The sequence below is a fragment of the Ascaphus truei genome, chromosome 5, assembly GCF_040206685.1.
Source record: "Ascaphus truei isolate aAscTru1 chromosome 5, aAscTru1.hap1, whole genome shotgun sequence".
Lineage (NCBI taxonomy): Eukaryota > Metazoa > Chordata > Amphibia > Anura > Ascaphidae > Ascaphus > Ascaphus truei.
In genome coordinates, this window is record NC_134487.1 from 51,141,996 (window position 1) to 51,214,084 (window position 72,089).

Genomic DNA, 72,089 nt, shown 5'->3' on the forward strand with positions numbered 1-72,089 from the left:
TTGCACAGTTATATTTATTTATTTATAAAATATTTTACCAGGAAGTAATACATTGAGAGTTACCTCTCGTTTTCAAGTTTGTCCTGGGCACAGGGTTAAGACAAATAATACATGGTTACAAATACAGTTACATAAATGAACAGGGTATACATTATATACAAGACATTGCATGCACAGTTTAAGAAAATATTTATTATGGGTGAATGAAACAGTTACAGATCAGAATAAAATGTGAGACAGCCTTAGATTTGAAAGAACTTAAACTGGTGGTGGATGTGAGAGTCTCTGGTAGGTTGTTCCAGTTTTGGGGTGCACGGTAGGAGGAGGAACGGCTGGATACTTTGTTGAGCCTTGGGACTATGAACAGTCTTTTGTAGTCTGATCTCAGGTGATAAGTGCTGCATGTGGTAGGGGTGAGGAGCTTGTTCAGATAGCTGGGTAGCTTGCCCATAAAGAATTTAAAGGCAAGACAGGAAAGGTGAACTTTGCGCCTAGACTCTAGTGATGACCAATCTAGTTCTTTGAGCATTTCGCAATGATGTGTGTTGTGGTTGCATTGGAGAACAAAACGACAAATTGAATTGTAGAGGGTGTCAAGTTTCCTTAGGTGGGTTTGAGGTTCACTGTTATATTCACATTCATTTTGCGCCACAAATACCAGTTTGTTTCGGTTAGTGTTTTTGCGGTCTGAGTTACCGCAGGTGTTTTTGCTCACAAAATATCAATTGTATTTGTTTGCGACTTATTTTGTTCGCTTAATGTTCAAATATTGACTTGTTCATTGAACAATCCAGAAATGTAGCCTTGCGATTCAAACTAGGAGGCTATGGGTGTGACAGTATACAGACCGCTTTTGAAAATGCCTTTTTTACATCAAAAGAAGATTTACTGAAAGGTAATACTCCAAGATTCATAACACAATTTAGTCATCATTCTGATGATGTTAAATCTATAGTGACGAGACACTGGGACATACTTAAATGGGATCCTATACTTTTGTCCAGAATCAACCAAAATGTACCTTTAGGAAAGCAAATACACTCTACACATCTCTCCCCAAGTTTGTTCAGATCTCCTAACAAAACAAACAAAGGGCTTTCTACCGCCGAGAGGATTTCATAAATGTGGCTTTTGTAGTGTATGTAAATATGCTAGACCTATAACATCGGTTCAATCGAGAGTTAATAAGGATACATATAAGATAAAAACTTTAATAACATGTAACACTGATTATGTCACATATCTATAACGATGTGGGTGTGGAAGTAAAATATAGGTAGGACCATCAGACCTCTCAAGATACGGATAATGGAACATCTGAGGTTCATTAAAAACGAGGACCTCAGATTTCCAGTATTGAGACACTTTTCTAGCTGTCCTCAAGGCCACATTGAGGCTTTTTCATTCAGCGCTTTGGAACACATTTCATTTCTCATTAGAAAGGGAGATCCACAGAACAACCTCAACCAAAGAGAGATGTTCTGGAACTTCACCCTTAACACCTTAAACCCGGCCGGCCGGCATAAACACTGACTGGGAATTTAAACATTTTCTCATATAAGATTATAGCATTGGAGAGATTGAGTTTTGTTCATTGCCTTAAATACATAACTATGAAACAAAGAGTGAATAAAATAATCTTCCAATGTTTCCATAGTATCAGTTTCTGATTGAACAAATAGAATTAATCTTTCAAAACACCTTTATGAATATTAATTTATTTAGATCTACTAGCAGAAATATAGATTAGTTTAATCTTCCACTTTTCATTCAATCATTGTATTTACATTCATGTTATCATTAACCCATGAAAAAAAAAATATTTTTTTTTCATGGGTTAATGATAACATGAATGTAAATACAATGATTGAATGAAAAGTGGAAGATTAAACTAATCTATATTTCTGCTAGTAGATCTAAATAAATTAATATTCATAAAGGTGTTTTGAAAGATTAATTCTATTTGTTCAATCAGAAATATATATATATATATCATAGAAAAAGAACAAAAAGCACTCCGTAATAATAGTCACTGGTGTGGGTGCAGATCCTATAATGAAGAATAAGCAATATGATACCGTTTGGAAACGAAATCAGCAGGCAGCACTCCAGAATTGAACAAACAAGTGAATTGAAAAAATAAACACAAAACCAACGTTTCGGTCCACGAAAGAGACCTTTGTCAAGGTGGTGCAGTAACAGGACAGAAGTGAACACATATATACCCCTAGAATACTCACAAATAACAGGTTCTGCAAATCAAGTTGATTGCACAGCGTGATGTCAGATGCAGTGCTGACCTTGGGTAACCTCAATGTGAGCACTCAGTACAAGGTGTACTTAGTAGATCAATAGGAAATATAGTGGAAGCCACTGCAGGGGGATTAAAGTTCACACAGTGGCTCCCAAGCCAAAAGTGGTGTGTAGGCTCCACATGTATGTGTGTGGCAGAAGCCATAGAGCTGAACTGGGGTCCCTATTCACATTGCTGCACTGTCACTTATGTGGCAAACAGAAAAAAAGCCCCAACCACAAATTGCATATGAGGCCAAGGTCAGACATGCACTGTCATACAAAAATCAATATTCCAACGTGCTAAGTGCAAAAATATAAATATAAATGTTAAAATAACGATGTGGAAGGCTGTTGGTCACTCGTGGACCTAGTGAGTGTGTGTGTCTGTGTGAGTGTGTGTCTGTGTGAGTGTGTGTCTGTGTGAGTGTGTGTGTGTGAGTGTTTGTGTGTCTGTGAGTGTGTGTGTCTGTGAGTGTGTGTGTCTGTGAGTGAGTCTGTGTGTCTGTGAGTGTGTGTGTCTGTCACCCTCTCCCTGTGTCGCCGTCTCCCTGTGTCGCCCTCACCCTCTCCCTGTGTCGCCCTCACCCTCTCCCTGTGTCACCCTTTCCCTGTCGCCCTCACCCTTTCACTCTCTGTCTTTGTCTCTCATTCTCTCTCTGTGTGTGTTCGCTGTCTGTCTGTGTCTGTCTGTGTCTCTCTCTCTCTCTCTCTCTCTCTCTCACTCTCTCACTCTCTCACTCTCTCACTCTCTCACTCTCTCACTCTCTCACTCTCTCTCTGTATCTGTGTCTGTCTCTCTGTCTCTTGCATGGAGGGTTTTTGTCACTTTTTTTACCCACCATAACCTTAATGACAGTGGTGATTACCTAGTCTAGTCTCAAACCTGCTATCCATTAAGACCAACCTCACACTGATGATACCCATCAAGTTCGAAACATGTATGTGAGTGGGTCTAATGGCTTTGCATCTCATCCCAGCCTCTGTCTAAAAGCTGTGTTTAAAACAGCATGCATTGGCTTGAGGATTGGCTTGTGTAATACGAGCTTGAGACAAAAGGTGGCACTTGTGCTCATTTGCATGTCATTTCCCAGAATCCCTTGCTGCAGTGGAAGCGCTGTATGCTGGGTGACAATGGGGAAAGACAGGGTTGCAGACCTGTCTAAGACATGCAAATGAACATACAGTTCATTTACAGTTGCTTTATGCTTTACTGTGGAGGGTTTTTGTCACTTTTTTTACCCACCATAATCTTAATGACAGTGGTGATTACCTAGTCTAGTCTCAAACTTGCTAGCCATTAAGACCAACCTCACACTGATGATACCCATTAAGGTTGAAACATGTATGTGAGTGGGTCTAATGGCTTTGCATCTCATCCCAGTCTCTGTCTAAAAGCTGTGTTTAAAACAGCATGCATTGGCTTGAGGATTGGCTTGTGTAATACGAGCTTGAGACAAAAGGTGGCACTGAGTGCTCATTTGCATGTCATTTCCCAGAATCCCTTGCATGGCAGTGGAAGCGCTGTATGCTGGGTGACAATGGGGAAAGACAGGGTTGCAGACCTGTCTAAGACATGCAAATGAACATACAGTAATATTTACAGTTGCTTTATGCTTTACTGTGAAGGGTTTTTGTCACTTTTTTTACCCACCATAACCTTAATGACTTTATGTATATGTATATGTATATGTATATGTATATGTATATGTATATGTATATGTATATGTATATGTATATGTATATGTATATGTATATGTATATGTATATGTATATGTATATGTATATGTATATGTATATGTATATGTATATGTATATGTATATGTATATGTATATGTATATGTATATGTATATATTCCATTGGGCATAGTCTCATATATTGGTATTTTTCATTATTATTATATTATACGTTTTAATTGGTTGATCAATACTATCATGTATTTATCTTGGAATTATTTATTTTGCAGGAGTTGATACACAGGATAGATACCAGAGTTCAGCGGGGTCCATGGGTGGTCCCTGCGAGTGTCTGGGTGCCTCCACGGTTGTCACCGTTGGTCTCAGGGGGCCTTCAGGAGCTCCCCGCGGGTGTCTGGAGACCTCCGGGTGCTCCCTGCAGGTGTCTGGGGGCCCTTGGGTGGTCCCTGTGTGTGTCTGGAGGCCTCCAGCTGGTACCTGCAGGTGTCTGGTGCCAACGGGTGGTCCCTGTGGTTCCTTGCTGGTCTGCAGTACCAATCCTGTTACAAAAAAAAATGCAGAATACATTACAATAAATACAACTCCCCTCCACCCCCTCCCCCAACAAATACAGTAAAGTAATTTGAAAAATACTATTATCCAGATATGGATATTAGCTCATTTGCCCATTATTAAATAAAACATTAGCCAGCCAGCATAAATAAAGTAAATAAACCTTTCCACTTACCATAGCCATCATGAAAGGCATCCTCATCAGCATATTGCAGGGCCATGTCCTCTGTTGCCAGAAAAAATACAAGAAAAAAAAACATTCTAATGGCCCCTAACCCCTTAATCACCTTAGCGTTAATAACTGCTATATTAATTAAGGGATTAATCCACCCTCGCCCTCCAGCCACCAGGGCAGCCTAACCACCCACCCTGGAACCTCTATACCCACCCTGTACCCATTGATTGGCATAGTGGTACATCCACAAATATGGGCATGATAAGCCACTATATCAGCCAATGGTCACCCTAATAAAAAAGCATACCAAAAATACACAATAATAAAATATATACACAAGGACCTAAACACCACAATTAAAGAAATAAAAGCACTAGCCAACCAATCAATTAATTTTAAACACTAGCCAACAAAACAATGAAACAAATACTAGCCAAAAAATAAATTAGTTAATAAAACCACTAGGCAACACATCAATTAAAACCAGTAGCCAATAAAAAAAGTAATTTAATAAAAATGCTAAACAATAGGAAAATGAAATAAAAATAAGCCATCCAAATTACAAAAAATTTAAGAAAAACAAGAAACAGAAAAATAATAAACAACAAACAATACAATAAAAGCTGTTGCCATAAAATTGCATTGACTGTTACTGTATTTATCGGTACCTTAAACGGGCACAGATTAACACATTACCAGTCAATTGGCAATGAAAAACATACATCTACATACATTCAATATTTTTCTTACCTTCAAAAGTGTTGACCCTCCGAATCCCGGCGATTCTGTAAGCTCTTGTAAACGCAGCGTCATCAAATTCAATCCAAAGTCAAAGCTCCAATCTGATTGGACGCTGTATCATGTGCCTGCCTCTTCTTTCTTTTTGTTAAGGATTTAACGTCATCTCCAAAGGAGGTACGTCATAACCTTCAAACCATATGGCTATATCACATGGTATTACAGCCAATGGGATTATTTACAATCCCATTGTTGCTGTACCATGTGATAGGTTATATTATTTCAAAAGGATGTGATGTCACTTTAAGTGATGATGTCACATCTTTGAAAACCTGCCAATAAGTGGCTTATCGACACTCTTTTGGCCGAAAAAGGGGTTTTATCGCTGACTTATCTGGTCTTTCTGAATAGCAGTAGGCTTTTTTGCCGAAAAGGACTTGATAAGTGGCTTATCGGCGCTTAGTGCATATGCCCCGTGATCTAATAGGGTCTGCTGTTTGACAGCAGATAATACATTTGCAGACTTTGGGTCAATGGTTCTTATCTATTGTAATTGTCTTTGTTTCTATAATTTCCACATAAATTAGTATTTTACCATTTAGTATTAAACATGTTTTAGTAAGCTCTAACCTATTCTATATATTCTGAAATGGCAATTTAGGCTGGATTTTTTTGAAGTGAAACTTCTTTAGTGGCACCTCATTCGTGATGAGGCAAAAATGGATTGTGGAGACAGAAATGAAACGGATGTGACGTCAATGCTGGCAGTTGAGGCCGGGCTGTGTTCTGGCTCAGCCCGGCCCCAACACTGACATCACACCCGCTCCACAAATCAGATGCGGCGGTGGCGATAGCCGCCGGCGCCGCTCCTAATGGCCACCGCACCCCCCACACAGCCGCTGACATATCGCCGCCGGCACCGCTCATAATGGCCGCCGTTCCCCGCCCGCTGCCTACTGCCGTGCCGCGCATGCGCGATGGCGCCAGTGACTCCTGGCTCCTGCTCGGGTAAAGTGGGAAGCGGGGGGGTGTGAGCGCGCCGCTTCCCACGCATACGGCGGGCCCGGTGCGGCCGCGTCTCAACCTTCCCCCACCCCTCTCCCCCCAATTACCCCCTCTATTCCTCCCCCCACATGCCCCCACCGGCATCATGGTGTTCTTCCCCGGGGGGGGGCATCACACTCACATGGGCCTCCTCGCTGTATGTGCCGTCCTCCCTGCCCTGATCCCCGGCACTGCGGGGCAAACCAAACCTGTGCCCATCCCTCCTCCTACCACAGTACTCTGCCGCCGTGCTCGCAGGTGCAGGGGGTGATCGGAGGTGCAGGGGGTGAGGGGAGGTGCAGGTGAGGAGGTGAAGGGGGGTGATGTGAGGAGGTGAAAGGGGGGTGATGTGAGGAGGTGAAGGGGGGTGATGTGAGGAGGTGAAGGGGGGTGATGTGAGATGCAGGGGGGGTGATGTGAGATGCAGGGGGGTGATGTGAGGTGCAGGTGTGGTGATGTGAGGTGCAGGGGGGGTGATGTGAGGTGGGGGGGGTGATGTGAGGTGGAGGGGGTGATGTGAGGTGCAGGGAGGTGATGTGAGGTGCAGGGGGGTGATGTAAGGTGCAGGGAGGTGATGTGAGGTGCAGGGGGGTGATGTGAGGTGCAGGGGGGTGAAGGGGGGTGATGTGAGGTGCAGGGGGGTGATGTGAGGTGCAGGGAGATGATGTAAGAAAAAACAAATAGGTAGCGCTATATCCCACAGTGAGCTGGCAGCCGGTGATATAACCCTGACCCCTAGTCAGGCTATAGAAGTGGAAAAGAAGTTATATCAGTGGCGCTCAACACTGTAATGATCAAAGCAATTCTAATAGATATTATAAAATATATATTATAAAATATACAACCAGAGCCACGGAAATCGCTCGTCCGATTGGATGCTCCACCTGGTAAGGGTAAACATGTAAATATACAAAGAAATCAAATCATAGCATAATACTGTAAAACATACACATACATAAACATACAACACTTAACAAACGCTGAGAACAACAGGTAACTACTCACAATGGCATTTAATATGGCATATCATTAATATCATAAAATACACTTATTACACATAAAATAGTACATAAAAACATATATTAGGTTCAGGCAAGCTTCTCCAACTCGGGTGGGGGTACCTGCTTACCGAAAACAGGATGTAATCAGGCAATGGATAATTCAAAGAGTATCCCCTCTTATGGATTGCTGCTGCTGCTGCTGCTGCTGTTGTTAACACCTGGGCTCAGACGAGGAGTCTATTATGGGCAGGGACAGGTTTTTCCAGCTAGCTGCGTCTGCCTCAGTCCTCTCCCAGCACTGCAGAAGCTCCAGGACCACACATAGAGATACTTCCTGGTCTGCCAGCACCACGTGCACCAAACACAGCAATGCTGAAATGTTGGATATTCCTACGCCAGCATGTGCTTTCCCACAGCTCACAGCTCACAGCTCCGGAAGGGTACAGCACTCACACCCGAGTAGTGGGGACCTCACAGAACCACCCTACGCGTTTCGAAAGTCTTGCTTTCTTCCTCAGGGGTTAAAAGTAATGAAAAGTAGTCCCTGTAAGTCCCGAAATATATAGTCCCGGTTTAAAGAGACAGTGCATCCTTGTGATCTTGATCATGCGCAGATGAAAGGACTGGGACACTCAGCGTGTGGACACTCATGGACATGACATACAACAGAGAAAAAACATATATAAAGGAAATAAAAGAATATAACAATTAGTGCAATACATAAAATACAGATGTGTATCTGATACCTATATATCCTCATGGATAGGAAAAGAAATTTAATAGTATACATATGAATAAAACAAAATGCTTAACAAAAAATATGATTAACAAAAAATATATAAAAAATATATAAAAAAAAAAAAAAAAAAATTATTAACCCTATTATTCGTATCTCAAATTGCTAAGACCCGGCCAAGCTAGGGATATGTAGAAGTATGCTGAGCAGAACTTGACCTTCTAGGGGATAGTATATACCACAAATATGATCCCTAAAGTGAACTAATACTGTGTATATATCTATACTTTGAAGTTTATAAGTGAGTGTATATTGAAAATAGGAATAATAAATAATTGAAAGTGAAAGTTATTAGTGATGGTGAAAATGTACCTTTCTGATGGAAATAAGAGTGATACGTATTAGAAGTGGAAATTAATAGTGTTAAAGGAAATATAACCATCTAAGAATGGTGTTGGGTGAAAATAAGTAATTAAAATATGTTGTATAGTATTATAATAAAATTATGATAAATATTATAATATAATAATAATAGAAAGGTGATGGTGATTACTACCTACTTATTGAACCATCCTCATCATGAATGCCCGGACCTTACCATAAAATGGAATGAACCACAGGTTACAGTACATTGCAACGATTACATTGTCAGCCCAGGAGACTGGTTATCTCATCTGTCAAGAAGGAACGGCTTCAGGTCAAATTCTATATTGAGTCCAGACGGTGCTAAAGTTTGTAGTTCGTAAATCCAAAAGGATTCTCTCTTACCTAACATGCTTGTCTTATCCCCTCCACGCCAGTTAGGTATAACAGCCTCTATGGCTACACATATTAGACCTTTAGGATCTTTACCGTGCACATGAAGGAAATGGCTCGACACACTATGGGACTCTAGACCTTTTTTGATATTGTAGATGTGTTCATAGAACCGTCGTTTGATAGGTCTGGTGGTCATACCCACATACTGCAGACCACAGGGACATTCAAGGAGGTAAATAATATTAGTGCTATTACATGTGATGTGCTGTTGGATAGTATACTTCTTCCGTGTTTTTGTTGAAGTAAAGCATAATTGTTTGGAGCTGAATTTACATGCTGTGCATGTATTACATGTGTAGTAACCCTTAATGGCATTTTTGTTTTTGATTTTATTTTGCTGACCATTGGATTTAAGTGGACAGCTTGGGGCCAACCTTTGGCCTATGTTGGCTGCCTTTGTGAATATGATTTTTGGTTTTGAAGGCAGTATTTGTGCCAAATCTGTGTCTTTTCTCAAGATTGGCCAATATTTCCGAATGGTTTTCTTTATCCCAGGTGCCATCTGATTGAATTGAGTAATGAATGGTATTTGCATTTGTGTATTGGATGGTTTAGGTTTATACTCTAAAAGTGTTGATCTTTCCAAAACCTCAACCTCTGATATAATATTGTCAAGGTGATTAGGTGAATATTTCCTGTCAATGAATCTGTTCCTAAGATCCTGTGCCTGATTTTGGAATGCGTCTAAAGTGGAGCTATTTCGTTTTAGTCTGATGAATTGTCCTTTAGGAATGTTATCGATCCATGCAGGGTTGTGATGGCTATCGGCATGTAGATAATTGTTCGCTTGAACCTTCTTAAAGTGAGTTTTGGTATGTAAAGTGTTGTTAGAGATATATATAACTAAATCCAAAAATTCTATAGAAACATTACTTGAAACAAACGAAAATTTTAAATTATACGAATTGTTGTTCATGTATTCTTGGAATAGGTGTAATTGCTGTAGTGACCCTGACCAAATAAAAATAATATCATCGATGTAGCGCCGCCATAGTACCAGGTCTGCTCCGTAAGGGCAGCCGGACCAGATGGATTCGTTCTCCCAGCTGCCCATAAATAAATTAGCATAACTAGGAGCAAACCTGGTACCCATGGCGGTGCCACATACCTGTAAATAATATAAATTATTAAAATTAAAATAATTGTGTGAAAGTATAAATTGAATGCCAGAAATAAGAAATGTTTTAAGTGATGGTGTCATAGAAGGATCATTATCCAAAAAATGGCCGACAGCCTCACAACCCTGGACATGGTCGATAACAGTATATAGTGATGTGACGTCAGCTGTAACTAAATAATAATGCGGCTTCCATTGAATGTCCTTTAGGTGATGTGAGGAGGTGAAGGGGGGTGATGTGAGGTGCAGGGGGGGTGATGTGAGGTGGGGGGGGGTGATGTGAGGTGGAGGGGGTGATGTGAGGTGCAGGGAGGTGATGTGAGGTGCAGGGGGGTGATGTAAGGTGCAGGGAGGTGATGTGAGGTGCAGGGGGGTGATGTAAGGTGCAGGGAGGTGATGTGAGGTGCAGGGGGGTGAAGGGGGGTGCAGGGAGATGATGTAAGGTGCAGGGAGGTGCAGGGGGGTGATGTGAGGTGCAGGGAGATGATGTGAGGTGCAGGGGGTTGATGCGAGGTGCAGGGGTTTCATGCGAGGTGTAGGGGGGTGATGCGAGGTGCAGGAGGGTGATGCGAGGTGCAGGGGGGTGATGCGAGGTGCAGGGGGGGATGCGAGGTGCAGGGGGGTGATGCGAGGTGCAGGGAGGTTATGTGTGGTGCAGGGGCATATACTAGGTGCAGGGGCATATGCAAGGTGCAGGATGGGTGCGCATACATCACACACGCATACACACAGTCACACGCACACACACACAGTCACACGCACACACTACACAGTCACACGCACACACTACACAGTCACACGCACACACTACACAGTCACATGCGCACACACACAGTCACACGCACACACTACACAGTCACATGCACACACACACAGTCACACACACACACACACACAGTCACACGCACACACACACAGTCACACGCACACACACACAGTCACACGCACTCACACACAGTCACACGCACAAGGAATTCACGCTTAGTGCAAATAGCTAATACAGGGGATGTGTGCCGAGCACGCACATTCTAAGTCCAAATTTATTTGCGTTTTGTCAAAGAAATTGTATTTTGATTTTTAATTAAAACATCACAAACACTAGGGACTACTACACATCCCTTTACAATCTACCAGGCCCAGTGGGAGACTCGGCTAAAGAGAAAAGAGCAATAAAAATTCGAAATTATCTAGCAAAATGCCGACTCCCTACTCTAGACCCAAACGACATCACAAACCTTGAAAAAACTATAGAGCCCCTGGAAATTATGGAAGCAATAAAATCCCTGAAAATTGGGAAGGCCCCTGGTCCGGATGGATTCTCTAATCTTTATTACAAGAAATATTCCACAACTCTCCTCCCATTTCTTACCAAAGTCTCTTCAATGAGATGACACTAGGCGCTCCCCCTCCTAGAGACATGCTTCAAGCTACCATAGTGGTAATCCCCAAAGAGGGGAAAGATCCCCTGCTGTGCTCTAGCTACAGACCTATTTCGCTATTAAATACAGATTTAAAACTATACGCAAAGATTCTGGCCAACAGATTAAATAGTATCCTCCCTAAATTGGTTCATCCGGACCAGGTGGGGTTTGTCCTGGGCAGACAAGCCCTTGATAACACAAGGAGGACAGTGAATCTAATACACGTAGCAAATCTCACGAAGTGCCCATCTCTATTACTTTCTTTAGACGCTGAAAAAGTGTTCGATCGATTAGATTGGCAGTTTATGTCAGCTACGCTTTCGCAGATAGGATTCACAGCCAAAATTTTAAATAGTATAAACACACTATACTCCACACCAACGGCCACTGTAAGGACGAACAGCTCTCTGTCTGACCCCTTTCCAATATTAAATGGAACCAGGCAGGGTTGTCCGCTCTCACCTTTATTGTTTGCCTTATCCATAGAACCATTAGCATGCCAGATAAGGATGAACCCCAATATTGCGGGTATTTCTGTTGGCCAGGAAGAATTCAAAATAGCTCTTTTTGCGGACGATATTCTATTGACACTTTCAAAACCCCTCACATCCCTCCCTAACCTTTTCCATGTATTATCAGAATTCGGCTCACTTTCAGGTTATAAAATTAATCATTCCAAATCCATGGCCCTTAGTTTAAACCTCCCTAAAGAATTAGTAAAATTACTCCAACTAAATTTTGACTTTAAATGGAATGCGAACCATATTAAATATTTAGGGGTTCAACTAACAAAACATTATTCGACCCTATACAACGCAAATTTTAAACCCTTTTTTGAGCAGATAGTCAAGGACTTAGCCAATTGGAACCCATATATAATATCCTGGTTTGGAAGAATAACCACTATTAAAATGAACATTTTACCTCGACTCCTCTACCTCTTCCAAACTCTCCCGGTTAAAATCTGTCAGAAAGATCTAAACAATATTCAGAAGAAAATTTTGAAATTTGTCTGGCAAAACAGGCGACCTAGAGTCCGCAAAGATATTCTTTATACTGTAAGTCCAAATTAGAAGGAGGCTTAGCTCTTCCGAATTTACAAAACTAATATAGAGCAGCTCAATTAGGGCAACTTGTTAGCTGGCATTCAAACCCAACCGAAAGGAGGTGGGTCGAGATAGAGGATTTGATCTGTTCCCCATGCAAAATAAAAAATCTTCTCTGGCTCAACAAAAAGTCTAGACCACCCGAGAGTCTCAAGAACCCGGTGATATCCTTTGCCTGTAATCTCTGGGACTCCCTCAAATCCAAGTTTCAACTAACTGGTTCCCCTTCCCTCATGCAACCCCTATTCTCTGACCCCTCCCTTCCTTTTTACACAGAAAACCCGCTCTCCCATACCAGGGTTCAAAAAGGACTCACGAGAGTCAAGGATATTCTCACTCAAGGGAAAGTCCCCCCATTCGCTTCTTTACAAACGAATTATGACATCCCCACGGCCGACTTTTCAGATTTCTCCAGGTTAGGCATTATATCCAATCAGTCTACAAATCAGGTCAACCCCAGGCTTTGACTTTATTTGAAGACTGGTGTCTACACCAGCCCCATATGAAGGGCATTACCTCCAGAGTATATCAAAGTTTATCCTCTATCAAGAGCAACCAAACCCCCGATAACTATATGGTATCCTGGGAAAAAGATCTTAATGTCTGTATAGATCTCGATACTTGGAAAGACATCTGGGAAGCTGCCTCCAAAAATTCATCGTGCGTTGTAATAAAAGAGAATATTTACAAGTTAATATACAGATGGTACATGACTCCTGCCAAACTGCACTCTTTTCTCCCAGGGGTCTCCCCACTATGCTGGCGTGGTTGTGGCGAAGTTGGGGATATTCTGCATATATTCTGGTCATGTCCCAAAATCCAACAAACTTGGACAGAAGTGTTCACCTTAATACACAAGATCCTTGAAATCACTGTCCCACATGACCCAGTATATATATTGTTAGGCAAGCCAATAGCCAATATTCCCCGAAAAAAGCTAGAGTACTAACCCAAATGTGAAATGCTACACGGTGTACAATTGCCAAAAATTGGAAACAACCTGCCCCCCCATCCTTAAACCAAATAAACAATAAAATCTGGCATATAGTTTATATGGAAAAACTCTCAGCCTATCTGAATGGCTCGACCTCACAATTCTCTGAGATTTGGGCTCCTTGGTTTCGCCATGCAGGTATATCCCCATACATAGATTAGAATACTTGGAACAGAGTGGTATATGTGACAGTTAAATTGTTGTGTACAATGCTATATTTTTACAAATGCTTTCCCTTCCCCCCCTCCCCTATCCCCCCTTTTATATGTTATATGTTTTGTTAATTTTTCTTTTGTATGAAAAAAAAATGTTTGATTAAAATTTAAGTAAAAAAAAAAAAAAAAAAAAAACATCACAAACACAATTTCTGTGACAAAAGTCAAAGAAGTTTCACTTACTATGCGCGTGCACAGCACACACGGCTTTTTTTTGCCAGAGGAACACAACAGCTTATTTGCTGTATATAGAATTATCCCCTAAGTGCTGTTACATTTAAAGTATTTGTTTTTACTGCAACCATATATGGTAATAGCCCCTTTCATTTGATATCTACTGTATATACTGTACACATCTAAACTACATACTGTAGGCACTAAATAAATAAACAATAGTTAATTTATTTATGTTGTATTTATATTTTCTTCTGGTAAAGTTAAAACATTTATTACATTATGAATTGAATATGATTCTAATTATTTATAAAATTAAAGCATCTCATCTCTACTAAATGGATTTGTCTTTATTTGTGATACAAGACATCTATTATACTGGCATGCTTTGAACATTGCTAGATAATCAGGTTACACAATCAGCATCTACAAAATGGATAATTTATCATATCCATGACAAATCTGTCAGAAACCTAGTGTTACTCGCATCAAGGTTGCACCATATAAAATGTAAATAGGTTTAGAATGCTGTGGAAATCTTTATAGCAAAACATTTTCAACAATGTATTTATTGAATAGATACTCTATCATTTGTTTCTCCTCTTGTACCATATAATTCCTTTTTTGAAAATAATTCCTTTTTTCGGTTTATAAATGGAAAAATGCGCTGAGGTGATGCAAATTAATTGTGAAACTCTATTTAAAGATGTGGCAGTAAAACTGAAAAACAATGAATTTGGTTCAAAGCGGAACAGCCATCAAATTTATATTACTGCAAGATTATTTCTCTGTAAATCGTTTTGCAAATCTGAGTTTACCAATGTGCTTCAAGAATCACTATGAGTGCTTTCAACTAAATTATTTGTCAGATATAATATTATTAAATTCAACTATGACAATGGCTCAGTTGTAAATATCCTGCTTATTATTTAGTTAATGAAACCATTTTATAATCTGCAACATCCAGGATCACTCCAAAGAAAAAACTGATGCTGCTAAATGAAAACTAGCAAGTCCCACACAAGAAAACCAGATCCATAAATCACTAATAAATGTCCATGAACATCTCTTCCGTTCACTAATCCACTGATAAACTGAATGCTGTAATGGCACCCCTTAGAAGTACATGGTTATAGACTAACACGGGTAGGGGCTAGATGTGGTAGGGAGGAATGAATAGCAGTGATACCGCCGTGTCTCCTAAGAGGAAGTACAGGCTAAGTACACCGCTACCCTCCGCCACTGCCCTCCTACACTCGGTGTCAACCACGGACACAGGAATCCTCTCACGGAGGTAGGGGAAGGGAGATAACTCACAGTCTTGACTCGCCGGTCTCCGGTCTGCGATGACGTCACTGGACTGTGACCCGGAAGAGGAAATCAGCGTGCTCCAGCCCAAAGGTGAATATAACAAAAATAGAAAATTGCAAGGCGGTCACTGCTATCGCCGGGGTATGAATGCAGACACGCAATAAAAATAAAAGGTATTTATTTGTGCATATTACACGGAAAAGTCAGCTGCAGAGCAAACTCTGACGCGTTTCGTTCCTAGCAGGAACTTTGTCAAAGAGTACCCAGCACTAAGCCCTATGATGCATATATACTGCGCTCCCATCATGTGATTGGATGATAGGTAAGTAGGTAATTAGACACAACATGTGAATACACCTGGAGATCAATGAACCCACAGGAATATGAGTAATGTTAACACTATAATCTCCACTTTTAGAGCGCACACAAATGCATCAACTGGGGTACTTGGCCTGTCCGCATCCTGTGACACCCATATTCCATCATCTCCCGAAGATCCATAAGTCGCTGGTCGACCCTCCTGGTCGTCCCATTGTGGCGAGTATTGGATCTTTGGGAGATGGGTTGTCGCGGTATGTGGACGGGTTTCTTCAACCTATGGTATATCAACTACCCTCCTTTATCAAGGACTCCTCAGATTTGATCAGATCTATTAAGAATTTAGATTGGAAGTTGGGGTACAGGTGGGTCACCTTAGACGTGACCTCTGTGTACTCCATCATTACACATGAACAGGGTATTCAGGCACTTGAACACTTTTTAGGTTTATCTTCTTTATCAACCACTTTGAGCACATTTTTAGTTGAAGCGGTCACATTTTTACTTACGCACAATTATTTTATGTTTGATTCACATTATTTTCTTCAAAAGTTAGGCACTGCAATGGGTTCTTCTTTTGCGCCATCTTACGCTAATCTGTTTATGGGTTTCTGGGAAGCACGTCACATCTATCACGATTCCAATTTATTTCGTAGTCACATTATTTTTTATCGGCGCTTTATTGATGATTTGATTTTGGTGTGGGATGGGGATTTAGAGTCTTTGAGCACTTTTATTAATTCACTTAACACTAATGATTACAATCTGCGTTTCACATATACAGAACACATACAACACATAAATTATCTTGACATGACACTTTTTATAGATCTAGATAAGAAGATTCAGACAGATATTTATCGTAAACCACAGTATAAAAATTCACTATTATGTGCTACTAGTTGCCATCCACCAGCCCTCATTAGGAGTATACCTAAGGCTCAGTTCATTCGACTTAGGAGGATATGTTCAAACAATGACATATTTCAGAAAAGATCGTGTGAAATGATGCAAAACTTCAGAGATAGAGGTTACAAAGAAAATTATATAATTAAAGCATTTAAATATGCCGAGTCTCTAGATAGAGAGGAGATCATAAAGTCTAAAAAAATAAACAAACAGAAACGATTTGGTCACCAAGTAGGATCTTTATGTCCATCTTTTATTTCAATTTATAACAAACAATCTAAGGCTATCACAGAAATTATCAAAAAGCATTGGAATGTACTTACATTAGATCAGGATATTGCGTCCATGGTACAAGAAGGACCTAGATTCATCTATAAAAAAACTAAAACAATTGGTAACCATTTGTCACCTAGTCTCTTTAATGCTAATCTTAACAAAAAACAGTTGAGTGTTATTCCTAAAGGATTTTTTCCCTGTGGACGTTGCTCTACTTGTAAATATGCAAGACCCTTGAAAAAAATAAATACATGAGGGTAATTTACATATGAAAAGCTTCATGAATTGCCATACTAACCACGTTGTATACCTATTACAATGTGGTTGTAAAAAATTGTATGTTGGAAGGACAATAAGACCTGTTAGGATCAGGATCCAAGAGCACATTAGACACATTTTGAAAAAAGATTTATTACATCCAGTGTCTAGGCACTTTGCAAGTTGTGGATCCGGTGATATTTCAAGCTTTTCTTTCTCCGCTTTAGAACATGTAATAGTTCATCCTAGAGGGGGTGATATACAGAACAAATTGAATATCAGAGAAATGTTTTGGATTCATGCCCTCAACACTTTATATCCCACAGGTATGAATATCGAGTGGGATCTTAAACATTTTTTGATTTGAATGTTTATGTTATATTTTATTTATTCTATATTATATTAATTACTTTATTATCAGTATTATTTATCACTTGTAGTGTGTTTGAATTTATTATATTATTAATGTTGTGATAGGTCGTGTAATAGAAGTATTTGAATATAGTTTACGAGGGCATGTATTTCAACTGCATTTGATATAGATGTAGAAGGTTTTCCCATTTAAATGTATTTTATAGTGTAATTTGTATATTTAATATCATGTTTTTATATGGTTATTATTTATCCCTATTGTGTGACCTAATGGTTTCAAAATGTGAGAGATTTTTTAACTAATTATTTTTCTTTCTGCTGCTGAACTACCGGCACTTGCTGTCTATAGTTAGTGATTGATACTAATAGACATAAGTCTTGTGGTTGTATTGTTTTTATTTAATAGTTTGTCATTTAATGTCTTGTGTTTATAACTGTGTGACCTATTGATGCATTTGTGTGCGCTCTAAAAGTGGAGATTATAGTGTTAACATTACTCATATTCCTGTGGGTTCATTGATCTCCAGGTGTATTCACATGTTGTGTCTAATTACCTACTTACCTATCATCCAATCACATGATGGGAGCGCAGTATATATGCATCATAGGGCTTAGTGCTGGGTACTCTTTGACAAAGTTCCTGCTAGGAACGAAACGCGTCAGAGTTTGCTCTGCAGCTGACTTTTCCGTGTAATATGCACAAATAAATACCTTTTATTTTTATTGCGTGTCTGCATTCATACCCCGGCGATAGCAGTGACCGCCTTGCAATTTTCTATTTTCATTTTATAATCTGGTTTGTAATCATCAGCAAAGCAATGCACATATCGTTTGTTACCAGGGAATGGTATCAAGAATTGTATACCATTTATCAATATTTAATTCAATTGATGGCATTGACAGCATTTTGTACAATTCCAAAAGTCCATGCATTAATTATTTGGACAGTTTATTTTACAGAGTATTCAAATATCAATGTATACATCCCACCAATGATTTACATACAAACAAAAACAGAAATGTTTTTCTAAGTGTTCTTTACTGTCTTACTTACAGTGAAAAAATAAAATTAGTTGTTTATCAAATATAAATTGTCACGGGGGATCAGTACTTTTAACACCTTTACCTTCCGGGATCCATTCACTATGCAGGACAAAGTAGTGGAATAAAATGGGGTTTATTCTGGTAAAACCATCAGGCACACAAAATAGCACAAAACACAGACCTACACACTTAAATGGGGGTCTGGGAGGAGTCTCTAGCCTCACTAGGTGCAGGGTGCCTGCTTCAGAAAGGCTTACCCTGTCCGCTTCATGTCCATGAACACAACGGTACTATCTAGGAGATACGTACCTGGCTTCCCAGCTGGCCGGGTCTTCATTGATTTGTAGAACTTAGCCGCAACTGTAGAACTTGTCCTCAGCTAGGCTAGGCTTCTCGGCACCTCCTTGCCTAGTGCATTGCTATTCCGAGCAAAGCACTTTTGAAAAGCCCGCCAGCGCTTCACCGGACAAAGACCAAGTATATCTGGTTCTCTGATCGGGCAGTCCCCTTACATAGACCTCGGTATCCTATGTTTAACATGGAAGAGGGACTGCGACCAATCAGAAAAGGGATCGTAACTGCTACAGCAATGATAAGCTGAGGCTTGGCTTGCTGCATGCGTCAGAGGAGAGGGTATTTCGAGGGGCTCAGGCAGCAGGCGAGCGGGGAATTCGAACTGGTCAATTGGAACCGTGCCTATAAGCAATGGCTTCTCCTTACCAGCCCCATACCTCCCGCTGGGTAGGCTCCACCAAGTCTGGGAGAACAGAGTCTCCCCCGTGGGAAGTCTTTGTCTCTGGACGTGATCCTCCACCCTTCCCCACTCACCAGATGGCCCGACAACTCTCAACTCCCATCCTCCACTTTGATCCACTATGTCTATGCAGACACCTTGGCTAATTGCCTCCATAGAGATCAATACACATTTTTAACTAAATTAATTTTCTAAAACGTGGACTCGGGAACTTGGGCTGTAAAACTTGGCCTCAGCCAAGTTTTAAAACCAGGTTTTGAGAACTTGCTGGTGGGGAAAACAATATTTCATAGAGGAAACATATTAGTATTAAAATTTATAAGCATACCTGCAAATCAGACGCGATTCACGGGTAAAATTATGGGATGAACGGTAACTTTGTCCCACAACATTTTATACACATTTTCACACTTTTTGCCCCCCAGTTAAAGTCCACTATTAAAGTCCCGTTCCTAAAGTCCCAGATCTGTACCTATGGTGGTTAAGAGGTCCAAAACACACACATTGTCCCCAGCTTATAGTGCTGATAAACGGCCGGGGAACCACGGTTTTAGGGGTAGCTAGCCAGGCTTCACCTTCATTATGAAGGCTGGCAAACCCACATTGTCACATAAATATTTCCTGCATTTATTTCCCTGACACTCTCTGAGCAAAACAGCCAAGCTCCCTTCTCTTAAACAATTTACAAATGGGGGAATTAATTCAGTATTAATTCTCCACTCGCAGGAATAAATTATGAATGTATTGCATTTAGAAAAAAAACACAACAAATCTTTCAATGTGTAAAATGCTTCTTCATCAGGGCTTTTCATGCAACCATTAATTAAAATATTTTAGGAAATATGGTGCTTTTCTGCACAACCCAATAGATGCTTAAATTAACCATTTGAATTAGTCTTTTGTCAACTCCACTTCAAATATTACAGTAAAAGTAATTAGGGATCTTACTGCACTCCATTTCATAGGGCTGATTAGATGTTTTTTTCTGTGGGTGCTAACTTTAAAGAATTGTCCACGATCTCACTTCTGCCTTATATGGGAGTTCAGAGACATAAAGTACTATTTTTCTAATTGTCGCACTGTTCAGGAAGAGTTTCATAGAAAGACATTTTTAGTTGAGTAGCTGTCTATTTGCAGAGTGTATGACAGACAATGTGTCGGGGAACTCCCTTCCTCAGGTCTAATATTTACATCAAACCAGTGAAACAATTAATAAACTTTTAAACCCCCATGTCTCATTTGAAATTCGCACCATTTTATTAATTGAATAGCTTCACTCGTGACTTGTATTCCTTCCACAACGTGTGATTATGATGTCATTATTGACTGATCTTGGTTTCTCTAGTTCCCTTAATTTTATTGTATACAGCATACAGTATGTCTATATATGGGTATATGTACAGTATAGAGCAGTGAATTCCAACCTTTTTTGTTTGGAGGAAACCTTTAAGTATTTCGTAAAAGTTCAGGGAACCCCCTAACTGGATGACATGTTCGACAGGGGTAAATCCCCCTCACATCACCATCTGCATCTCACATCACACCCTCCTCACATCCCCCCCATGGATCGATCTCTCCTCCTATCCTCTCCCTCCTTCTCTCTCCTCTCCATCCCCCTCTTCCTCCTTCTCTCTCCATCCTTCTCCCTCCTCTTTCTCCTTATCTCTCTCTCCTCTCTCTCTCTCTCCCTTCTTCTCCCTATTTGTCCCTCCTTTCTCTCTAATTTCTCTCCTCTCTTGCTCCTTCTCTCTCCTCTCTCACACTCTCACACTCTCTCACATTGTCTCTCCCCCTCCTTCTCTCTCCTCTCTCTCCCCTTCTCTCTCCTCCTCTCTCACACGCTCTCCCTCTCCCTCCTTCTCTCTCTCCTTCTCCATCATTCTCTCTCCCTCCATTTCTCTCCTCTCCCTCTCCCCCTCTCTATTCCTCCTTCTCTTCCTCGCTCTCTCTCTCTCTCTCTCTCTCTCTCTCTCTCTCTCTCTCCCTCCCCTCTCCTTCCTTCTCTCTTCTCTCTCTCCCTCCTTTTCCCTACTTGTCTCTCCTCTCTCTCCTTCTCTCTCCTCTCTCCCTCCCTCCTTCTCTCTCCTCTCCCTCCCCCTCTTCCTCCTTCTCTCTCCTCTCTCGCTCCTTCTCTCACACTCTCCTCATCTCCTTCCTTCTCTCCCCTCCTTATCCATCTCTCTCAATCTCTCTCTCTCCCCTCCCTCACCTCTCTCTCACACACACTCTCACACACACTCACTGTCCCTCACATACATAGTATCTCACGCACACTCTCACACACTCACTCACTCACTCACACACACTTACTCTCACACTCACTCTCACACACACACACTCTTACACACACACGCAAGCAAAGTTTGCAGAAGCAGCAGTAGTCTCTCCTCCTCCTACCCCCCCCTTCCCCCTTCCCATATCTCACAAGGAAAGTTTTCAGCAGCTGACAGATCACCCTCTCCTCTCCCCCTACCCCCGCAGCTCACAAGCCAAGTTCTCCCTCTCCCATCCCATATGCCTACCTCAGGCAGCAGGAACTCTATAGCAGCAGGCACAGGAAGTGCCGGACTGCAAGAGCGTGCTCCTAGGTGGGAGGTGGAGGGAGGTGGATGGAGGAGGGGAGTGGAGGAAGGAAGGGAGCCAGGGACGGCCGGCGGAACCCCTGGGACTGCTCCACGGAGCCCTGGTTGAGAATCACTGTTATAGAGAGTTATTAGGGAAAACTTCTCTTATATTGATACATAAATATCAACAGTTAATGTATATATCCATTTAGATACAGTCTAATATATTCTTATAAAATAATATCTTATACTACTGCATATACTAAATATTATATTGTTAATCCCAAAGTTAGATCAATAGTGGTTATATATCAATATATGTAATTATACAGTATCGTGTTTGCACAAATAGTATATTTACCACTTTTTGATTGTTTAAAAAATATGTACAGTGTATATTTATAAGTATTTGTATATATTGCATTTAACTTATTTATTTCCTTCGTTGCAAATTGGGTAGGAAATATTTTAGGAAAGCATATTGATAGATGGACATTAATTTTCATGTCTTCTCCACTTTCACTTTACAGTGTCATAATGGGTTATGTTCAATTTATCTGGATTGAGAATGGAGAAGTATACACAGAGATAAGTATCTGAGATATGAATAAATCTTCATACAGTAATTTCTGGATGGAGTTATTTTTAACTAGGTCGTATGTTCCTATCATCCCAAGACTATCTCATAAGTAATTGGGTGCCCTTAACCTAATCTTTATTGTGTAGGTGGATTATAGATACTGTAGCTGAATAATAATAAGAAACTATCACTTAGGCTTACTGCTGCGACACACTTTATTCGAGCAAATACTCAGTTTGTACCTGGCAGATACCTGGAATGCGCCGCTCCTCACCTCAGACAAGCCCCGTTGCGTTTGCCTTCCCAGCCTGGGTTCATGCCTGGCTGACGGGCGGCTGATCTGTTAAATGATAATGATTAGGATTTAATAGGCTGCAATGCTTCGCGTGTCTACCAGATGGCATAAATTCATGAATTGTAATGCAGTATATATATATATATATACTGTGCAGTATTGCATCCAGCGGGAATAAAATGCTTCAATCCCTGCCTGGAAAATAACGCAATGCACTCGGGCAGAAAACAGTCACAAACCTCAATACACCCGAGTATACCCGAATTCGTGGGACTAGCCGAGCTCGAATAAAGTGTGTCGCCAGTGTACTTCCCTATTTTGAGTACAGTAGGTCCCTAGGCCTATACAATTTGGATAGGTGGAATTTACTGTATCCCATTCATTATATATTACAGTCATATTTATGTCAATCTATTTGTAAGAAACATCCCAGGTTGTTTTGTCCATTCATAAAAAGAGGCGATACTGATTGAAAACAATGTTTCCAGAATGTTTCTCTTTAAAGCTACAGTTTTTTTAGGTCACTTTACCTGTAATGTCCTTTAAGGTGTTCCAAAATAAAATTTTAAAAATCTTAATTGTGCTACATTATGTTTTTTTTCTGTAAAGTGCCAAGCTACAGGGGATTCTTCTTTATTTAACCTGATGTTTGACTTATGTTAGTACAGTATAAGTGTAATTTGATCGTTCTTGATGTTTGTCTGACATATACTTCCCACATGGGCATTAAAGGGCATAGACCTCCCAACAACTGTTACACGTGTAGAACTCTTTAAATGCTATCGTTTTACCACTAAATGGACAATGAAAGGTTTCGCCTTTTATGATACTGTTGCAGTGGCAGCAGTGCAGACATGGTATGTATCTTTTTTCTTGGGATATAGTAGTTGTTGTCGATTTGATGTGGTGCCTAAGTCTGATATTACTAGTTTATCACCAAAGTGTTTAGCTCTTTTGAGAGCAAGGCTTAATTTTTGAAAAGATGAAAGATGGTGTGGTCTTTTGAAAGATAAGTCAATTATATTTTATAATCGCGTTGATTTTAGGTGACATTCTCTTAAATGTACATACTGTATTCTTGTATCTTTTGTGTGCTTCTCTTTAGTTATTAGGTGGATCTCCTTAGATGCGTCTTGCTCTTAATAGCTGGCAAAATTATAATCCTTTGATGGAATTTGATGGGTGAAAACTACCAACATTCAGTAAATTGTTTTTATCGGTATCCTTTGAGTACAGATCTGTGGTTAATTTGTTTTCATTTATTACTATTTGAACATCTAAATAGCGTGTGGTTGTAGAGTTGTGTTCCATTGTAAATTTTAATGGAGGAGTGTGCAGAGTTAACACATTACAGCATTCTTTTCAGTTAGTGGACGTTACCTCTCCAGATTAAGAACATATCATTGATGTAGTGCCTACAACGTGAATCTGTGTATTAAACATAACATTTTTCAAGAATAATTTATTTTCAATTGTGAACATAAATATGTTTGCATTTAATGAGGTGATATGGGCTTCCATTGCAGTGCCTTGTGTTTGGATAAATAAATAATTTCCAAATCTGATGTAGTTTTTGGTTGGTACTATGTTTAGTAATTCAAGTAGGAAATTATATATTTTATCAAATAGCATAGTAGAACTTAGTGCTTCTTGTACAGAATACAATACCTTCCTCATGATTTATTGCAGCGTAGAGTCTGTGGACATCAACAGTATGGTACAGAGTAGATCATTTTCATCCAAATCTGTGGTATTGTTCAGAATATTGAGAAATTGAGGTGTATTTAATAATTGTATTAAGGCTTTGTACTATAGTTTATAAATGTCCCTCATGAAATTCAAATAGTATATTTATACCACTATCTGAGTCTGATACTATAGGGTGCCCTGGAGGGTTGTGTAGATCTTTCGCAAATTTAGGAAGGAGGTATATGACAAGTATTGCTCTGTTTTTTTTATCAAGAAGTTTGCTGGTTTTTCATCAATTATATTCTTATTGCGAGCTTTAGTAACAGTGGTTTCAATTACTTCACTAAATGCAATTATGGGATTATTTAGGAGGCTGTATAGTGTTTTGGATAATTTAGTTGGTGTTTACTCTTCTATATATTTTTGTTTGTACATTATACCTACTGTATCTCCTATGTCAGTGTTTTTTGATTACAATGTTCTTGTTATTTTTTAGTGATTTTATTGCAGTATTTCTTTTTTACTTACAATACGTAGCTCCCTTTTCACGTAACTAAGGGAACTACTCATGCTGTCTTTACCTGTGGCTCACAGAAGGCTTAAGCCTCCGCCGCTGGGAGCCTGGGGTTAGCTCGTATATCAGGATACAGAACCTCCACCGGGGAGGGATCCTAGCACTGCAGGATAACTAATGCAGTCAGTAAATAAGGATACACACACGGGTATGAGCAACTTATATTTACTGACACACATTTAACTAGATAACACAATACACAGTGCCCCAACACAATACCCACAATACAATGACCCACACAATTTTCACACCGCAGTGAGATCCCCCAAGTTACTGAGGTGCCCTGGGTACTACCCACCCAGTGTCCACAGAGCCAAGCCCTGTGTACCCGAACTGTGTGTAATACTGATGGTGCTTCTTCATTGCCTACCCTGACCTCTGTCAGTGACCTCAACGCCTTTTCGCTACCTGCCTCTGACCTTTGCCGATGACCCCTGCAACACTACTCCACCACCTGCCTGTGACCCCGTTCTGTCATTACTTCCACCTGCACTACTGGTCACTGAGATCCTGCACCTGATACCTAGGGTCCATGACATATGCTTTCTATGTCTCTAAATATGCTTGGTCGGTCAGCTTGGTTAAATGCTAATGTTTATGTGTATTTATCTGTGGTCGCACGAATGTCTGTAAAAGACATACTGGCTGCAGGTAATAATAAAGAGATTATATGTATAATATCAACTAATCATTAATTATTTTGATTAATTATCAAAAAATGGCATACATACAATCTGTGCAAACACGCTACTTTATAAAAACATATATTGATATATAATCACTATTGATCTAACTGTAGGATTAACAATATAATGTATAAAATACTATTTTATAAGAATATATAATCCCTATTGATCTAACTGTAGGATTAACAATATAATGAATAAAAGTACTATTTTATAAGAATAAATTAGACTGTATCTAAATTGATATATAACTGTAGATATTTAAATTTCTACATTATATAAGATAATTTTTTTCCTTATCACTCTATACATATCCCCTTATATAAACATATGCTGTATACAATATGTCAAATTTAAGGGAACTAGAGAAACCGAGACCAGTTAATAATGATGTCACAATCACAAGTTATGGAAGGAATACAAGTCTCAAGTGAAGCTATTCAATTAGGGTAGCAAAATGTTGCCAATTTCAAATGAGACAGACAGGTGAATTGGGAGTATACAAGTTTATTCATTGTGTCACAGGTTTAATGTAAATATTTCACCTGAAGAAGGGAGTTTCCGGAAACATTATGCATTGTAATCTCTGAAAACAAATAGTTATTCAACTGAAATTGTCTTGTTATATGACTTTTTGTGAACACTATCTCTCAGTACATAAAATATTATGTCTATTAATATAAAGATTAGTAAATTCATGGGGACGTTGATTTTGCCCAGCCCACAGCCTTGTCTTATGTGTGAGTCTGAGGTAAAAAAAAAAAAGGCAATATCTTGTTTTAGTTTCCAGCTCAGGGAAAATACTGCAAGATGTCGGCTTAGCTGAGTATCCTAGGAACTACCAGTGGTCATTTTCCCCTTCGGACAAACAATTAGATCCTAAGGCTTAACTACTTTCCATTGAGGGACAGGATAAAGAAGGAATCAGTGAGAGGAAGGTACCTGAGGAAAATAAAGTTTACAAAGCCCCTAAAACAAGAGGAGTTTCAGATGATCCAAATTCAAGTCCATTGAAACAAAAAAAAAACCTTGTTTTTGATTTTTGCTCATGTCCAGATCTTGCTGATTTTCTCCCCCTAGAAATTTCTCCTCCCTTCAAATTCTGCCATTTTGCATCAGTGGGGAAGTGGAGTGGAGCTAATAGGCACTTACATTTTTTTTAAACAAAAGAAAAATCAAGAGACCAAAAGAAATCAGTGGAACGTGACTGATACAGAACAAATCTGAAGAAAGAGACAGAAGTAGATACACAGAGAAGACTGCCGAGGTCAGAGAGAGATTACAGCAGTAACACAGTCTCTCTCTAATATAGTAATAGTCTCTTCTCAAATAAGTTTTAGATGTGGGTTAACACTTTGTATGTACAGTATACACATAATATAACATTTTATGTAGGTGGGCAGAAAGGTACCACCATATGACTTGACTGTCTCTGCTCTTTACTAGTATACCAATCAACCAGTTCCAGTTTAGTAAACCATTAGGTTATCTGTATTGGGTATATTAGGTTGGCAACTTGGCATATAGATCAATCCTTTCTCTACTTGATATTAGTGTGCCACTCAATTACTTTCAATTGTGTTAACATTTTTATTAATTAAGTTGTCATATAGATACCACTATCTGACCTGTCTCTACGCTCTACTAGTATACCAATCAGTTCCAGCTGGGTTACCTGTGTTGGCTTTATACAAGGTTGGCATAAATTTACCAATATTCTGTATTGTGTTTTCGCCTACATGGGGTAGATATCTGTAGTTATATGAAAAAGCAAAAAAAACAGTGTGGCACAAACTGTATAAGCAGTGTCCTCAAAAAATGTGTACAAAAGTGTTACAAATGAATGTTCCAAAATAGAGTGTCCATGTGAATATACACTGGCGACACACTTTATTCGAGCTCGGCTAGTCCCACGAATTCGGGTATACCCGGGTGTATTGAGGTTTGTGACTGTTTTCTGCCCGAGTGCATTGGGTTATTTTCCAGGCAGGGATTGAAGCATTTTATTCCCGCTGGCTGCAATACTGCACAGTATATATATATATATATATATATATATATATATATACTGCATTACAATTCATGAATTTATGCCATCTGGTAGACACACGAAGCATTGCAGCCTATTAAATCCTAATCATTATCATTTAACAGATCAGCCGCCCGTCAGCCAGGCATGAACCCAGGCTGGGAAGGCAAACGCAACGGGGCTTGTCAGAGGTGAGGAGCGGCGCATTCCAGGTATCTGCCAGGTACATACTGGGTATTTGCTCAAATAAAGTGTGTCGGTGCAGTACATACAGTTTACAGAACAAAAAGTCTTGAAGTCCAAGTGAACTGTGAAATATAATGTGGTCACCAGATCCTGCAGCCAGAGTCCAAAGGGATTCCACCACCATTAAAAGGAACTAATGTGAAGAAGAATGTCTCTAGTTGCACGGATCCATGGATATGTACAGGATGGAAAGTGGAAGAGAGAAAAAGTCATATAATACTATATAACAATTTTGTCTGTTGCGGACAAAAAATGAGAATGTAACTCCCATTGGTCTTCTTAATATATCATATTTTATGTAGTTTTGGTCACTGTGTGTTTTACTGCTCCCACATGTCTTCACCTTAGATCAGGCTTATGGGAGAGTTGATATTCCATATATAAAACCGAATGGTATTTGCATAAAATGCTAGTTTAATGAAACAATTTGAAAGCATAAATAGAACCAATGTGTATTGGCACAGTAAAATGCACAAGTGTTCCTTTATTCTAATATATAGTGAAGGAGAGTCTATAGCCACAGTTCCACTTTTTCAAGTGTAATAAGGGTGATGCACTAAAAGCAATGGAGCACTAAAAATATACTGTATTGTATTGTATTGTATGTCTTTATTTATATAGCACCATTAATGTACATAGCGCTTCACAGTAGTAATACATGTGGTAATCAAATAAATAACAGATAATATAAATAACAGATCATGGGAATAAGTGCTTTAGACATAAAAGTAACATTAAGGAAGAGGAGTCCCTGCCCCGAGGAGCTTACAGTCTAATTGGTAGGTAGAACGTACAGAGACAGTAGGAGGGAGTTCTGGTAAGTGCATCTGAAAATAGCCAAGCTTTATGTATCATGTGTTCAGAATATCCACAGTGCTATTCATATGCTTCTTTAAGCAAGTGTGTCTTAAGGTGGGTCTTAAAGGTGGATAGAGAGGGTGCTCGTCGGGTACTGAGGGGAAGGGCATTCCAGAGGTGTGGGGCAGTCAGTGAAAAATGTTTAAGGCAAGAGAGGGCTTTAGATACAAAGGGGGTAGAAAGAAGACATCCTTGAGAAGAACGCAAGAGTCTGGATGGTGCATAACGAGAAATTAGGGCTGAGATGTAAGGAGGGGCAGAAGAGTGAAAAGCTTTAAAAGTGAGGAGAAGAATGGAGTGTGAGATGCGGGATTTGATCGGAAGCCAGGAGAGGGATTTCATGAGGGGAGATGCTGAGACAGATCTAGGAAAAAGTAGAGTGATTCTGGCAGCAGCATTTAGGATAGATTGTAGGGGAGACAGGTGAGAGGCAGGAAGGCCAGACAGCAGGAGGTTACAGTAATCAAGACGGGAGAGAATGAGGGCCTGAGTCAGAGTTTTAGCAGTCGAGCAACAGAGGAAAGGGTGTATCTTTGTTATATTGCGGAGGATAAAGCGACAAGTTTTAGAAATGTTTTGAATGTGAGGGGCGAATGTGAGAGAGGATGTCTTTTACCATAATACGGTTGTTATACAGGCTTTCCCAATTAGATATTGTGTATTAAGGGGTATGCACATATTGATTTCCCCCCCAAATACAGTCCTCTACTTTCTGGAAGACTGAGGTCCTGGCTATCTTCTATTTACCCCTATCCAGGGTTTAGTCGTGGCACCTTTTGCAATGTGCTGAAAGTAATAAAAGCCTCTAACTTCCTTCTCAGCTGGGATCTGTTCAGATGGTTCACATCACTGAGCTGTGTAAGGCAGCTCCAGTGTTCTAAACTACTGATCCCATACCAAACACGTTTCACATTTGAATCGGTTTCATCAGTGATTTGACGTCCTTTTAAATAGGTATTTAAGTACCAATATCAGGACATGTAAAAGAAAGTAAAAACACAAAATATTGCAATATTGTCTACTCCAACAAAATAGCTCCAATGCTGGAGGTTCTATAAAATTTACACACACGAGATAACCCCTGATGAAGACTTTGCAGTGGAAACTCGGGTTGGGTGATATCAGTGACTACTAAGGAGCCCTTGTTGATGACATCTAGAGTGGAGGACAACTTTAATCAGCCCAGTACCTGCTGTGACGGCCGTGGAGCAGATGCTGTTGCTGTGAATATCTTGTCTGACCCTATGACCCAGGGTGGTCTGAATGCTCACAAACAAAGGCACTTATGTAAGTGAAATACTTTGTGTTTTTAACATTAAAAACAGTACTATACTATTTTGCTTTCCCCTTTATTTGTATATGGATTTCCCCCACTCTATATGGATCTGGAGTACCTGTCTGGAGACATAAGTTGGTAACTTTGAACAATCACAACGCTTTCATTTCACGTTAAACACGTTAGTGCAAATTTTATAGAACCTCCAGCATTGAAGCTATTTTGTTGGAGTAGACAATATTGCACTATTTTGTGTTTTTACTTTCTTTTACATGTCCTGATGTGATTTGCGCTTCGTTTGCTGATTGAATTTGGTTTGAATTCTATGTCAGGAGCTGCACTCGTTAAGGATAGTATATCTGTGTTACCTTTGATTTATTTGTGATATTATTTGCGCTTGTTTTTTCTTTTCACTATTTAAGTAGCCATGCATGCTAGTTGATTGGTTAAATCCTTATTACACACTAAATATGAATGACAGAAAATACATATAGTACTAAACCTTAAATATACATTGAATTTAACTTGGGAGGTTCTAGCATTTTGCTGTATGGACAAGACTCACTGTGGTTGCTTCCCCTCATACAGAGGTAAAAGGAAGGGTTCACAGTTTAGTGTTAGGACCTGCATTAATTTTGGTTTACCTTGACGTGATATGCAGGCTTATGACTTTTGGCCAAAGGTTTTAACTAAATAACCAAGTAAATATTATTATTATTATTGAAGTATTTAAACTTTATACTTATTATTTTATATGTGTTGTCAATTGGATGTAGCATTGGGCACCCCTGTCTTTTGTTTGTATACATTGGCCACGCTCAGTAGAACTCTTATTGACATAACTACCCTTGATTTTATGGTTTCCCAATAAAGTAATTATTTTTTGTCAGACCTGCTTCTCTCTCATGTTGTGCGCTGCACACACTTGCTTTGGTTTATGTAAATAGTTTATTTTGTAAGGAATGACAAACAAATGTGTGAACTCGTGTAACATTTTTTTAACATGTTTGAGCTAAAATATGTGTGGCACATGAAAAATCCAAAAATGTGGATACATACAAAGCTATTGATGCTTGAGAATATGAAAACTGAACATACAATTGAACATTTCCTTGATTCATATCCTCGTTGTAAACACTCAATGATAAGGTGTGTATAAATCAACAATGATATATGTAAATGTCCGATCTATGTAAATTAATAAATGTTACATCATAGATGGGCAAATACGTTTTTATACTCAATGGCAATGATTTTCTTACCTACTAAATGCCCATACAGCTGGTCATAATTGGCCAAAATACCTGTCACAAGTACTCGGTTTTCTTCCTCGTTGAAACGTAAATTTCTTGGCCCCTGTACATGACTCTTATGAGCACCCGCAACCACTGAGCTTGGCTGCTGCGGACTGGACTCCCCTTCTTCCAATGGAAGAGGCTGCAGGAGTCTACCACCATCGCCACAATCGCCAACAACAAAACCACAACCAGACACCCCTCCACCACCAGACACCCCTCCACCACTAGACACCCCACCACCACTAGACACCCCACCACCACCACTAACCCCACCACCACCACTAACCCCACATCCATCACTCACCCTACAAACAGCACTCACCACACCACCACCACTCATCCCACAAACAGCACTCACCACGCCACCACCAGTCACTCCACCATGTCACGTCTGTATGCCCGCAGACCTGGCAAGACCCCAGTACTGAGGTGGGAATGGTATTACACCACACACCCACAGCAGTGGGAGCAAGCCCGGAATGTGGTATAGCGTTGCTGGGCCTGTAGAGAGAGTTGTTAATGATACTTGCAACGTCTGATGGTGTAAGCGTAGAATAGTCGTGTCCGTGTGCCAATGTCAGAGGTCCAGAGGGTAGAGTCGTCAGGGTACAAAGCCAGGTCCAAGGATGTCAGAGGTAAGCGTGGTAGAGTCCGTAGCAAGGTTCAAAGGGGTACAGAGAGCAGAGAAGTCCAGGACAAGCAGGGGTCAAAAGCCAGGGAAATCCAAAGTAAACACAGGAGCAGGAAACAGCAGGGACACAGAGGGAGCACAGCATAGGTCAGCACACACAGGGAAACAGGAACTATGCAGAGCGAGGAAGAAGAGGACAGATAGGGATTATAAATGGAGACACACCAATAGGAGAGAGGGGAGGAGCAGAGAGAGAAGTGGGAAACAACAGAGATAGGTCAGGGAGAGAAGAGGAGAGGACAGAAGGGGCAGTCAGGGGAATGGCCTGTAGGGATTGGGAGGAGGAGTCAGGAACGTGACCGGCTAAATAAGAGGAGCGTGTGCGCGCGCCCTCTGGAAGTTGAGGGTGCGTGCGCAAAGCTGTGACAGGGAGATGGCCTGCAGGGACTTAGAGGAGGGAGAAAAAGGGCAACAGAGCCCAGAGGAGGAGCGTGTGAGTGCGCCCTCTGCAAGCTGAGGGAGTGCACACGCATAGGCCGTGTCACCAGGCGCGCGGAGCATAGCGGGTGTCGGGGAGCGGGGAGCGTCACTGCAGGGGCTCGAGAACCGCGTGGGTGTGCGAGACCTGCGGGGCATGCGCTGAGGTAGTGGGAGAAAGGTAGACGGAATGGAACAGGAGTGAGGAAGGGTAGAGGGATAGGCAGGAGATGGGACAGAGGGAAAAGAAGGGGAAGGAATCCCCTGAATCATCACACACCAACAGCACTCCCCCCACCAACAGCACTCACCCCAGCATCACTCCCCTGACTCAAATGTGCACTCACACGCCTACTCATATGACCACCACTCACCTCAGCACCACCCGTCACCCCAGCATTACTTCTCTAACTCCCACACCTCCCATCCATACCTCTAGCACTCACAAATAACAGATAAAGAAATGAAAAGTCAAGCTCACTAAACACTTTCAAACTGACAATAACAAAAATGTGTAAAAAAAAAAACAACACATGACAAATAATCACATAATACACCAACTATATCAATCAATAATCCTCCAAATGCCTAGCTCTGTCTGTCTGTCTGTCTCTCTCCCAACAAAACAGAGAAAGATTAGAAATAAATGCAGCCTTTAAATAGGCCGCTCAATCAAGAAATTGATTGTCTCGCGAGATTCTCGCCCAACATTGGCGATCATGCCACGCCATTTCAAAGTTCTCGGTGAGACGAGCATATCGCCGTTGGCTACTTGCCATTTAGGAAAATGTTGTTATGACTGCCATTCGGGCCTTTCTGCATACCGTGAGAGCAATTCGGCAAAAACATTGCGAGTTCAAAACCCTGCCGATCATTTTTTTCGCGCTTACGGCATGAGGCCCATGATGTCTGTGGCTTTCTCCGTATATTCTAGTGGCATATACTACCTACACTATGTGTATGTTTATCCTCCCCTTGGTTTAGATCATGTTGCACGTTAGGATGTTTTTATTTGATTACTTACTACAGAATGTTATTTGTAAATTGGGGCTCTTTTGCCTTCTCTGTTTCCCTGACATTTGTGATTGTTTCTTGATGCCTGTTCTGTCTGTTCATGAAATGATGATAGAGATACCTCCCATTCAGGATTGATTTGGAGTGGTGATTTACCTCATCCTCGCAACAGGTGAGGAATATATTCTGATTTATTTTATGTGGGAGGAGTTTTGTTATTGATTTTGCTATTTTGGAGCAACTTCTAACATAGTCGCCATTACAGCTTGAGAAAGGATCATGGCTATCCGAAACTTTGCTGGTTGCTATAATGTCTCCTGATGTCTAAAAGAATTGCCTCATAAACTGTAAATGTTTAAATTTTTTACTGCAGTGACGCTGTGGACTATTTTTATTTTTGAAATTATATTGTGTTGGAAGTTTTTCTGGCACTTCTCTGTGCTATGTGCACCAGATATATCAATTCATTTTTGCATAACTCTCAATTTAGCATATTTTTTCAGTTGGTCCTATTTTCCTGTTTTGATAATGTTATAAGAATGGGAGCATAAAAAGTCAAATAAATCCACTAAAGAGATGAGATACATACTGTAGCAAGAAAAAGTTTGTGAACCACTTAGGATTTTCACATATTTCAAACCTAAAATGTTATTAGATCTTAATCTAAGTCCTAATAATAGATAAGGATAACCGGATAAAAGAAATGACAAAAAAGTGATACTTTTTCAGCATTTATTTATCTACAAATGATTAAACATTTAATATCTACAGTATGTGTGAAAAAGTATGTGAACCTTAAGATTCAGTATCCCTTGAGCAGCAATAACTTGAACTAAACATTTCCTTTAACTGCTGGTCAGTCTCTCACATCGGTTTTGAGGAATTTTGGCCCATTCCTACTAACAGAACTGCTTGAACTCAGTGACATTTGAAGCCTTCCTTGTATGGACAACTCGCTTCAGGTCCTGCCACAACAATTGGATTGGGTTTAGGTCTGGACTTTGACTGGGCCATTCTAAGACGCAGAATTTCTTCTTCTGCAGCCATTATTTTGTAGATCTGCTTGTATGTTTAGGAGGATTGTCTTGCTGCATGACCCACTTTCACTTCAGCTTACGGACGGATGGCCTGATATTCTGCTCTAGAATCTTCTGATACAATGCAGAATTCAAAGTTTTGTCAATTATGGCAAGACATCCAGGTCCTCAGTCAAGTGACATGGGAGATTATTATCCCCAACACGGTTATGTGGCACTTATTAATTAATGTATAATTATCTCACTGTGGGAGTTGTGGTTTAATTTTTTATAAATTTTTTATCACTAAATTGATGGTATAGTCACTGCACTGTATATATTTATACATTTAAACTTTATAGGTGGTTAGGTAGTAGCGCACAGTTTTATTTTTTGTTTTTACTGACATGGGAGATGTACACTTGCAGGTGATACCTGCAGCCACTAAGGAGGCCTGTACCTCAGGAAGCAGGGGGACCCCAAACTTTAAACTAATGTGGTTCAGCTCCGAGACCTCCTCTTTCAATCTTACTGTATGTTATTAAAATGAAAGCTAAGTTTCATCAATGTGGCTTTCTGTTCCCCTGTTGAGAGCATAGATAAGCACAGTGGTTAAAATGGCAACTGTATTTTTTTATAATATTGTATTTTATTGCATTGAATATATATTCACTGAGTATATTTGAATGGGCAAAAGCACTATTTGCCCTATTTGGCTAAAAGCAATTTTGCCCATTCCTGTGTTTTGTTGGTGGTGGTATAGGGGGTGGATGTAGCTTCTACCCCTAAGGTGGGTGGTTAGCCTCTTGGGAGGGGTTAACCCCTTCATTACCTTAGCTGTTGTAACCACTACGGTAATGAAGTGGTTAACTCTTATTGTAACCCTCCCGGGAGACCTAAACATCCAAAAAAGGCCAGGGGAGCGTGTCTCGTAGTCATAAAAAATAAATAAAAACATCATAGTACAGTAATGTTAAAATACAGTGATTATGTGTGCGAGGCTCAAAAAATGACTACTCACATGAAAGTAGCCAAAATCAAGCAGCCATCCATCTTAAGGGGTGGATGTACCCTGTGATTATGCAGCAGCCACCAGCCACCAGCCACCAACCTCCAAGGAAGAAAAGGAAAAATACCATATAGTGTAGACAGTATTATATTCTGACAATAGGTATACAAACGAAGGCTTACACTCTGTATGATCAAGATAGGCGAAAATGGATAGCGGGTAACAGGTATACAGGGAGTCGCGATCTCCTTGGTTCCTCGTTGTTCTCCGCTTCACCGGAACACTGTATCCACGCCGGGCGTCGAGAACAGCCGGGCCTTATGGTAGGAGTGGATTCTCGGTGTTCCTCCCCTTGGGTATTGCTGGACTGAAACACTCTACGCGTTTCGCCGTTGTATGCTTACGGCTTTGTCAGGAGTGTCAATTGGCTTCTAAATCCTATTTTAAATACCCTTAAACCCTCCCCTATACTAACATCCTATTGGCTAGTAAATACATCACTTACAATTATAATGAAGTGGGCAGAATAGAGTGGGCAGGTGTATCTCACTTAGATTGCCCCTAAGACCTCCCTTATTTTAACATATTGTAAGGTACAACATATGAGGTGGGCGGAAATAGAATGGACAAATGAGCACATATTAATAAAATTGCCCCACTCGGCATAAACAATTGGAAAACAAATTTAAACATATTGTAACATATTAAAAACCTATTAAAAATATTAAGCATATATGACATAAGTTTAACTAAATTGTATTCTAACTTTATTAACAACGATTGATGTTTATCTCGGATAAAAGAGTCAGGAAAAACATAATTAGTATTCATAGAATAATACATAATACCAGAAATAACCGAAATGTTCTTATAATTCTAAGCAATTACTTAATACAAAATAGAATATAAGATGATTTCAAAGGAAGACTCCTAATTCTATTCTGTTTTGATGTCTCTTACATTGGCAAAACATTAAGAGATGTAAGAGTTAGAATTTTAGAAAACTTGGGCAACATAAGAAGAGGGGTAACCACCCATCTTCTATCTGAACATTTTATAAATTATAATTATATATAATTATAAATGTAAGTGATGTACACTGGCGACACACTTTATTCGAGCTCGGCTAGTCCCACGAATTCGGGTATACCCGGGTGTATTGAGGTTTGTGACTGTTTTCTGCCCGAGTGCATTGAGGTATTTTCCAGGCAGGGATTGAAACATTTTATTCCCGCTGGCTGCAATACTGCACAGTATATATATATATATATACTGCATTACAATTCATGAATTTATGCCATCTGGTAGACACGCGAAGCATTGCAGCCTATTAAATCCTAATCATTATCATTTAACAGATCAGCCGCCCGTCAGCCAGGCATGAACCCAGGCTGGGAAGGCAAACGCAACGGGGCTTGTCAGAGGTGAGGAGCGGCGCATTCCAGGTATCTGCCAGGTACATACTGGGTATTTGCTCGAATAAAGTGTGTCGGTGCAGTAGGAGGAGTCTCTTCCTGTCTCAAAGGCAGGCTTTTTCTGCTACCTAAAATCAGGCAGGTGGTGCTAGTTAATTTGCTACCAGCAGTTAACCACCACACTGCTGGATTAGAGGCACCTTTGTGAACAGGGATAAGTCCCCTGTTACAGGGGGAAACAACATAGTGGAGAATTAAAGCTCATTGGAAAGAGCAGCGAGAATTGTCATTCAGTAGACAAAGAGATACAGACATGAAATAATCAAGTGTATTCCCCAACATCAAATCAAACAGACAAGAAGTGGAAGACTTCTACCATGAAATCAACAAATTTAACAACAAAGCAAATTTTCCCTTCAAGATTATTATGGAAGATGCAAAGTTTCGTACTCAGCAGAAAGATGAAGCATCAGTTGGAAAGTATGGATACTGCAATAGGAATAAAGGTGGAGACGGAATTTACAGAATGTGAACATTTCAACATCAGAAATTAATTTTTCCAATAAGGAAAAGGATTCAAATATAAATTGGACATGGAGTTAACCCAATGGAATCAAGAATGCAATTAACTATATCTTAGCTAATAAGAAACGTGAGATTGAAGACTGCAATCTATTGAGAATTGGATGCCCACAGCCTACTGTCTCTCATGATTCAGTGACTGCTATTACTATCAGGTTATTTCTATTGAGCTAACAAACTCTTTTACTAACATCAATAGAAATTACCTGGTGGTTTGATGTACTGTAACTACTGTACATACTGTACTATGAAAAACAGCAAAAGTATTGGCAATAACATTCGGTTTAAATGTTCTACCGCCTATAACACCAGACTTTTTAATCCTACTATAATTTTTATTTGGGGGTTACATACACTACTTTTACTAAGACTTTAAACCATTTTTGACGGTGCTTCTTATTAAGTATTTATTCATGTCAAAAATTATATTTTATTATAGTGTTTCAGTTCTCTTTACAATTGATTAAATTAGGAGCCACTAGTTTGTTGGGTTCTTATTTCCCTCTTCTAGTTGTTTACATTATTTACCCTTTGGTAGAGCACCAGTTCCACTGATTATTTAATTGGCTGAGTGTGGGTTTCTCTTGAATAATTTGTAGTCAAGATGATAGATCAACAATAAAAGAATGTGCACTTATCATATATGAGGTTGCGGCTTCTACATGAAGTTGTAGAAGAACACAGATGACTCATGACTTAATTCAGCAGAGGAACAGAGAGAATAAACCACAAATAATGCATTCGTCCAGAAGAAGTGGCACAAGCAATAAAATCCATGAAGAATGGGAAGGTAGAATTATAACTGAAGTCTTGAAAGAAGCTGGGTAAGACGTGAAAACAATACTTGCCAAATTCCTTACATGCTGCTTGAAGAACAGGAAAATTCCAGTACAATCGAGAAATGCCATAGTTATTCTCAGAAACAAGAGAGGAGACAAAGGAGATGTGAAGAACTACAGATCAATTAGTTTACTTCCAGTCACTTACAAGATTTTTACGAAGATACCCGCTAATCGGCTGCAACAGACCCTGGACTTCATTCAGGCTAGAGAACAGGTTGGATGTTGCAGTGAATACTGTATAAACCACATCCAAGTAATTCAAGAAGTGATTTCCTGAAATAAAAAATACAATCTACCACGCATTTTAGGATTCGTAGATTACGACAAAGGCATTCTGTGTACACCTCAGCGGTTTTAATTGCATTAAGAATACAAAGTGTTAAAGAAGTGTACATTTATATTATAAGGAACATTTAAGAGAATGCAACATCAACCATTAGATTACATGAAGATACAAGCAAGATAAGGATCAGCAAGGGAATGAGACAGGGAGGCATCATGTCACCAAAGCTTTTCAAAGCAACATTTAAAGAATTGTTCAAGGTACTGAATTGAGAGAATGAAGGAATTAAAATTAATAGTGAATTTTTGAGTCAGAAGACCTCCAGAAACAAATCTAACACATCGCCGAAGCAAGGAAGAATGTGGGCCTCCAAATTAATTAAGCAAGACCAAAGTGATGTTCAACAAATGTGTAAACTCTGCAAAGATCAAAATAAATGGAATAGAATTAAAACAAGTCAAATACTCTGTCTACCTTGGCTGGTAAGTAATAATGGATGGGAACTTTTGAATGCAATACATTTGATAATAAATATGGGATGGTGCGCATTTAGAAGAAACAAAAAAATATTTCAAGGAAACCTTCCACTGTGCCTCAAGAGGGAAGGTTTATACCAGTGTATTCTGCCTGTGCTAATATATGGATGTGAAACTTGAACTCTAAATGCGAATATAATTCAGAAGCTTCAGACAACTCAAGGAAGTATGCAGAGTTATATGCTGGTTATTACCTGAAGAGACAAGAAAAAGAAAAATGTGATTAAAGCTAAACAAAATTCTGTGACATCATCATATGGGTGGAGAATTAAAAATTGTAGTGGTACGGAAAGGACGCCCGATCAAGTGACTGCAGGGGTGGGATCTGAATTCCCTGAATAGATCGCTGCACCGGGGCAGGGGGAGGAGGAGTGAGCTTATCCGGCAGGGGATAGAGGCGGAGCCTGACGGCTGGAATGGAGCTCTGCCACAGCAGTTGAACCACTGCGGCTCTGTAAGGTGAGATAGATGCTAAACGGAGGCTACAAAGCAGGGGAGCTTTTTGATCTGCCTAAGCATAAAAGACCCACAGAGAGACAGTGACTTTGTGCGGGGGCGAGAGCCAGTCAGACCTCTTTCCAAAATGGATGCCAGCGGCCGATGAGGGTGGGGAGGCTGAGGAGACAGCCACTCAGCGCAAAGATACCCCAATAGAGGGAAATAACATAAAACACACATAAAAGTGATAGACTGATGATTAAAGGCTAAGTCTAGGGGGGTCTCCAGTGGCGGCACCTAGTATGGTTGGGTGAGGAGAGAGTTTTGTGGACCCACTCGAATAAACCTCATCATTAACACTTTTCCCACAAATGTATGCATTTCATTTTCCTTCCTTAAGAAGGATAAACAAGGCAGCAATGTCTAACAAACCAAAGAAATAGGTTAGCCAAGGAGATTCCAAGTATTTTTCCCCATCGCAGCGAAGCTCGGAGGCAACGGCAGAAAATATAAATGGTGGCGTGCCACGCGGCCCCGCACAACAGGTGGCAAATGAAAATCACCAGGGGATAACCCTGAATCGGAGGAACCGATCACATGGTCCTACCTAGAGGAGCTGCTGGCTGCTATGCATAAGAAGCTCCACCCATCTTTGCAGTCCGATCTGAAAGCCGCTGTAGCAGAATTTAAACAAGGGATTTCGGGCCTAATGGAAAGAACATCTGAGCTAGTAAATAAACTGTGGGAGGCTCTAAAGTGACCGTCGGAGGTGGAGGATGAGATCGCTCGCTTAGGCGACGAAGTTAACTACCTTAAAGATGGCCTGGATGACCAGTAGAACCGGGACAGGTGGCAAAATCTGTGAATACACAACATTTCAGAAACGGTTCTTCCTGACCACCTCCTGCCATACCTGCTAAAGTTATTCGCCTCAGTATGCAGAGATATGGAAGAAAAAGACATGGAGATCGAAAAGACATCGCGCTCTGGGCCCCAAATCAGATTACTTCAGACGCAGAAGGGATGTCATCATCCGACTCCATAGCTATACCGCAAAAGAAAAAATAATATCAGCTTGTCACGACATGGACTCTGTGAACTTCCAGAACAAGTCCCTGCAAGTTTTTAACGACTTATCCAAGGTCACAATAAACCGTCGACGAGAGCTAAAACCCCCGACCCTCCTCCTGCGTGAAAACGGAGTTAGGTATCGATGGGGATTCCCATTTAAATTGATCGCTAATAAGAATGGTACATTTCTGGCGCTGAGATGACCCGAGGATATGAATCAGTTCGCCCGAACATTGGGCCTGCTCCGCCGCCTACCTGGAACAAAGGACCATCAGATTCCCAGGGCTCTGACCATGAAAGTGGCCCTGTTGGAGCCTCCGAAAGGATCGCAGCACTAAAACAAACCATAGGAAAATAATTTAAATATGCTTTCTACCGTTTTCAATGTTTAGGCCAAGTTGGTCGCTGGTAGATATTTGTTCGTCGACGAGAGACGGAGACCAAACCTGTTACAAGTTTGAGAGATGGGATCCGACTGTCCCAGTCACTGCCTAGCCCACCCGATGGAGTCCCACTGCATATAAAGGCGTCAATGCCTATACTCAAACAAATATATATGAGGAAGAAGATGAGCTCCAATGCATGCTGAACCAGGAGATTGGCAGTGTTACCAACATTTATTTGGGGGGTGGCTGGGTTGGGGATGTGAGGTTTGGCTTTTTTCGATGCATTGTCTTCGTTGCACCGTGAAAAGCTTCTGCTCTGGAGAGGACCATGTGAGGAAGCGGAGGCGTCAGCTGATTATGGTGGCTGCCACAAACGGTCTGTGGAAATTCCTGGGGTGGGGAGGGGGGAACTCTGACCCAGGATGGGCTGCCGTGATTTGAGGCAATATGGTGCCAATACTACTCGGGCTTGATCTCTCTGGGATGACAGTGAATAGTAAAAGAGAGACTTTGCCGAAGCCCGGCACAGATTCTCAATCTAGGGAATACTTTAAGAGAAGCCTTAAGCTACTGAGAAAGACAAAAGATGTGGAAGCCATTGGGTAGCAGGGAAAGGCTCAAGTACCTATGTCCTGGAAACAATGGCAGTCGTCAAGGCTGCGATTTGTTCTGCCAGACCTGGTGGAGCCTGACCAAGCAGGTGGCGTGAGATAGCAAGTGACAGAGGTGGCAAACTTGCGCATGTCCCTTGGCAATTTCAGATTTCCCGCAGATCCGGCTTTCCATACCGGCTTCGCTCTGATTGGCTTCTAAGAAAGTTCCCATGCGATGATTGGCTGTAGTATTTTGTGAATGAAACTCAGAAATACTATAAGAAGCTATGAGCCAATCAGATAGTAGATCTCCAGTAGAGAGAGCTGGTGGGCCTTTCAAAAGTATTTTTGCACAAATAGCAGAGCACGGGCTTCAATTTAAAGCCTGAAAAGCCTGAGCGAAAATATCCTAAATCCCGCATTTTGCACCCAAGTTCTCAAAATCGAACGTAGCTGATACGACTGGAATCGCAAGACGATTTTAGTTCCAGGAGTTTGGTACTAACCCCTGGTCAAGAAAAAGTTCAAGTTCTCAGAAGAGAAGGGAGCGGTGGCATGTGGAACTTCACGCTGATTTGGGAACCAGAGAATTTCAGGCTAAGTCCCGGTCAGGGGAAAACTCTTAGTTAGAGTTCCCTGCACCTAAAGAGTCTTATTGGCAACCCAGACACCCAGTATGTGTGTCTTTTTGTCTGTATTTTGTGTTCCACTGAGTGTAAGCGAATAAACTATCATTTATTTCACTATCCTGTTTGCTCAATGAATGATCTTGGTAAAAAGGTGAAAACTGCCTGGTCTCCCGTGACAATAACATACTGTATATGGACTTCATCCTAATTACAATCACTTTCCTCAATCTAAAAATAAATAAAATAATTATAAATAACAATATATACTAATAATATACAGTACTGTAGTATAAAATATGTGAATTTGTGAGGTTTTTGTACTGGCAAAAGTTAAACATATATATTTAACTCTGGCCAGAGCAAAAACCTTACAATTTCATATATATTTTTTTACTTTACTTTCAAATGAAATATTATTGTCTCGGTGCACTGAGATGGTATGTCATTTACAATTGCAGGTTCATTTCAATGCTGTCAAAATCAATTATCTATGTAGGGGAGATTTCTATAACTTTTGGTGACCAGAAGTATCTGAATTGAACAATATGAGTGACTGACAACAATACAAAACCTCAAAGTCAGCTTGTTGATTAGAAGACTATCATGTCTAGTTGAAAGCTTTTTTTCTCCAAAAAACAATAAACCAAAATTATATCTGCTACACAGGTCATTCGTTGCTCCCATGATAAAATATGTTTTAGATAAAACTGTCAAAATTGTAGTTGAAAAAAAAATATCAGTAATTACTGATGATAACCAACTACCGTTGCTTCCTGAATAGTTATTTGAACACATTTTCATAATAGTAAGAATGTTGTATTTTACTATTCTGGGAAAATAATTGAGTAAGAATTTAGTTAAAGAAAGATACTGTACTGTAGGTCAAGATGTTTAACGTGTATTATCAAAAGTGAATATGACAAACTATTTATTTATACCAATATAAAATAAAGATAAAAGTTAAAAGTTGTTATATAAAAAAATTGGAAATCTAAAACAGCACATACAAATACTCCTTTATAGAAATATGTAACAATCTCAATTTCATGATATCCATCATACAGAAAGAATCCCTTTAGTGTGGCACTAGTAGAAATACACCCTAATTAAAACTTAACTTTATTATAATTGATTAAAATAAATTGTTTGGAGAAACCACATACATAAAACAAACAAACAAATAGTAATTAAAAGACGGGGAGGTGTGGTAGGGTGTTTATTGGAGGTGTAATTATATATAAATACCTCTCTAATATTACTTAATAAACCCTAGAAGGTGGGTGATCTCTATACCAAGATAGGTATAGGTATATATATATATGGACCCCTATAATCAAAGCAATGGAAAGAGGTAAGGCAGGTGAATGTGCTTATCTGTAAGATAGGAAAGTGAGGCTGAATATACTGGTGACTGAGTTGAAGCAGCCACTACACACCTTACTAAGTATATCAAATACACTATTATAAGCTCTATTGTGGCCAGCCTATTGAAAGACCAGACACACTCACTGCCTGTATATTATAGATCTACCCTGGAGTCTGAGTGCTCTTGCTGCCCACAGACGCAGTCTACGAAGCACTCAGACAGTGTATAGCCCACACCTCACCGATGAGCCGACGTCATGTGACGGTGACGTCTGACGTACCCTACGTACGTTTCACTGTAACTGGCTTCACCGGAGTGGGTTCTCAGTGGTCTAGCTATGTTTTTATTGGTTCCCATTGCTATAGCAGCAAATCTCAGGTATCTCCTGATTGGGTACATCAGCCGGCCTATCGCGCGGCTTGGTGCACTGACGCTCCCCCCATTTGTGTATAAGGGAGGAGGCTGTATTCCTCTATTATGCATGCTTATTGTCTAATTGGCTGCTCGGAAAAACCCAGCAGCCAATCGCGCGGCTTAGTACATCAATAATCCTCCCCATATGTAGGGGCTGGAGCTGGTAGTAAATAAAGACGGCATCCTATTGAAAAATATAATTGCAGAGTATGTGTCATGCTCTTGAGCCGTACAACCTTTGCCAGATATAGGTCAGGGACCCCTGACTACTATAAATGGTCGATTAATAAAGTGCAGATATGTTACCCATGATGTTGGACAAACATGTATCCAAAGAGACTCATGTATAAATATGTTTCTACACATACATTTTTACACAGTGCTGCATCTCAAATTACCTACTGGTTCGTATAGTAACGTAAGTATATTTTAAATCAGATGTTGCATGGCAGAAGTGTATGTGGGGTTAATAAAACATAGATGAAATGCTGTGTGTTTCATTTTGCTTACTAGGAAGAATGTATCCAAAAGACCTTATCAAAGGTCCACCCTTTCAGCAGTTGTTTGGATCAAGTCCCTCCTTTGCTTGAGCAGAGTTAATTCTGCAGCTTCCAATTGTGTGCAGACTTTCTTTTCTGTTATCCATCATACAGTACAAAATTGAAATAATGTTTTAAAAATGGTGAAAAACTACCAAAGCTCATCATGTAATATATATATTAATATATAATATAATAAAGGGATAGTTGAGGTACCCCTGATGGTAACTTTAATGGTTTTTGTATATTCTCAAAAGTGATTTTTTTTAAAGAAATATATATTTTGGCTAGTCGAGGGATCCAGGGTTCCAGCGTTCCAGGGTTCCCTGAACACATACAGTAATGGGCAAAAGCCTTATTATCCATACTAGATAATAGCGCATTAGCGAACCAAATTACCCCTGCCAGGATTAAAGACATCCTTGTCCACGTCCTTCACATCCACCTCCTCTGTTATACCACAGTAATTTAAAAAAAAACTAGCTTCTGGTCTGTAGCCCCTTAATCACTGAAACAGTTATTAACTACTATGGTAATTAAATGGATAACTCCCGCTACCCACCCGGGAGGCCTAATCACACTCTCTTGAGCAACTACACCCATCCATCACCCCTGTACCCCCATAACCACTCATACAAATGGGCATAAGCACTATTAGCCAAATATGGCAAATAGCACTTTTACCCATTTATGTTGAAATAAATTAAAAATTACACAATAAAATAAAATTACATTTCAATACATTAAAATAAATGGTAGTCAATAAACCAATCATTGATTGTCACTGTGATTATCTATGCCCTGGAAGGGGGAACAGATAGCCACATTAGCAACCAATGGGAAACCTAAAAAAAAATCATTATCATAAAATAAAAACAAACCGTAGCCAAAAAAAGACTTGATTATCAATGTTGTTATCTATACCCTCAACAGGGGCATAGATAAGCACATTGGCAAATAATGGTCAACATTAAAAAATGCTAATAAATAAAATACAATCAACGTATATCTTACCCTTGCCGGTATGAAGGCTTTAATTATCCTCATCCAACTTCAGCACCAACAACTCTTGACCCACAAAGCAATGATCTTCATTTTGAAGTACAGCACAGTGCACAGATGCATGATCCTCAGTTGCTTGAAGAGCAGTTGACGGTGAGTAGATCTTTCTTTTCTTCTTCTCTTCTTTCTTTTCTTCTTTCTCTTCTTCAACAGGTCGCAGAGATGTTGACTCGTCATCTTCTTCCTGTCAAATGAGGTCTGTGACATCACATTTGAGTGACAAATGATACATCAACTCATAAGATTGGTGGATGTACCGTGTCCAGGCAACAGATTTGGTAGATGATGACTTCTCTACTAAACTTGATGGAATCACATAGTACATCCACCAATCCAATTGGTGGATGTACCATGTGATGCTTTTCCTTTTTTGGAGTGATGTGACATTACCTTAAAGGGAGTGAAGCCATCATAGCAGGTCCCATATGCTTCCCTCCCTTTAAGGTGAGGACACATCACCCAAAAAAGATAAGGCATCACATATGGTACATCCACCATATTGGTGCATGTGCCATTTGATTCCACCAAGTTTGGTAGAGAAGTCATTCTCTGACAAACCTGATGTCTGGACACATGGTAAACCCACCAATCTGATTGGTGGATGTATCATTTGTCAGTGAAATGTGACATCACAGGCCTTATATGAGGCCTGTGACGTATCATTTGACAGAAAGGAGATAGCAAGTCAACTTCTCCTGGAACTGTTAAATAAGAAAAGAAAGAAGATAAGAAGAAAATAAAGAAGACATTCTCATCGGGGACTCCTCTTCAAATAAATGAGGATCGTGGACTTCTGTGCTTTATGCTGTACTTCAAGATGAGGATCTTTGTTTCATGGGTCAAGAGTTGTTGGTGCCGCATTTTGATGAGGAGGGTGGGTAGCGGGGGAGTGGGTGTTAACCACTTAATTGCTATAGCGGTTCAGTAGCAAGTTTTTCTATTTTACTGTTAGTGCCACGGAAGAGGAAGGCGAGGATGGCCTTCATCCTGACAGGGGTGAGAACTACTTTTATTTACTATATGTTGGCTGGCTAATGTTTTATTTTTAATGGGCAAATGCACTATTTTCCAAATATGGATCATAGGGCTTTTGCCAATTACTGTATTTGTTGCATGGGGGAGGGGGTTTCGGGGTAGAGAGGGTGTGTAGTAGGTTGCATATTGTTGCCAATGTGGACATCTATTCCCCATTGAGGGCATAGCTGACAACAGAAACAATCACTGGATTAAATGGATAGTGTATTTTTTTTATAGTAATGTTTTTCTATATTTTACATTATTAACATTTATATGTTAATGTATTGGTTATTTGAATGGGCAAAAGCCATATTTGGCTAATAGCCCTTTTGCCCATTCTTATGTGGTGGTGGTGGTAGAGAGGGAGGGTCAAGAGGGTAGTTGGGTGGTTAGGCCTTATGGTGGGTGTTAACCCCATTCATTACCTTAGCTATTAGCTGCTAATGTACTGGAACCCTGTTTTTAGTTGAATATAATTTACATATTATTGTAGCAGGGGGTCTCTGGAGAAGAACCGTGTTCATTTCAGGTCTGGGGACCCCTTGGCTCCTGAGGTACAGGCCCCAGAATGGGGTGTCAGTATCTCTTGCCAGTTTAATTTTCCTGTGTCACGTGACCGGGGCATTTAAACTTGCCGGAGATACCCGCATCCTATACTTGGGTCTGTACCTCAGAAAGAAGAGGGTCCCAAGACCTTAAATTAATGAAGTTCAGCTATGGAGATACCCTGCTTCAATGAGATGCCATTTAAATTAAATGTGTGTGGTAGGGGTGAACAGTTGGTTCAGATACATATAGAAACAGTGATCATTTTTAAACATCAGTTATATATTTTTTGGCAAGCTCTTGATATGTGGTGTTGGTATCCTTAATATCCCAAATTTCATTTTGTCTTCTAAATTGTTGATTTGTTCATGTCCTGCTTTATTGTTTTCTAGACTTTTCCTTTTACAAAGAAATAAATGTGCCAATCTTTGAAAAGACTTTAAGCCATTGTCATGTCTCTCAATCCATTTTCAATACTTTGTAGTTATTTTTATTTGCGGGGAAAGAGTCCCTTTTCATTTGTCACCACATTATATGCTTTCTGTGATATTGCTTTTTGATGAGATATTTCTACAGTTTAAGACATCAAAATACAACATCTATTTCAAAGGAAGTAAATATATCTATACAAACAAGAATGATTACCTTGTAGGCAATATTGATGTTATGAAAGTTATCATGGTGACACTTGCAATCTTAATATGACGTTAAGTGCTATAAAATGGAAGTAAGATGACAATAAGCTGACTTTGTAGCAATACTCTATTGTTACATGTTTACCAAAAATCTATACAGAAAACACAGTCTGAGGCTAGAAGAAGAATATAGAAAAATAACCAGGGGGTGAATTTATCAAGAAAGTGGCCATTAAAGTGCAGCTATAGCTACTCATTAAACTTAGGTTTCAAAGAGTTGAGTAAGCATTTTGCAAAATGCTTGAATCAGCAGTACTGTAACATGGCATTACTTTGTAATGACTGACCACTGTTGGGAATTCCAATGAAGATACAATACTTATTGTACTGCAGATAAAAAAAAGAATATGTAGCACATAATGTATCACAAATATTCATTCACTTCAATTATATTACTGTATATGGGATATCTGCTGCCCTCTTGTATAGTGGGTGGAGTATGAAGAGCTAAACATGTTCTGTTGTTTTTCTGTCACATGTATATTTGTCAATATATGAAGCTGCATGTATGGTTGTGCTTTGGTTGCATTTGCAAACAATTTGGTAAGTGACAATATTAAGCATGCGTTTAGAAGAATGTCTGGAATATCATTTTAGCAAAAACAAGAGTGAAAGCATACCTACATAAAACAGTAAAATATAAGATGCATGGATTACTGCAGCAGTCCTGTTTAGTAGAATATCCATTGACTTCCTATATATACCTCACAAAACACTGATCTACGGTATACAACACATGGAGAGAGATATCTGTGAATATACCTGAGATACAGTACTGTACCTTGAAAGTAATGCCATTTTTCAGGCTGAAGTGTTTTTACTTTCGCGATCTCCTTGCGAGCTGTTTAAAAAGTCAGAATTTTTTGGAAGTTCAACAAAAACGTGTTTAGTCGAAAGGTTTCTCCACTCAGAGGTTTCCTTTACAAATATTTTTTTTAGCTCCTGTCAATTCAAAGCTTTGCGTTCAAAATGTGTTAAAATGTCCAATATGCATTTGCACAATTTTTATTTATTCTTTTTTCCAAAATTTGATTCCCTGCAATACTTTTCAGCAATTCTCAAATGACAATATTTTTTGCCAAATGTCAGAAAAATATTGGTAGACTGCGAGTGAAACATCAAATGCATATTTCTATTTTTTTTGTTAGCATTAAGTGAATCTACTGTACAGAAGCAATTTTAGAGAATTTAGTAAATATCATATTAAATGAAAATGAAATGCACATTGACGTAATACTTGGTGAAATGCTTGTGTACTCTGATTCAGCTGATGTTATTTATCAGACACAAAATTGTCAAATCTCTCATGGATCGCAAACCTCATGCAAAATTTGTGCACACCTCTACTGTGGATGGTAAAAGCACTGACTGTCAAAAGCTATAAGTGGTAGTACTACAGTACAACACAGTATATGCTGTGTACAGATGTAGCAGATGTTTTAAGCACCCATTGTCAAGCTATAGCAAGAAATTTGCAAATTAATCACTCAATTTGGTCATTTACAGCTCCATTTTAACATGAAAATAATAAAAAAAATTACAATAACGTGTTAAAACTCACACAAGCAATAGTGTACAGTATGATCATTTGATAACAGGTACAATAACATCTGCTACATCTGTACTGTATGTTTCTCACTTTCAGTCATAACTATGGCTATTCCCTCTTCTTATGTCTTTGTCTTAACAAATGTCCCTCTTTCACGAACCTTATACTTAACATTTTGTTTCCCAAATTTTTTCTTTATTGTCTTTGCATGTTTTTTTCCAGATCACATATTATATTTACACACATTTTTAAATATTGTAAAGTAATAAGAACAATAATGAGATTATGCTCTCTGCTATCTCAGTTCTAAACCTATTCTTACTCTCTACCAGTCAAGCAATGTTAGCATGTATAAAGAAGTGTTAGCCTGTTTTGGGAGTTTATCCTGAATTGAGTTCTTCCAGCATAGACGTAGTAAGATTAACATGACAGTTAGACATCACCACTCACCTATTCAAATATCTGATAATACAGACAGGTGCATACAGGGAACACATATAACATGAGTTTTACAAGAGAAGGATGATAAAGAAATCATCCTAAGATACCTGTTTGCTGCACTCTGTCAAATATTGTATATTAACGTATGATTAAATAGTCCAATGTTGTACATATTATAAAGTGGTAGGTACAGATGCAGCGGCCATTATTCGAACAAATCACATGTTGTATACCTCGAAATACCCACGTCATGGTGTGTGATTTCTTCCAACCGTACCGCCTTTAGACGCGAGTGCAGGCGTGTGCAGAAAATGGCATTTTAGTGTTCTGGTTTTTAAACACCTGAAATTGACACAGTAGCACAGTACTGTACGTTTACAATTAATTCAGAAACAGAATCCATGAAATTCAAACAAAGCAACCACGATAAACACGTGTGCCTGGGGCGATTGGCCGCGTTAATGCCACGTTGAGTACAGTAGCACACATGAAAACGGCTCACTGATTTGTTCGAATAACGGTCGCTGCATCTGTATAAGTGACTTTTAGTGAATGCTCCCCATGCAGTAGGACAGCAGATACTAATAAAAGCCAGTACATTGGCCAAAAGTAAAACAACTTTATTAGAATAATGACAAGGACGAAACACTGATATACAGTTAGGTCCGGAAATAACTGGACACTGATACAAGTTATGTTATTTCGGCTGTGTACTAAAATAAAGTTACAGTTAAATAATGAATATGAGCTTAAAGTGCAGTCTATCAGCTTTAATTTGAGGGTATTCACATCCAAATTGGAGAAAGGGTTTAGGAATTACATCTCTTTAATATGTAGCTCAATCTTTTTCAAGGGACCAAAAGTAATTGGACAATTTACTCAAAAGCTGTTTCATGGACAGGTGTGGGCTATTCCTTCATTATTTCATCATCAATTAAGCAGGTAAAAGGTCTGGAGTTGATTCCAGGGCTGGCATTCGCACAGCTAGTGCTGTGAACCCACAATATGCAGTCAAATGAGCTCTCAATGTAAGTGAAACAGGGCATCCTTAGGCTGCAAAAAAAAAATCCATCAGAGAGATAGCAGGAACATTAGGAGTGGCCAAATCAACAGTTTGGTACATTCTAAGAAAAAAAGAACGCACTGGTGAGCTCTGCAACACAAAAAGGCCTGGACGTCCACGGAAGACAACAGTGATGGATGATCGTAGGATCCTTTCAATTGTAAAGAAAAACCCATTCACAACATCCAGCCAAATGAAGAACACTCTCCAGAAGGTAGGCATATCATTATCCAAGTCTACCATAAAGAGAAGACTTGACAAGAGCAAATACAGAGGGTTCACCACAAGGTGCAAACGATTTCATAAACCTCAAGAATAGAATGGCCAGATTAGACTTTGCCAAACAATACCTTAAAAAGCCAGCCCAATTCTGGAACAGCATTCTTTGGACAGATGAAACTAAGATTAACCTGTACCAGAATGATGGGAAGAAAAAAGTATGGAGAAGGCATGGAACGGCTCATGATCCGAAGCATACCACATCATCTGTAAAACACGGTGGAGGCAGTGTGATGACATGGGCATGCATGGCTTACAATGGCACTGGGTCACTAGTGTTTATTGATGATGTGACAGAAGACAGAAGCAGCTGGATGAATTCTGAAGTGTATAGGGATATATTGTCTGCTCAGATTCAGCCAAATTCAGCGAAGTTGATTGGAAGGCGCTTCACTTTACAGATGGACAATGACCCAAAACATACTGCGAAAGCAACCCAGGAGTTTTTTAAGGCAAAGAAATTGAATATTCTGCAATGGCCGAGTCAATCATCTGATCTCAACCCGATCGGGCATGCATTTCACTTGCTGAAGAAAAAACTTAAGGCAGAAAGACCCACAAACAAACAACAACTGAAGACAGCTGCAGTAAAGGCCTGGTAATGCATCACAAAGGAGGAAACCTAGCATTTGGTGATGTCCATGCATTCCAGACTTCAAGCAGTCATTGCCTTCAAAGGATTCTCAACAAAGAATTAAAAATGAACATTTTATTTATGATTGTGTTAATTTGTCCAATTACATTTGAGCCCCTGAAATAAAGGGACTATGTATGAAAATGGTTGCAATTCCTAAATGTTTCATACAATATTTTTGTTCAACCCCTTGAATTAAAGCCGAAAGTCTGCACTTCTATTGCATCTCGGTTGTTTCATTTCAAATCATTTCAAATCATTTCAAATCATTTCAAATCCATTGTTTCATTTCAAATCCATTTTCAAATCCATTTAATTTCAAAGCCCAAATTATGAAAATTGTGTCAGTGTCCAATTATTTCCGGACCTAACTGTATATATATAAACTAAAGATGCCACATAATTTACATTCAGATTCATCTAATAATCAAATACCAAAGGGTAACTTCTCGTGTGGGAGAACCCGTTGCATAACGTGCAAACATTTAAATATGAGTCCTAGTTTTACATCACATAGTAATGGTACTGTACACAAGGTAAATAGTTATATCAATTGTTTGAGTGTATATGTGATATACCTTGTATCATGTCAATGCGGCCTGCAATATGTGGGCCGCACTTCCAGAGCATTAAGCACTAGGTTTCTTGAACATCGAAGAAATGTCTTGCATGGTTATCACCTACATAGTTTATCACGCCATTACAGTACCACACATGCCAAAGACACTTGCTCTCTATCTATTATGGGTATCGAACACATTTCACCTTCCTATCTAGGAGGTGATAGATTCAAACAACTATGTTTTCGTGAAACGAATTGGGTTTATGTTTTGGGGACACTCTATCCGAATGGTCTCAATGATACCATTGACATTAGTACAGTGGTATAACTCCTTTCTTTAGTACATATTGACTAGTCCATCTGGAGGTCTGGGTTTGAACGAGTACTCTTGTTCCCTTCGGATTGACAAAGGTCATTTGGTTAATATTGTAATACAATTAGTTTATTCATGTGGATTTCTTTTGGACACTTTGTTTAGTAATTTAGATTTATTATTTTATTATAATATATAATTATTATTAGAATGTAGATATACACTATTAGATTATGTTCATGGTTGTGCCTCTGGTATTATGTCATTATTGATCTCTTCATCTGTGTTCTGTTCTTTATGATCCCCTCACTCTGGTTATTATCTATATATATATATATATATATATATATATATATATATATATATATATATATATATATATATATGATATATTGTGACTTTAGTCATTCCTCTGAATCTCTCTTTCCCTCCACTACACCATAGCTATCTCCCCTATGGTCATCCCCTCTAAAATTTAGAACTTTGTCTATATAGATGCAATCTTACAATCCATTTGCGCATTTCATTCCTTTATAACTATATGTATATGTATGTTTATTATATATGTGTACATGTATATGCGAATTATATTCTTTATTGCACTCATTACTGCATTTACATCATCATTGTATGGTATTCTAATGCAGTTGTTCTCTTTCAGCAGTGAAAGGAGTTAATAATGAAACTTACTCCAATGTTATCAATTATCTAATCAACTATGTCTAGTTTTGATTGGCTGATACCCATATAAATTACGTTTGCAACCTGTGTGTTTTTATACCCCTGACGAAGTCTTAAGGACGAAACGCGTAGGTGATTTCTGAGCCAATACAATTGTATTTTATGTACTTTTGTGCACTCTGACAAATTTGTCAATATCGGACTATTTTCCGGAAAAATCTGCATGTTATATGGTATCCAGCGGGTGCAGAGTCTTCTAAACAGATAGGAGGCAAGAGACTACCCAAGATTCTTTGTTATCCAAGAGCTCCCGCTGACGTCACAACTATCGCGAGACTGCAACGAGGAAGTACCTGGTACACAGAGGCCACGCAGCTATCGACATCTGCAGCACACGGTAGAGCCCAAGTTTGTACCCTACCTTCCCGGTCATCGCTTGCGATTGAGTTTTACTCATACATGCTTTTATTCCTGTCACGTTTGTGAGTGCGCAATTTTTACCTTTCCAGATCCATATATAAATTTTCATACTTACTACACCATGATTACGCCTGTTGTTTTCTTGTTTTTTTCTTAGATATCCTTGAGGGGTTGGTGGTCCCTTCTATCAGGCTGCAACTACTCTGGAGGAAAGTGTGTTCTATATATGATTGGATCTTCATTTGTATTGTATATTTTTTTTTTTAATATATTTTTTCTATACTTTTCTATATATTTTTATATAGATTACTTTTGTGTTGGTTTTTATTTTTATTTTTATTCTTAATATTTATCATTACATTTATTATAATATTCATTTTTTAATATAGATTTTTTGTTAATCATTGGTTGCAAAGTTTGGGTCAGTGGGGACTGGAAAGCGCTAACTATTTCCTCTTTGTTTATATATATATATTTATATATATATATATATATATAAATAAAATAATAAAGGGATAGTTGAAGTACCCCTGATGGCAACTTTAATGGTTTTAATGAATAAATGAATAATGAATTTAATGAATAATAACCCTCTTTGTTTCTATTTATGTCTGCAGCACTTCAATTGACCTTGGCTAATCAATGTTCTATTTTATTTTGTTAAGCAATGAGAAAAGCATCTTGTATATGTAGTATTAAGTATAATTAAATTATTACAAAAGTTTCTTCCAATAAAGTTGCAGTTCCAAGTAAATCCAACGGCAGTTATAGGTTTCATTTTTAAAATGTAGTGCCCTACCTGTATGTCTGTTTAAAAAAATTAAATAAAAAACAATAAAAATCAAGCCTTTGTACAGTATGCCATTTTAAAATTAAGGTTTCAGAATTAGTTTGTTTCACTTAGAATTGGTACTCTCAGTTTACATGGCAATTATTGTAGATCAGGCTATGTACACATATTATATGTCCAATGAACTGGACAGGAAATACAGACAAGAAGAGGAAGTAGAGCTAAAACATAGGAACAGAGAGCAACCCGTTATAACTAAAAATTACAATGTTTGTAAACATTGTCAGAAGTAGCAAAAAAGAAAAGTCTGGAATACTGCACTCAATTGACAAAATAAATGAGGATGTAGTGATAATAATTATAAATGAACATTTATTAGGTTAGCAACGGTTGGAGAGGCTTATACTACTGTATAGTTAGATCCCTAAAAGGGATAGTTGTTATTTGTATGATTTATTTTGTTTTCTTAAAGTGACAGGCTGTGTGAAATATTTGTGTCACTGACATAAGAGCAAACTGCTGAAGGTAAATGGCTGAGTGCCTCAAACATGTATCTGTTAAAGCTGCAGTCCCTCAGTGGGATGAAATAAAGCGATTTGCTTACAGATTCAGCCCAAGCAACATCACAAACCAAGCCACATTAACAAATCCTGCTATATTTCAGTGCATAAGGCCCTTGGAGCAAGTTGCAGGCAGGATACTCACAGACGCGTGCCTAAGCTGTGGACCAAAACCGGAAGTGACACACTGAAACCGGAAGTGACATAGCGGAGTCTGGGACCGATACCAGCAAGGAAGCTACCAGCTGGGGATGACTCCCGAAACGAGCGGTGTCATAATGGGGATGGAGGCGGTGAGCAATTCATCTCATGATATGCGATACCTGCCTGTTTGTATCATATCTATTGTGAGTGTGATTCTAATACTTTTAAACATAAAATACTTTTATAAATTGATTTCCACTATGGAAGCTCTTCTCTTTTCTCTATATTCCCCCCTGCATTGAGAAACATCTCTCCTGATCCATCACAAAGCCAGGAATTTGCCACTGATTTGGATTCACGCATATATCATTCACATCCTGTGAGTAGTCACTTTATATGAGCCAAGACTCTCAATAGTCATTCCAGGCTGTAACCCATACAGCTGCAGCGGCCGTTATTCAAACAAATCACGCATTGTGTACATCGGAATACCGATGTCATGACGCGGGATGTCTTCCAACCATACCGCCTTAAGACGCGAGTGCTGCAAGTGCAGAAAATGGCATTTTAGAGTTCTGTTTTTAAACACCTTAAATTGACACAGTAGCACACTAGCACAGTACTGTACACATTGCAATTAATTCATTTCATTGCACCCAAAGAAATAGAATCCATGTAATTCAACAGAGCAATCACGACAAGCGTGGGTGCCTGGGGCGATTGGCCGCGTTCATGCTGCGTGGAGTACAGCAGAGCACACAAAATCGGCACTGTGATTTGTTTGAATAACGGCCGCTGCAGCTGTACATCAGCACTTATATATTTTTACTTGTTGTTTTTTTATTTGCTCCCCCTGGATTTTATGAAGAATTGCTTGCTTTTGGGACCTTTGGAGGCAGTCCCTACCAGTGGGTATGGCAGGAAGTTGCAACTTTATTATTATATTTTCTTTTCACTAATGCACATTTTGAACTATATATATTTATCATTGACACATGTCATAAATTGACATTGTCAAACTCACTGTCATTGTGTATATTTGCACTTATTTCTTAATCACTTTATTAAGTGACCACACTGTGTGGGAGTGCCTTATTAATCACCGTTTCTGTGTGTTTCTGATTAATTGACATTGAAAACCCTCTCGTCTATGGTTCCTTTATTCTGCCACAAAGTTTCATGATGTGGCAGAGTGAAAATGACGTCATAATGCAGAAGGGCTGATTTGCAACACGTCGGAGAGAACAGATAAATTTGTAACTCTTGTCACGGTAGACCAGGACTTTTAACACATTTATTTTTTTGGGGATCATTCACTAGGCAAAACCAGATGGTGGAATAAAATGAGGTTTATTCAGGTAAACTCACGTTCACACAATGAAATACAAAATACAGACGGAATATACACACTTACTGGAGTCTGGGGGTTGAAAACTAGGCTTTCCTAGTTGCAGGGTGCCCGCTTCAGCAAATGATTTGCCCTGTTCACTCCATGTCACTGGTGTAAGCTGGGAACAAGTAACCTTATTCCTCAGAACAGTTCCTCAGCTAGGCTAGGCCTCCTGGCACCTCAATGCCTATTCGAAACCCTACTGGCGATTCACTGTACCCAGTTCCAATGTTACCTGTAATTCTGAAGACTGAGAGAGAGAGAGAGATTTCTGATTGGGTAATCCCTTACATAGACTTCTGTGTCCTATGTTTAACATGGGCAGGGACGGTCCACCACTCAGAGCGTGGGAACTTTTCCCACCAGCCAATCAGAGTGGGGTTCATCTAGATGATGATGTCAGAGGAAGGGGTGTACCTTCCCCCCAGTCCACTCATGGCTAGCTGCTGGCCAGGCTGCACAGTGTCTCAGAGAACAAAGATGGCTTTTGGGCCTATTCCTCTGCCCCTCCTTGCTACCAAATGGCCTGACACCTATGGACATCCTGGTTCTCCTTTGAGCTCAGATGTCTATGCAGACATCCTGGCTCCTATGTAAATGCTCAAGCTGACTGCATATCTAGTTATACATATAGTATAACACACTATAAACCATACTTTAATAAAGTATAAACCTTGGGGAACCTTATATATGTGTGGGAAATTAGTTTGGGATATTTGATCTCAAAAACCAGGAGTTTGGGGGACACTGTGCAGCCCCAATATAATTCACTCAGCGGACCCACAAATAGTGCCTGCATGATGGGGAGAATCAGGAGACCGCCAGTAACTCGGCCCCCCGACCAACTGGAACCAATATGAATACATTTTTGCCCAAATATCCCACTTAAAACTTACAATCCTGAAATATCACGTCTCTACAACACAGGGAACACTAAAAGCCCCTAAACAGGTCAGTTTTTTTCTATACTTTACATGGGACTTCCATAGGAGGGGGTCCCCCGTCCTTTTGTATGTATGGGTACCCACAAAGCCTACATTGATTGTGGGGAGTCAAACCGGTACCTGGGGTACCCCCTAAACCAGGGACCCCCTTTTCTAAGTATATTAGAACATATTTCACCATGGCTCACTTTCCTTTCCGAGCTGATACTGAAGCAGTGTACCCTAGTGGTGAGTCATGGTTATATTTTTAAGGGGAGATGTTGATGGGGCCAATGTGCACACATGTATCCGCAAATCATGCCTGATTGTCGGAACATTTACCAGGGAACTGGTAACTTTGGTCCCTGACCGTGTATGCACATTCTGACAACAGTTTCCCCACAAAATCCCCCTTAAAACTCATGCACCCAAAATCCCTTGTTAATTGCATGCCCGGACAGGGAAAAAAAGCAGAAAATATGGTTAATACATTTTGGGCAGTGGATTAGAGCCCAAATACATATGGGGCTAACTATCTGGGTTCTCTAACATTGACCCTTGCCCCCCTGCCCCCTTCCCCAAAAGTCCCTTTCTGCAGTTAACTCCCTATGGAAAATCACACCTTCAGTAGCCATCCTTAGGACATAACCCTGCAGGGGACCGTAAAATGGGAACAGAGATACATAAAAATACATTGTTTGATCCTACTGGACCCAAGAGCGAAACCTATTGGCCCATTACCGACATTTCACAGAGGCAGCTGGTCGGACTTCACCTTTGTTTGGAAGGCCAGCTACCTTCTACCATCACAACTTTCTTCACCCGAATGAGGCTATAGTTTGATGCGGACATAGAATCGCGCCTCCAGGCTTAAACACACACTTGGTGTGCCTGTCTCAGACTGTGCTTGCAGCATTGTTTGGCTTTGAAATCCGGCTACAATTTGATGTTACAACCTTACTACTAACTAAGGCTGCGCTAATAGTACTAGCGACGGTGACAGCGACGCAACGTCACAACAAATGTATTGACGCTGTTGCGTGCGCTTATAGTAGGCGCAACGCGATGACATGTCGGCGCGATGACTTGGTCGCGATCGCTGTAAGTCACTTCAATTTGATTTTTCACGCGACCGCAGCATGTGATGGCGACGGCCCTATAATTGCGGCCTAATGTGTCAGTTATGTGCTCTAACTTTAGTACTCAGATACTAAATAGCATTGCTGATCATTATTATGTTTTTAAAAATGACTAAATCATTCAACTTTTATTTGCAATGTGGTTGCCTCATTGAACATTTTTACCATAGGTTTCTATGGAAGGAAGCCATGCTGTTTCTGATTTATTGACATTGGGGCCCTCTGGTCTATGGTTCCTTTACTCTGCCACAAAAATTTCTTGTCAGTAGAAAATAAAAAAGTACCCAAAGGAGATATTTCAAGGAACCTTTAAAAGTCAGCCACTTTGCTGCAATAACAATGTTGCTACAACCACCAGCCTTGCACTCATAAATTTATTTTGTCACATTGTTTTTTAACCTGTTATGCTAAATAATTTATGAGTGCAAGGCTGGACAAATATAAATACAGAGGGTAAGGATCAATTAGACACTGCTGCATTAGACATGGGGCCTCAGGCAGTGATTAACCTCACTTAAAATACAGCTCAATACAAAGTCACACTGCAATTGAACACTACTCTATGTATTTAAGAAAACAAAAGATCACATACTGCATAACTAAAGTTCAGTGTTTACATATTTATGCATGAAAACATCTGATTGGTTTTCCAGTTTAATGATTCAGTTGCAAAGAAAGCAGAAGGTTTGGAATGTGAACATGAAGTTACATGTGAAAAAAAGAAAAAGACTGCGCCTAAATGCAAGGATATAACCAGAAATATTAAATTGAAAATGATGTTATAATAAATCGATGTGAATACCACTAACTTAGCTAATAAGGTAATAATGAACAAAAATCATGTGCTCATACAATGATCAATAATGTAATTACAATGCTGACTTAATGCAAATATAATTGAACAAACATGATATGTAATTAAAAAAAATATATAAAGATTAAAAATACAAAAATAGAAAAAATAAAAATCATGAGTGAAAAAAAAAATATAAATATGTGAAAAATATATATGTGTATATTATTGTCCAAATATAAGTATGTATACTATGTGAGTGAATCTAATAAAAAAAATGTATAAGACCTATGTTGATCTCAAATTAAACAAAGATTCTGGCAGCTTTCTTCTTGGGTGCAACAAACTCCCTTGATGAACCTAAGAAAAAAGAGAAGAAAAAAGCGCCCGATCTTCTTGTGATAACGTATAAAAAATGTAATAAAACATGTGTGAAGACAATTCAAAGCTCACAAGAGTACGATATAAGACAGCATTGTATAAGTTTATACTCATAGTTACATAGTTACATAGTAGATTAGGTTGAAAAAATACATAGGTCCATCAAGTTCAACCTATGCTAAATTTAGACAACAGATACTTTATCCTATATCTATACTTTATTATTGATCCAGAGGAAGGCAAACAAAAAACCCCATTAAGGGGAAAAATTAATTCCTTTCATGTCTCCAAGAATTGGCAATCGGATTAATCCCTGGATCAACATCCTTCCCATGTATACTTATTTGGTACAACCCTGTATACCTTTCCCATCTAAAAAGATGTCCAACCTTTTTTTGAACAAATCTATTGTATCTGCCATCACAGTTTCCATGGGTAATGAATTACACATTTTAACTGCCCTTACTGTAAAGAACCCTTTCCTTTGTTGCTTGTGAAATTTCCTTTCCTCCAACCTCAAGGGATGGCCCCGAGTCCTTTGTACTGCCCGTGGAATGAATAGTTCTTTTGAAAGCTCCTTGTATTGTCCCTGAATATATTTGTATATAGTTATCATATCCCCTCTTAGACGCCTCTTTTCTAATGTAAATAAATCTAATTTAGCTAGCCTCTCCTCATAAGTTAGAATATCCATCCCCTTTATTAATTTGGTGGCTCTTCTCTGCACTCTCTCTAGTTCCATAATGTCTTTTCTTAGGATTGGTGCCCAAAATTGTACTCCATATTCAAGGTGTGGCCTTACTAATGCATTGTAAAGAGGCATAATTATGTTTACTTCCCTTCCATCCATTGCCCATTTGATGCAAGATAAGATCTTGTTTGCCTTTGCAGCTACTGCATGACATTGGGCACTATTGCTAAGCTTGCTGTCTACAAGCACTCCTAAATCCTTCTCCATCAAAGATTCCCCCAATATATCTTTATTTAATTTGTAAGTCGCCTTTTTATTCTTGCATCCCAAATGCATAACCTTACAGTTATCTGTATTAAACATCATCTGCCATTTACCTGCCCACGTTTCCAGTCTCTCCAAGTCCTTCTGAAGAGAAATTACATCCTGATCTGATTCTATTACCTTACACAATTTAGTATCATCAGTAAAGATGGAGACTTTGCTCTCGATCCCAACCTCAAGGTCATTAATAAACAAGTTAAAAAGCAGGAGCCCCAGTACCGATCCCTGAGGTACTCGACTCACGACTTTAGTCCAACCTGAAAAAGTTCCATTTATGACAACCCTCTGTTGTCTGTCCTTTAACCAGTTTTCAATCCAGGTACATATAATATTACCGAGTACAATTTTCTTTATTTTGTACACCAACCTCTTGTGTGAAACCGTATCAAAAGCCTTTGCAAAATCTAAGTAGACCACATCATCAACATCTAAGTAGACCACATTACCCTGGTCTAAATTCCTACTTACCTCCTCAAAGAAACAAATAAGATTAGTTTGGCAAGATCTGTCCTTCATAAATCCATGCTGATTATTACTAATAATTTTGTTTTCCATTAGGTATTCCTGAATATTATCCCGTATTAAACCTTCAAGTAGTTTCCCTACTATTGAATATGAATATACAGGAGTAGCCTTGAGGTGCCGAGGAATGGATGTCGTCACTCCTCATCAGTGGACTGTGGTTGACGGAGGAATCTGAAACCAGTTACACGGTTCGTACTCTTGTGAGTTTTGAATTGTCTTCACACATGTTTTATTAAATTTTTATACGTTATCACACGAAGATCGGGCACTTTTTTCTTCTCTTTTTTTATGAAGTTACATGTATTGAGACAAATTTCCTATAACCAATACTTTTACACAGTTCCACTTTTTTAGAAACCATTCTGAGTCATTCAGTTTAGCATTGTGATACTGTGCATTTTTCAGTTAAAAGAGTTACAATGAAAAAATATAATATTATTTTAATCTAGAATAAATCTATGCATGCTCATTCAGCACCGATGATTATACTGTAGTAGACTCATTCACTCAGTCAAGCTCACATTGCAGACCAATATGTTGTATGTTATACAAATACAAAATGCTAAATAAATTCACTTTAACATTCTAGTGGTAACAAATAATGTATTCATTTACCTAAAGTGGCACTTCATACAATTTAATTTTGTTATTTGCACATTACTTTATCTGGGATGTTGAGATGTAGCATTTTTTATTTTTCGGCTGCTTTATAGCGCGTCCTGGTCCACAGTGTGCAAAGCGTTGCCCGTCTGTGGCACAGTGCATAGCAGGCCATAATGGCCCATGGGGATTAACACATCATGGGTCAATGAATCTGAATGGGACTCAGGCTGTGGGAATCCTACCTGGCTGCACCTGTCTGTAAGAGACGTGAAGTAAGAGTGAGACTGAATAACTCCAAAAAGGGAAGAAAGCAAGCCAATCAGGAAGCATGACTCTCTCCCTCCATTTTTGGTAACGTCACATCACTCAAAACAAGGAAAATCATCACATGGTACATCATGTATTATATGATGGCTTCCATTTTTTTTGCTGAAGTGATGTCATCTTAACGGGAGGGAAGCATATGCTACCTGATTGGCTGACTTCCTTCCCTTTAAGATGATGTCACATCAATTTAAAAAAAGGAAGCAATCATATTGTACATTCACCAATCGGATTGGTGATGTACCATTTGTCAGTCAAATGTGATGTCACAGTCCTTATATAAGGACTGCCATGTCTCATTTGACCCCAAGAAGTCATCGGATCAACATCTCCTGTACTGGACCTGTCCTGTTGGATTACAAAGCAGGGAAAAAAGAAGAAAAGAAGGAAGGAAAGAAGAAAGATCTCACTGGAGACTCATTTGCAATCAACTGAGTATCATGGGCTATTTTGCATCATGGCGTCTTGGGGAAAGAGTTTGTGCCAGAGTTTGATGAGGAGGGTGAATTTTCATCCCGGCAAAGGTAAGAAACACATTGACTGGATTTTATTTAACTGTGTATTTTTTTAGGCTGCCCATTGACTGGCAATGTGTTTATTTGTGCCGTTTTCATGGTATAGATAAGCACATTGATAATCAATGTATTTTTTGGCAAATGTTTGTTTTTATTTCATTGTAATGTATTTTTATTTTTTTAGGTTGCCCATTCATTGCCATTGTGGCAATACATGCCTATATTGTGGGCATGGTTTTAACACTATGACAATCAATTTGTTTATTGGCAATTGATTGTTTTTATTTAAATGTAATATATTTTATTTAGTGCTTGTTTTTTATTTATAGCTTGCCCATTCATTGCCATTGTGGTTATTCATGGCTATATTGTGGGTATCGTTTACCACATGACAATCAATGGATAGAGGGGTTGGTGGTAGTGGCCCATGGGACAGTTGTTAGGCACCCGGGAGGATATTTGGAAGGCGGTTAACCCCATTAATTGCTGTAGTTGTTAATAATCACTAAGGTGATTAACGGGTTACATGTAGTAATTGTTTTATTTTACTGTCGGAGCCCACTGAAGATGATGAGGACAAGGATGGCTCTCATCCTAACAGGGTAAGTACACTTTAATTATCTATATGGTATGCTGGCTGGATAATGTTTTGGTTATGTTTTATTTTTTATTGTGCAAATACGCTATTAAACAGATCTGGAAAATAGGGATTTTGCCCATTACTGTACTGTATGTGTTAGGAGGAGGAGAAGGGGGGAAAGTAGGGTGCCCATTCATTGCCATTGCGGTTATCTTTGCTCCTAATGAGCGCATAGGTAACCACACTGGCAATCTATGAATGTAATGGTGTTTGTATTGTATTTTATTGTTTATTGGGGTAGAGGGAGTGGCTGAAGGGGGTAGTTGCCCCGGGTTGGGTGGTTAGGACTCTTGGGTGGATAGTGGGAGTGGTTAACCCCTTCATTATATTAGAGGTTACTACTGATACTACCCCTTTAGCAGCTAGCATCTAAGACAGGGGTGGGGCGTGGGCAGTTGCTGAGGCCCAGCGCTCTTCCCCAGGCATTTAAATTAAATGCCAGGGGATTGCGTGAGGCCTCTGTAACTCACTTATCGGGATTCAGATGCGTGGTGTGATGCATCGCCATGGCAAAGCGGCATCAAATGACGCTGCGGGACTATGTGATGTCACATGACCCGTCGCCATGGCAATGCGGCATCAATTGATGCTGCGGGGTCACGACGTGATGTCATATGACCCTGTGGTGTAATTTGACGCTGGAAAACAAGGTAAGGGTGTGCGAACACTGAGTGGAGCAAGCAGGGGGGTCACAGCTCCAATATTTTGTGCACCCCTGTGCTAAGGTAATGATGCTGATTTTATTTTATTTTAATAACACAGTATTGAAACAGGGGGTCTCCAGAGCAGAAATTCATTAATTTACAAGCCCTGGTATGGGGTACAGGTCAAAGTTACAGGCCCTGCTATGGGGTACCGGTATCTCCCTGCATTGTTTAAATGACCCGGTCATGTGGGCTGTGACACGGGAGAATTTAACCATGCGCAGCAGATACCGGGCTTGTAACTCGGGAAGCTTGGGGTTCCCAGAGCCAAGATGTATGCGATTCAGCTCCGGAGACCCGCTGCTACAATACTGTGTTCTTAAAATAAAAGCTGTGTGATTGCCTATTAGAGATACACAGTGAGAGTGACTGATTCAGTCTCATTCTTACTACAGGTCTCTTACAGACAGGTAAATTGCGGTAGTATTCAGAAACAGGGACTCCTGCTAAATTAATCCCGATGGGCAATTAAGTTTTGATGCTGGGATTCTGAAAGCACAGATGAATAAATAATGTGACAGCAGAAGCTTTCAGGAGGCGAGTGAGAACGACCTTAATGCTGCATCTGTACCAATACCTCAGTTCTGGTATCTGAGAGATTCTAAATTACCTCATTTTTTAGATCCAAGAACAGTTAAAAATAAACAGGATGACCCAGGGTCACTATTAGAAAGCTGCAACCTTTGTGGATTTCCATTTGCTACCAGAGGGAGGCTAAATCTATGGTAGATGGTATGGTAGAACGAAGACCTCTAGAACCATCGGGTATCTGGAGATGTGCTTACTGATGTTTAGTTATGGGGACTCCCAGTTTGGATAATATAAAAAAAAAAATAACATAGCAGTATGGATTATGATAATGCCTCATATTTTATTTTCAGAAGTAAACTTTACAAAAAAATACTTTTTCCATTGTGTACATATACGGTAGTTACAGATATGTCATCCTGTTCTCTCCTGGTAGACCAGGACATCTATGAAAATCTTTTGCTACAGTATACACAGAACCACTGCAACATTTCTGTAAGATTTCTGTGATATTTCTGCAGCCAGACTAATGGCCCATCAGATAAACACAGGAGGGGTCCTGCTATTTGAATAGGACTGTAGGGGCCCCCCACTGTGTTAATCCGATGGGCTATTAGTCTGACTGCAGAAATAAGTCAAGTGGCCCAATACAAGAGGCCACATCTGTACAGTAGGTAAACTGAACCACTAGAAGACAAATATGGTTGGTGCATATATGGTATATTCCTCTCAGCAGGTGACACCTAAATAACTACGACATATCAATATTATAAATTACTCTCAAAATTTTGGGGAAATTGTTACAGCATAATTATTCTCTGGCTTTACCCTATGATATAACAATGATACTGTATGTCATACATTTGTCTTGAAAATAGGTTTTCCGACAATGGGGTGATGTTTTTTTTTAGCAAATTTTGAACAAAATTGAGGCAAATTGCACAATTTTAATCTTGCGTCTCTTTGTGTCAATGTATCAAGGTCCACATTTTGTTCCATTAACTTCAGACTGATAGTGACAATAGAAAGAGTACTGTAACTGTAGTGACAGTAAGAGTAATGAACTGTAGCAAACTCTGCGTCTTTCATGCATCAGTTATGTATACCGAACAAAATCAGCTAGGTCGGAGGTGGCATAAATATTTCTGCTTAACTACTTTATTTGCTTCAAATTTAAGAAACAATATCTCACACAACAAGAAGTAACACCGCACAACAGGTAAGGATTTTTGTAAAGAAGCAAGACACTAATATTGAATGCAATATGATAGTGCCCATTTTACCGATGGTTGCATCAAAGGGGTGCTTCCTGTGCACTAAAGTAATATGAATAAGATTCAAGAAAAACCAATGGCAAAAATCACAGATTCTCAAAAAGAGATGCACTTATGGAGCACACCCTGGACTATTAGTACTTAACATTGAAATCCTACATTAAAATAAATGGTCACAATAACATAGAAAATAGTGATAATATTATTGACAATTATTAAAGTATTTACAAGTTAAAATAGAGGCGTGTGGCTTGAAAATGGAGTGCCTATTATACATCTGTAGCGGGGTATTTGGAGGTTTCCCCTGAGGAAGGAAGGGCACACGTCTGGGAGCCTGAGATTTTGGCTTCCCATGTGCTCTCTCCTGCGGGGAGGAGTGAGTGTGACTATACCTCTGCCTCCGCTAGGGAGGTGGGGAAGAGCTAGGATGGCTGCGGGTGCCCTTCAAGGACCATCTCCAGTGATAGCTGTGAGCCCAGAGACTGTATCTGGCAGACGACTGCAAAGTAACTGTGTATTACTGCAAAGGCTGTATTAATAAACCATTCCTGTTTGCAATATACTTCCGGCCTGGTGTGTGATCTAACTGGGGCAAGAGTTACAAATTCTACTGTGGCTGATCGCCTCCATATTCCTGAAGCCTTCCACATTTCACATTTCTTTCTGAGGTTTCTTGACACAATAAGAATTGGATATCCCTACCATGAGAGGCCGCATCTTTCATCCATGAATAAGACATTGGACCTTTTTTGACACTGAGACTTATTTGCTTGCACCACTGATCCATAACCCTCCATTGGTAGCACCCCATTTGGTTCATGTCACATTTTTTACCTTACTAGGGGTTTATGTATGTACAGCAAGTGCAACACGTTTTCATTTTTTTATTATATGCTTGATTCTATTGTTTGTTCCTATCACATTCATCCCCATTCCAGGTTTTAATTATTCACTCGCTATTTATTTCACATTTGTCACCAGGTTTGAGACACTGATTCATTGGAGCAGGTCTTTTTCAGGCGCACCTATTTTTTCTATTTTCTATTTTCTCTGTCTTACAGCGACACAAAGCTGGAAGTAACGAGATACGCTTCCAGAACAAGTGCTAAATGAAATGAAAGGGAAACTAGCTGTAGTCAGAGGGCAAAGAAACCTCACAACGACAACCTAAAAGACTCTATTGTGGAGAAAATGGTGCAGAAAAGGGGCCAGGGCTTCTGATGCTACGCCGGGATCTTTGGGTACCCATTCAATTAAAAGAAGGACTTTTCTCCATGATGCGACCCTGAGAGGGAGAAACCTTCAAACGCATGCCCATTCTGAGGCCGAGGGTAAGAGAATTGTCAGATACATGACTCTGGGCACCCCTTCACTAACTAGCACTACGCACTGTGCTGTAGGGGATGCACACCAGTTGGAGCAGTCTCCATGGTAGTGTGACCCCAACGTGGTTACCAATTATAGGGGCGACCCCCCGAGGGTATGTTACCGGGGAGTGTGCTACCCTATCTGAGTTTTACACCTGCTGAAAGGCTGGGGCCAGGCCACTTGTCAGATACAAGACCTAGGGTACCCATTCTGGCGCGATGTACTATGATGTGGGGGAAGCGTCCCAAGTGGAGCAGTCTCGTGGGAGCTTGACTCCCACTTTCTCGTTTCCAAATCTGTGTTCAGGGGGCTTCCAGTTGGAAATTTATCCTGGAAGCGTGTACCCCATCTCTGTCTCAGAACCAGAGAACTGTGTGCTAAGATGGCCGCCACTGAGTGGAGGTAATTTGTGGTTCCTAAAATGGCATCTCCCGCCACTGATGGAGAACGCACTTGTAGTAGCAAAAGCACTGCACGCCTTGCTGCAAAGTTCTGCAAAGGTTTGACAAGAAAGCCAGAGCCCCACCCAAGTGATGTGACTGGCTCAGCCAATGGCCAGAGTCACACGCCGTCAATGTCACCGAGTGTCCCTCCTCTAATCTCCACCAGAGGGAGGTGATATGGTGACAACCAATGCCTGAAGACTTCAGAGCATGAGCGAGGTACCGGATGCAGTGGACTGCACCCTCACTTCTTTGGAGCCTGGCGAGTGAAAGGATCGAGATACCCTTTGCTCTTATACCATTGTATTCAGCAAACACTGAGTACTTTCAACGACATGGAGTTTATTCATTTCCCACTACCAGGAGGACTCTTGGTGGTCACTTTGGAAGGGAAGAGATACTTGCAATGCCGCTGTCCTAAGTGTTATTTCCCAGGTGGTGAACTAGCCTGGGGAGACCAGTGTGCCAGCTGCGGAGCACCGTTCCTGAGGCCTACGCTTATGAGGCCTAAGGAATTCGCAGAAAAGGATGCAACTAACCCCAATACTGGGGTGGTTGATGCAGCTGCTAAAGAAACAGCAACCTCAACTATGGAGGCTTCAGAGGGTCCGTGTGCCCTATCTGAGGCCCAAAGGGATTTGTGTATCCTGATAGCTGCTGCACTGGCTGAAACGGTTCCAGCCCCAGTCCCCGCAGAGGAACCAGAGATGGTCGGTGAGCCAGAACCAGCCCATGAGATGTCGGGTAAGGTGACTGCCTTGGGTGAGGAGGCACCACTGTTCCCAGAGCTGCAGGAGTCTGGAGAGGCCTTGCCAATAGCCACTGTGGACGCAGAAATTATCCGGTGCCTTTCCCCTGAGGATGGGTCCCTTCCCTCTACTTGCACCAGTAGCGATCGCTCTTGGGTGGTGTTTCAGCCATTGATGAGCCAGACAAGACAGGAGATTACCCAAATGGTGCAAACGACTCCATATGAAATCAGAGTCCCATACTGATGACTGCGATCGTGAGACCTGAGAGGCGGATGAGCCTACCAATCGTGGAGGTAAACCAAGGCCTAGTAAGCGCATCTCCGGTACCGATGGAGGTATCTTCCGGTGCCGATGTCCACGTGGTGGACGTCGACAAAGACAAAGATCCCACCTCTACGCAACTACTGAAGGATCCCACCTCTACCTTCCGTTGAAGGATCTGGAGAAGCGCCAGGATCCTGTGTCATGTGACGGAGAGGATATCCTGCGAATAGTAACTGCTGGGGCAGATGAGAATCCCTCGATCCCCGCTCCGGTGTGTACTGCTGTTACCTCTTCTGTTACCCCCACTAGCGTTCATTCGCTCTGAGTGAACGCAGGACTAGCCTTAAAGTGGCCGAAAAGATGATTCACCTCTGGAGTATCTGGATGTGCCTACCCCTATGGTTTTGGCTTAGTACCGGGAATATTTGCACAAGTCCACACCAAAAGCCAAAACCCATTGCTGCTCAGCTGATAATGAGTATAACTTTAGTGTCGGGTTCTAGGGATGTAATTGTTCAGGACTTGGACACATTCTAAGGCCCTTTGTCCTCGACCAGTACGGCTGGTCTTCAGGATTCTTGCTGCTCTGCCAACCAGGGAACCCTGTCTGCTCGATTGTCCAAGGGTGGGTTACCACCTGGTGAAGCTGATAGAGCCGCGAGAGAATATTACTCAAAGAAGAGGAGCCTGTGGGCCTCTAAGACTCATGTTCCCTCTGCAGACTGGAAGGACTGGTCTTACGGGAATAAGATGCTGACGGATGACAATGTTATTGCTGATTATGTAGATATTTGCAGTATAAATAGTGGTCCAGTCATTATGCAATATCTGTTACATCCGATATTTCCACATCCACTGACACTACCTTACATTCAGAGTTGGCTGTAGCGGTGACGTCATAGGCAGCGACGGACGGTTCGTGACGATGGACTCTTGAAGCTGCGCACGCATACACACCCACGAGGGCTCCGTTGGAGTCATTGGGTTGGCTGATATTCATCACGTAAGCCCCCACTCTCCATTCCTTAAGATCTGTGGACTTAACGAGTGACTTGGTTCACTAAGGCTTGCCTTCTGGTAGTGTTGTGTGTTGTGTGACAAATTGGATATTGTGATCCGGTCTTAATTTTAAGTATGTTGTACATGTATTAGTGTACATATAAATTGTGTTTGATAGTACATATTGTCTCTAAGTTTTCTCTCATGTGCCCCTTTTTGTTGTATTTTATTGGCTGTAAGAAAGTCAGCTAGTCCATATCCACGGTGGCAGTTTGGGTTTCAGGGATACGCACCCTTTATGGACCGCACAAGGTTCTTACTTGAAACTGAGGATATAGTGCATGATTGGTGGGCAGAAGGAGTGTTTAGTCCTGACACAGCTGCTCAAGAAATGAGAAGAGTAGAAGCAGACATTCTAGCGGGTCTTATAAAGCCTACAGGTAATGTTGCTGCCATCGCCAGTGCAAGAACCCTTGTGCTTGGTATTGCCAGATAGAGCTGAAGGTCGTCGGCTCACCAAGATAAATCGAGCTGAACGGCATATATTACAGAAATATCAGAGCTCTCATTGGTTTGAGTATCCATACGTCCCTGAGCCAATAAAAAGAGAAATTTACACTAACAGGGAACAATGGCTAGTGGAGGCTGTAAAAGCTTACGTACTAGAACATAACAGGAGTACCTTTCATAATATTCATGAGAGGATAACCTACCTCGTACAAGTTTGGATGGTTTGGCGTTCAGTGTATTTGGACAGGGTAGAGTACATCTAGGAAAGAAATCCAAAAAGGGTGTTCTCTATCACAGTCTCTGATGAGTCAGGCGTGCTAGTGTGAAAGCCTGATCCTGAGCACTATTACTGAAGGAAAGGTTCTCCATGTTGATGGAACCTACATTAAAATTTACAGCCATTTTATGTTATTGAATTCATGACGTGCTGTTTTTCCCATTGAAATGTATATCCTGCATAGTAATGTGGGTGATTGTGTGAAATATAATTTTGTTGTTCAGGTTTCATCAGAGATAGTACCGAAAATGTAAGACCCAAGCGGGAATCCACCAGAGGGAGAGTGTGGCTTGAAAATGGAGTGCCTATTATACATCTGTGGCAGGGTATCCCCTGGCTACTATTCTAACCAATGGGCTGGCAGTAAACCCTGGTATTTACAGGTTTGCCAGTAATTGGTATGGGGTTTTCCCCTTTACCTTGGTACTGCACTTGAGTGACAGCAGAGGGTGGCACATCCCTAGCCAGGACAACGGGGTGCCCGCCTTCTAGCTGTACTTAAGGGCAGGACTGTCCTAAATTTTGAGGTTGTTCCTTCCCCCAGAGGAAGGAAGGTCACACGTCTGGGAGCCTGGGATTGGGGCCTACCCATGTGCTCTCTCCTGTGTGGACGAGTGACTGTGACTATACCTCTGACTTCGCCAGAGGTGGGGAAGAGCTAAGATGGCTGCGGGTGCCCTTAGCCTGTAGTGACGGTACAGGGACCATCTCCAGTGATAGCTGTGAGCCCAGAGACTGTATACAGCAGACGCCTGCCCAGTAGCTGTGTATTACTACAAAAGGCTGTAGTAATAAACTGTTCCTGTTTGCAATATAACTCCGGCCTGGTGTGTGATCTAACTGTGGGGAGAGTTACAAATTCTACCATGGGAGATTGCCTTCATATTCTGGAGGCGCTGCACTGCTAAGTATTATGTGGGGTATAGAACCCAGAAGCCTGTTCCTGTGTCCCAAAGTCAACGCTGATGACTCGGCCCTCTTGTTGCCAGAAGGTATGCACCACATACACCTTGTAATGGCCCCTATCTGCAATTGGGGGGGGCACCGTTACACATCTATGGGTAAAAATATTAATCTTTCTGTGCTGAGGGAGAGTAGATATGAGATAAGAGGTGTTCTCTTGAATCAATCACTGATTACCAGATACTGAATCACCAGATATTGTGTAGGTGTTATTATTTATTGAAAATATAATGTCACAGAGAAAAGATCAGTCTATATCTTAATGGTCTGCCTGTTAGTAATACTTGGACTGCTAAAACGCCTGTGGATCACGTTCAACTATAACAGTTAAATCGCATGTGAA